General features: G+C 39.8%; 1 protein-coding gene across 2 annotated transcripts; it reads right to left on the bottom strand.

Annotated features, from left to right (window-relative positions):
- Positions 1 to 11,624: 11,624 nt before the first annotated feature.
- On the bottom strand, positions 11,625 to 67,619 carry SCIN (scinderin). 2 transcript variants are annotated; one of them, XM_070424357.1, is made up of 16 exons: positions 67,334 to 67,619; positions 60,364 to 60,518; positions 56,521 to 56,682; positions 44,416 to 44,565; positions 34,379 to 34,471; positions 31,781 to 31,913; positions 31,046 to 31,134; positions 29,531 to 29,746; positions 28,162 to 28,283; positions 27,350 to 27,440; positions 23,264 to 23,434; positions 18,851 to 19,028; positions 18,451 to 18,572; positions 14,890 to 14,967; positions 12,857 to 12,917; positions 11,625 to 12,442 (listed from the first exon to the last, which is right to left on the bottom strand). In XM_070424357.1, exons 1-16 carry the CDS (start codon positions 67,530 to 67,532, stop codon positions 12,315 to 12,317), a joined length of 2,148 nt encoding a protein of 715 aa, XP_070280458.1. In that variant the 5' UTR covers positions 67,533 to 67,619; the 3' UTR covers positions 11,625 to 12,314. The 2 variants fall into 2 exon arrangements, with proteins under 2 accessions (XP_070280458.1, XP_070280459.1); XM_070424358.1 differs by lacking the exon at positions 56,521 to 56,682.
- Between the last annotated feature and the right edge of the window lie 4,470 nt (positions 67,620 to 72,089).

Below are 72,089 nucleotides of genomic sequence, written 5' to 3'. Positions count from 1 at the left end.
ACCAATAGAGAAACTGAAGTTGAAAAGTAATTAAGTGATATAACTAATATACCTGGCCCAACTAGTAATGGTGGAGCCAGGATTCTTCAGAAGGTCTTTTAATTTAAGGACCGACCTGGACACCACACAGTGTTCGTTTGTATTGTACTGTTATTGTAATCAACCGCACTGCTTTCAGACAAAGCAAAGGAAGGCCAAAGGCATCAGAAATGTGTCCCTTAGATTTGGTCATTAGGTTTCATCAGGGAGATGCCCAGGAGGGGATCTGACTCTGCCAAGACTGAGCAGATTACTTTCTAGGGAGGGAAACACATGCCTAGAAAATTGGAGAAAATTACACCCTTTTCTTTTTGTTCTCACTTAATAATCATCTTAAAAGCCAGCCAGTACAAAGTACATTTTTAAAAACCCACAGAGCTGGAAATTTTAGAATCATAGAATATTTTCGTGCACTACAGGGTACCTGCAATCCTTATAAGAAAATAGAACATAATTTCCATACTTTTTGTTAGCTCTTTTTTAAAATTAAAAATTGGGTATTCATTATTCTGTGACTATTTTTGCCTACACGTTCTTCTGAGCTTTGTGGCAGTTTGGGTGCTGGGATATGAAATAATTTGCTCCTATGTGTCATCTATAAAATTTCTTGAGACATATACCATGCTTGGCAGTGACCTCCTCTCTTAAGGCATCATCATGGAATCATTACGAAGGGGTTGTGAGTTCCACGGAGACAGTTCGGCAGTATAAAAACTCTCTGCTTTCAGGCTCTGATGACCTCTTGGGGCCAGAAACATTATAAAAAAGAATAAAATGCAGACTCAAATGAGCAGAAGATTCAAGGATTCCAAAAAAGACATTATCTCTGGTGCCCTCAATGGAAGTTCATGTCAAATAATACTTGATCTTATAAAAATACGACCTTTTTAGAAGCACTGTTATATTCAGAAGTCAAATAATGCTTCTTTTAATTCAAACCTGGGTTGAATATTATGCACCATTAGAGGCCTATTGCTTGACCTCACGGAGGACCCCGCTGAGAATATTACCATTCTAACAATGTCCCTACTGGATCTTCAAATACATAAATTTACAGATATCCTGTGACTGAGAACAGAAAAATGCCACTCTCAAAAACCAAAGCTCCAAATTATCTTCTTAAATTAGAACTCTAGTTCAAAATATTTTGGTTTTGGTTAAACTCAAATGAGATAGCCTACCCACCTATACTTTTGTCTTCCAACTAGTGTTATTGTAATTGTGCAGATGGCAGCTGCCTTATGTGAGCTCAGTATGGGGACGTTCTTTCTGCCTCTGTATATAAGTGTCAGGTTGGAACAAGACCAGCAACTTTGAAAGATTAGGAAAGAGATGAAATGCTGACTGGACTTTCCCCCAGCTACAATTATATTTATTTTTTATTTTAGAAATGACGGTGTAGGCCAAAGGTGGAATTAATGAAAGAGAGTGGGAATATCTACTTGTTTCTCAGGTTATCAGCTTTTACCCAATATGCCCACCCACTAGAACACTGGGTTTATCGCATACCTTTTCACACAGAGTGGCAGACAGGGTAATAGCCTCCTTGACCATATCCTGTCTGGACCCTGGGAGTATATTACCTTACAGGGCAACGGGACTTTGCAGATGCGATTAAATTAAGGATATTGAGAAGTGGAGATAATCCAGCTGGGCCCAATATAATAACAAGAGTCCGTATAAGGGAAGGAAGGAAGGAAGGAAGGAAGGAAGGAAGGAAGGAAGGAAGGCAGGCAGGCAGGCAGAGTCAGAGAAGGAGATATTACTACTGATGGTCACACAGCAGTTTAGATAGAAAAAGAGATCTCTGAAGCTGCCTCACTGCTAGCTTTGAAGATGGAAGAAGTGGCCACAAGCCAAGGAATGCTAGAGGCCACTAGAAACTGGAAAATGCAAGGCAAGGATTCTGCCCGTAGAGCCTCCTGAAGAAATTCGAGCAACCCTGTTGGCCCACTTTAGAATTCTGAGCTTCAGCACTAGACGGCGATCTATTTGTCTTGTTTTAAGCTACTAAATTTAGGATAATTTGTTATAGTAGCAATAGGAAATGAATACACTAAGATTCAACAATATCAATTTTAAATATAGAATATCAAAATTATAGTGTTTAAAATTTTCAAAAAGTTATTACCTTACACACATACCTGTGTCTATATATTTTAGTACTGTTAAATAATTAGGTCTTATGTATAGAGTTTCTATTTCATGATAAGAATATGGCAAATTTAGTTTATTAATTCAGATATCTTATTTGGTTCTTTTTGTAAAACATTATATGAAAAATAAAGCAGCTGCCCTATCATGTGGTATTTTCTTATTTTTGTTTGTTTTTTAAAACAATTTCTCTGTAGTAATACAGTGCTTTATTTCCATGTTGAAAGGTAGTTATTCTAGGTTAGTGATGCTCAGCCTTGGCCCTATTGACATTTTGGATGAGATAATCCCTTGCTGTGAAGGGCTCTCCTGTGCACTGTAGGATACTTAGCATCTTCCCTGGGTTCTACCCATGAGATACCAGTAACACTAGATGTCCCCCAGTTCTGACAACCAAACATGTAACCAGACATTGCTGCCAAATGTCCCCTGGGGAGCAAAATCGGCCTCGGTTGAAAATCAGTACTTTAGGCAATGCACAATTTGGTGGTAAATATCCCATAAGCGCCCATTAGAACATTCACAAGAATATTTAGTTATATTATTAGGAAATTATCAGGAAGGCATTGGTAGTTGCTTCCTTATAATTCACCTCAGCAAAGCATTCCCTCATGGACCCCCTCCATTTTCTCCTTGCCTCACTGGGATCTTTGCCTCCTCATCTTTTCCAGCTCCTCCTCTCCTCTTGCACCACTAGGTGACAGAACATTCCAGGAGTCAGTTGTCCTCTCAGATGTCTTCTTTATCTATACTCACACTCTAGGTCACCACATCCATTCTATGTCTTTAAATGTATCTATACACTGATTCACAGCAAATACATGTTCCTGGCCATGAATTCTCTATTGAACTTGAACAGCCTACTCAATAACTTCAATTGACTGTCCAATAGGATAAACATGTCAAAAAATGGACATTATCAATTCCTTTTTCCCCAGTTACACCTTCTCCTCATACAATGTGTCCAAGATCAATAAATAGCAACTCCTGTGATACTCAATGTATCTCATTTTCTCACATCCTATATCAAATCCATCCTCCTCCCACTGGCTTCATATGCAGTCCCTCTTCACCACCATCACCACCAGCTCAGCCTGGGTTATAATCACAGCCTCTTACTTGGCCTCTCCTTCCAGGCTGGCCATCCTGCAGGCCCTCCTCCACTCTGCAGTGAGACAGAGCCTTTCAAAATGGGACACAATCATGTCACTCCATCTTATCTCACCCAGAGGGAAAATGGAAATCCCACTGATCTATGGACATCCCACTACCTTTCTGACCTCATCTCTCGCCCTTCTCCATCTCTCTCAATCTCTCTAGCCACACCCCTTCCTCACAATTCCTTGAACAAGCCAAGCAGCTTCTTACCCCTCTGCATGAAAGGCTCTGCAGGTCCCCACCCAGAGATATGCCTAGAGCTCTGTATTAGTCATTAGTCATTAGTCATGGTTCTCCAGAGAAAGACACTAATAGGCTATCTACACTAATAAAAGAGAAACATGGTAATTGGCGTACGACCGCTACCCTTCCCATTGGCTAATCAGCGTATCCTTATGCAAATTAACTGTCAGCCAAGATGGCGGCCGGCAGCCAGGCAGCTGGAAGCTAACAGGAGGCTTGCTTGCTGTGGACTCCAACGTTTCCCCGCCGGCCTCTGAGCTTCAGTTGGGAACATAGTAACATTTACAGAAGATAAACAAAACTCCAGAAACCTCCTGTCAGTCAGCCGGGATCTCAGAGCTGGAGTCGCAACATTGTTTCGAATACAGAAAACAAAGGCCAGAAACCTGCTTTCAGCCGAGCCTCAGAGAGAAAGCCGGCTCTCAGCTCCAGAGACAGCCATAGAAGGTAAATAAATGCCAGAATAAAAAGAAAAGAAAAAAAGGAGAGGTTTGGAGCTCCAGTCACCCGCCAGCCTGAAAACGGCCCTCAGCCCCTCACCCAGACTGGCCAGGCACCCCAGTGGGGACCCCCACCCTGAAGCAACAAGATGGCGGCTAATTTGCATACTGAAGGCAGGCGGCAGCAGGCAAGGCTGTCTGCGGTCTGGGACCCGGATCTGTGACCCTGCCGGGCGGGATCAGCGGAACCTCGAGGCCTCCCGGCACCGGGATCAGCGTGACAGGGGGCAGCGCCCAAACGCCCCGATTGCCCTGCAGCTCTGTGTGTGACAAGGGGTGGCGCCCCAACCCCCCCACGGGCCCTGCTCTATGTGAGACAGGGTAGAGCCATACCTCCCCATCGGCCCTGCCCTGAGTGTGACAGGGTGCGGTGCCTCAACCACCCTCCCCCCCCACGGGCCCTGCTCTGTATGTGACAGGGGGCGGTGCCCCAGCTCCCCTATTGGCCCTACTCTGTGAGTGACAGGGGGAGCTCCTCAACCCCCTGATGGGCCCTGCTCTGTGCGTGACAAGGGGGAGCTCCCCAAACCCCTGATGGGCCCTGCTCTGTGTGTGACAGGGTACGGAGCCCCAACTCCCCTGATCGGCCCTGCTCTGTGCGTGACAGGGGGTGGCGCCGCAACCTCCCCATTGACCCTGCCTTGAGTCTGACAGAGGGCGGTGCCCCAACCCCCCAATCGGCCCTACCCTGAGCGTGACTAGGGGTGGCATCACAACCTCCCAATCCGCCCTGCTCTGTGCATGACAGGGGGCGGCACCCCAACTCCCCAATCGGCCCTGCTCTGAGCCCGACCAGGGGCTGCACCTAGGGATTGGGCCTGCCCTCTGCCACCCAGGAGCAGGCCTAAGCCAGCAGGTCATTATCTCCTGAGGGGTCCCAGACTGCGAGAGGGCACAGGCCGGGCTGAGGGACCCCCCCTCCCTCCCCCCGAGTGCACAAATTTTTGTGCACCGGGCCTCTAGTGGTATATATAAAATGACATTTCTTACAAGAAGTTGGCTCACATGATTATGGAGAAATAACGTTTAACCAGATATCTGGGCATCCTTTGGCCTAGTCAAGGTTACACACAAAGTTAACCATCACAGACTCATTCCCTCATTTGTTTCAGGTCTCTGTCCAAATGTCACTGTGGAGGAGCCTTCTCTATCTAAAATATAATCCCTCACCTCACAATTCCTATCCCTCTCTGGCTTTATTTTTCTTCATATGGCAGAATTTGTATATAAATATTTGCTTGTTTTCTATCTCCACCCACTGGACTACAGCTTCATGAGGGCAGGGTACCCTTAACTATCTGCTCTCTGCTGGTTCACCAGCACTAGGATATACACCAGGATATAAATATACAAACATATGTGTCAGGCTACCAGGATGTCAGGATAGCCTGTCAGGTCGCAAATACATTATAAAATGAAGATGATTGCATGCTATTGAACCTCAGAACAGGAAAACAGTGTAAAATACTCATAGAATGGAACACAGTATAAAATGCTTGTAGGCTAGGATCACAGCCACATTAACCTTCCTAGAAACACAACACTTTTCCAATCTACTAGTAAAATAAAAGTGAAAATGGCCATTTCTCAGTGTTTTCAGGAACTAGCAAAGCCGTTCTTCATTAACATGGACACAGAGTGCCCTCTACTGTGCTGTTTGGATGTGCACATCTCTGAAGGTATTTTTTTTTCTCTTTTTTTAATGGCTAAATACATGGATATATCTCCCCAAATCCAAAACCATTTTGTGGTTTATTTGACCAGCATACAATATCATAAACTACTTTTTTTCCCTTTTTGTTGAATTTATTGGGGTGACACTGGTTAACAAAATCATACAGGTTTCAGGTGCACAATTCTGTACACTGTATTGTGTGTTCACACACACCCCCCCCAACTCAAGTGTCCATCCACTACCATACCCTCCTCCACCTCCCCCAGCCCCGCAATCACCACACTGTTGTCCCTGCCCATGAGTTATTTCTTTTTGCTCAATTCTTCCATCTCCCACTCTTCCCTGCCCCCCCAACAGCTGTTAGCTCTGAGTCTGTCTCTATTTTGCTTGTTTCAACTTTTATTTTAATCAGGCAGAACACTGTTTTCAAGAACTTGAAGAGGTAGACAACAGAACTTCCATCCGTAATGCTTTAAATACAAATCTATTTCTAGAATAAACAGTAAGTAAATCTTATGCTGTTGACGGGTAGATTTTAATTTTTTTTAACAGAGTATTCACTGCCTCAAATGTTGAGGCCAGGGTAAGACATATCAGGGCTTTTAAGTCAAAGGAATGTTTTGCCAGTTAACTACTGTGTCTGAGAGTTTTTGCTACTCCTGTGCATGAAAATACAGTTGACCCTTGAACAACACAGGCTCGAACAGCGTGGATTTACTACGCATGATTTTCCCGCCATAAATACATTCAGGCCTTAGTATCCATGGGTTTCGCATCTGCAGATTCAACCAACTGCAAACCGAAAACAGTATTTTCACATTCCCAACCTTGTATCAAAAATACGTGTGTGTGTGTGTGGGGGGGGGGGGGGGGCGGGGGAGGGGGAGTAAAGGATGTGCGTAGTGGTGGCTTCTGCACCCCTAATCCTCGCTTTCCTCAAAGGTCACCTCTAATGCAGACATACCTCGGAGACGTTGCAGGTTGGGTTCCAGCGCAGCGCAGCAAAGCGGGTAAGGCCAGCTGTAATCATTTTGCTGGTGAAGGGTCTTGCTTTTATTTGCAGAAAAGGAAACACCTGTGAAGTTCAATAAAGCGATGTGCAATAAGCAAGGGCCCTCTGGATAAGAAACACCCCCCACACACACCCTCTTCCCCCCAACCCCCCAGTTGTCAGAGCGCTGAGTCCCAGCTGAACAGGGGCGGCCGTCCAGTCCCCACCTGCGCGGAGCGTGTCCGGAGCAGAAGAATGGAAGCTCCAGGTGCCTCTCGAGGCCGCGATCCGCCAGCCCTCTGGCCGCCCCGCTCCTCCTCGCGCAGCCACGGCTCCCAAACTCCTGCGCGGCTCTCCTCGGAGCGCCCGGCTCGGGCCAGGGCGCCGTGGGCCAGGGGAGCGCCCAGGACTTGGGCCTCCAGCACCACTCCAGCGGCCTCTTCTTGCGGGAAGACATCAAAGCCAACACCAAAGCTGGTGATCCCGCCAAGCGGTACAGACCATGGCCGCGTGGCCCCAGGCCGCGTGACCACACGCCTGGTGCGGTGGGAGCTGGAGAACCGGCGGGATCGGCCCAGCGACTAGCGGTTTTCCCGGGATCTCAGTTTAGGCTGAAGCCCTGGGCGGGATCTGTGCCCTGGGCCCGTGATCACTCTGAGCACCGCATCCCGCATCAGAAACACCCAGATGGTCCCAGCCGAGGTTGGACGCGCCCCCTAGCGGAAGGGTGTATAACCCCGTCGTTAAACTATGCAAGACCCAAGGAGTGCGCCCCCGGTTTTCTGGAACGGAAACTGACCAAATCTGCCCCTACGTTTACACGGTTTTCTATGACAAGATCACACCTATTCAGTCCAGAGGAGGAAGGTGAGCGCGCCCAGTGGGAGAACCAAGACGATAGGGTCCTTCTTTGAGTTGTATGTGTAGTGTGGTCCCAATCAGAAGCCAGCTGAGAGAGCTTGGTCTTTTCTAGCTTAAAGGATGAACTGATATGAAAACTAATGAGCAAAAGGAGCTCATGAAGAGGCTGTTCTCCGCCCTTCCTAAGAAGGGGCACCTGCACCTGTTGAAGATGCTCTGCACAGGCCTCGAGCCCTTCACAGGAAAGCGAGGGCAGGCTGGATTTCAGGCGGTGCATAGCCCAAGCGCTAGCTGATGTTTGACCGTCATGTTGTTGCCATAGTGGTAGCCCCTGTACCCATGAGTGGTGGTCACTGGTTCTCCCCACCCGCTGAAGGCGGTTGAACATAGCACCAGTAGGCCTGCCAACGCCCAGGGCGGTGGCCCCGGCTTTGTCCCACATTCTCTGGTATGTTCTCGCCTGGAGACAACGAGGTTGAAGCCAATTTCCCGCGGTGGTCACTTCTCTGACTCTGAGTGACTGTATCCACAATTTATTGTTTGTTAAGAGAGACATCTCCTTTCCTGCATCCATGCTCCATAGAAGCTCTCCTCTTCAGACATCCTGCAATGAAAGGATTTGGCTTCTGCTGTTTTTACTAGACGGTGTTTTTTACCACATCTGTTTCCTCCTCTCTCCTGCTCCCTACAGCCTTTCTCCCTCTGAACTTCCTTCCTAAGAGCTGAGAGCGAGGGGATGATGTCAGATCACTTCATGCACCAAAAGCTGAGCTACTTAATCTGCTGGTCTGACTCTCCTGGGTGGATACTGTTTCTTTTTTTGTGGAAAAATAAAATCCTCATTGTCTTTTGTAAATCCTCAAAATAAGAAATATTCACCTACATAAATGTTAAAAGAGCCTATCTTATGTATTAGATGCAATAAGACCATAGGGAGTTACTGAACTAAAAGAATTGTTTACTTTCTATTCAAGATTTTTTTTAAAAATGTATTTTGAAAATGCTGCTAGAGGTTGATGCTGTTTTTCTCCTGGGAGTAAATAGTTGGTAAAGGGAATGAAGCCTGTGGGTTGCAGAATCATGTTGTACTAGCTGTGCCTAGACCAGGGGTGGGCAAACTTTTTGACTCGAGGGCCACAATGGGTTCTTAAACTGGACCGGAGGGCCGGAACAAAAGCATGGATGGAGTGTTTGTGTGAACTAATATAAATTCAAAGTAAACATCATTACATAAAAGGGTACGGTCTTTTTTTTTTTTTTTAGTTTTATTCATTTCAAACGGGCCAGATCCGGCCCGCAGGCCGTAGTTTGCCCACGACTGGCCTAGACTAAGGATGACAGCTTAATGATGATGAGAAAACAAAATCTTAATTTCTTTTCTAGTCCAAAGATTCTATAGGGTGGCCATAAAGTCTAAAAATACAGATAACACTATTTTGTCACTCACTGTAATGTAATATCAATAAATCATTTGGTACAAAACAACAACACAAAAAACATGGGAGTGGGGGAGGGGAGAGGATCTAGAGCCGGAGAGAGCTGTATTTGTTTTTCAACAGGCTGGATGGAGTAGGCCTCTCGCCTTGCTGCATATTATACTCACCCGGGAGCATTTAAAGACTATTAGTGACCAGATAAATCACTTTCACCAAAAGTACTTATTTCTTCCTTTCCAACTTTCAGTTCTTTCTCTTACTTTACTGAAGTGGTTCTCCATAGATGGCAATTTTGCTTCCCTCTGCGCCAGGGACATTTGGAAATGTCTAAATGTTTGCTATAACTGGATGTGGGGAGTAGGGAGAGAAGGATGCTACTGGTGGGGGTAGTGAGAGAAGGATGATACTGGTATCTTGTGAGCAGAGGCCAGAAATGCTACTAATCATCCTGTATTGCACAGGGCAAAGAACTGTCCAAAGGCCAATGGTGTCAAGGCTGAGAAACCCTGTCTCAATAGACTGGCTACAACCTCCAAGAGAATATGGAAGAGATGAAAACAAACATCTTGTTCCAGATTTTAGTGGAAAAAATTTGTCCTTCCACTCTTAAATATGATGTCAGCTATACATTTTTTGTAGGTACCCTTTTAAGATCAAGAAATTTCCATTCTATTCCCAGTTTTCTCTGAGTTTTTTTTATGAATGTTACTGAATTTTATCAAACACTTTTCTGCATCTATACAGAAGTCACCTGGTTTTCTCTTTTAGGCTGTTAATGAGAATTCTTGATCAATTTTTAAATGTTAAAATGATTTCCTGGGATGAAACTCCTCTTTAAATTTTTTTAATTTATTGATTTTAGGGGTGGGGGGAGAGAGAGAGAGAGAGAGAGAGAGAGAGAGATTTGTTGTTCCACTTATTTATGCATTAATTGGTTGCTTCTTGTATGTGTCCTGACCTCAGATCAAATCTAAAACTTCGGCATATTGGGATGATACTCTAACCAACTGAGTTACCTGGCCAGGGCCTGGGATAGAACCCCTTTAATTTTTGTATTGTTGGATTCAATTTGATAAAATTTTAAGATTTTTACATCAGTGTTTTGAGGAGTACTGGTATGTAATTTTCTGTTCTTACAATCTTTTGGTTTCATTTTGGTCAGGGTAATACTAGCCTCACACATGAGTAGGGAAATTTTCTCTTATCTTCTATCATTGTCTTGTATTATCAGGAAGAGTTTGTCTAGAATTAGTTTCATTGCTTAAATGTTTGCTAGAAGTCACCAGTAAAGCTCAATTAGGCCTAGACTTTTCTTTCAGAAGGTGTTTTACTGTGAATTCAATTTCTTTAATATGAGTGTACATTGCTATTTAAGTTTATCTGTTTCCTCCTGAATTATGTTTAGTAGTTTATCTCCCAAGAAATTTGCCCATTTCATCAATGCCAAATTTATATGCATAAGATTATGTTTCATATTTTCTTTTTAGGGTCCATAGGTTCTGTGGTGATACCCTTATTTTATTTCTGATATTAGCAATTTATGTTTTTTCCCCTCTTTCGTGAATTAGTCATTCCCTTGTCTCTATTTTCTTTGTGTTTAATTTGCTCTTACAGTTTCTTAAGGTGGAAATTTAGATCACTGACTTGAGGTCTTTCTATTCATCTGTGTTAGGATTTAATGCTATAAATTTCCTGTTAAGCACTGTGTTTGCTGTTTCCCACATATTTTGGTGGGCTGCTTTTCATTTTCATTGAGATGAAAATATTTTTTAATTTCCCTTGTGATATCTCTTTTCATCTAAATATTTGAGGATTAGCCAGATATCTCTGTTACTGATTTCTAGTTTAATACATTGTGGTTGGAGAACATAGTTTGTATAACTTCAATACTTTAAATGTGCTGAAATTTGGTTTTTGGCCCAAATATTTTCTCTTAGTGAATATTTTAAGTGCCTTTAAAAAACAAATATAAATGTTTATTTTATCCTTCTGAATACCCTTTCCAATATATGCTATTTTGAAGTCAATTTTTTAATGGTCTCACAAAATTTCACTTAAAAATGAGTGAACTATATTATTTGAAGCAAGGCAAGGTCTATAAAGCACTCATGCAATATATATGTTTTATTTTTTAACAATAGTAATAAAATGGCTCAATTAAAAAAAACCTAAACCTTTCATAATTATGTAACCATGGAAAGGCTGTCTAATTTTGACTACTACTGAATGAGGATGAATTAAGAAATGCTAAATTGCCCGGCTAGAGTGGCTCAGTGGTTGAGTGTCAACCTATGAACCAGGAGGTCATGGTTCAATCCCCGGTCAGGGCACATGCCCAGGTTGCGGGTTTTATCCCCACTACACTGGGGCGTGCAGGAGGCAGCCAATCAATGATTCTCTCTCATTATTGATGTTTCTATCTCTCTCTCCCTGTCCCTTCCTCTCTGAAATCAATAAAAATAAAAAAAAGAAATGCTAAATTCATGTATGCATAAAAGGATTTAACATTAAAATTAATTATATGATTAACTCACATATCACATTTGAATAAAATGTCACAACAAATATACTTTTTCAAAAAGATGTATTTTAATGATGGAAGACTGTATCAGTGAAGTGCTTTTGTACATATTTTGAGGGTATGATAAACATGTACTTTCAAATATATGGAACAGAATACAAATTGTTTTGTCATGAAAGAGCTGTGCTTTCAAAGGCTTTTAAAAAGGCAAAAGAGGTGAAGTTTCTCTCGGAAAATGACACTTAGGAGTTAATGGCATCAAAATCACATTGGCTAAAAAAGGAAAACAAACTTTTAAAGCCATAATAACATAAACTTTACTGCAAATATACTCCTTGTGTGAACACATAGAAAGGAGAAGAACCTAAGAAACATTATGGCTGTCTTCTCTGGCACGTTAAAGAACAAGTTTGGCTAATGGCTCCTGAATACTAAAATTTTCCGACAAACTCCCCTAGCTTGTGCTTAGCTTTTCATCTTTATAGATCATATAAAAAGACATAAATCAGTTTCAAGCAGAGCCAATAATGGTCCATAACAAAAGTTTAGTTTTGGTTATCTATTAACATCAGAAAATTCCAGTTTAAAAAGAATTTCAAACCAATCCTAGGCATTAAAAAATAGCCATATAGCTGAGGTTAATTTTCTAAAGTCAAATAAACAACCGCCCTCCCCCAACCCCAAACAGCAGTGGGACAGCCATAGTGTTTGTTTGCTTATTCCTCCAAAGGCCAGTTTACCACCTGCTGGAATCCCAGCCCAGAAACCAGCCTGTGAATGTGGGTGGCTCATAGCCCTGTTTTACTATGATAATTGGCGTCCTCCTGTCTCTTCCAGAAGGGTCTGTCTCAAGGTACATTTTGGCTAAAAAAGAAGGACAGACATATAAATTTAATTAGTCTTGATTAAAGTAGCTGTAGAGTGAAAAGTTTTTCAATAAATATAACAAATTAAATTTTCCTTGCCCCCAAGTAGTCAAATATTGTTCCATATGAACAATTACTTATAGATTTCTCTCATCTACTATAGAATGTACCATGGGAGTTCCATTATTTCCTGAAAAAAAATCCAAACTTTATGGAATTATACTTATGGCATAATCGTATGTTTTCAATAACAAAAATTGTGCCAGAAAATAACCCAGGGTTGTTCAAAAGGAATTTTTAGAAAAAACCTAGGTTATACTACATTATAACCGTTATGTAGATTTTACTATTTCTATAATAAAAAAAATGTAAGTGAATTAAAAAATTTCAGGATAATTGATATCTAGCTTACCAGACTTCAGAGATTCTGTCTTCTCAACTTCATTGGCATCTTTGCCAATCCAAATAAAAATCTGAAGAATGAAACAATATATACTGTTGGAGGAGTGTTGACTCAGTGCTGGACCCCATGCAAAGTTCTCCTCACACACTGCTCTTTTCATCTTCACAGCCTCACCAGTGAGAAATGTGGACACAATTGCGCGGAAGTTCAACCACTTTCCCAGTGTCTACACTTATTAGGAGACACCTACAACTTCTATCCAGACAAGTTTCAGTCCAGATTTCACATTCTGATATTTTGTGTTTATATAGTGTTTTCCCGTTAATAAAATGAACACTCCCAAAACAACTTACGGATTGTTTAATTTTCTTTTGCACTCTCCCTGGGGTGTGTAAGACAATCATTATCCCCGTATTATCCTGGGGGGCCCACACTCAGCTTGTCTATGGGCACTCCAGACTCCTTTGAGGAACTTCTGACTGAAGCTTCGTGTTCTCCTATAGCAGTGGTCGGCAAACTCATTAGTCAACAGAGCCAAATATCAACAGTACGATTGAAATTTCTTTTGAGAGCCAAATTTTTTAAACTTAAACTATATAGGTAGGTACATTGTTATTAACTTAATTAGGGTACTCCTAAGGCTTAGGAAGAGCCACACTCAAGGGGCCTAAGAGCCACATGTGGCTCACGAGCCACAGTTTGCCGACCACGGTCCTATAGTATTGTACTCTCTAACAATTTGGTAAAAGTGCTATACTCTTGAATAATTAAATTCTGATGTTTCACCCTGACCAGTTTGGCTCAGTGGATAGAGCGCCGGCCTACAGACTGAAGGGCTCCAGGTTCAATTCTGGTCAAACGCATGTACCTTGGTTGCGGGCACATACCCAATAGGGAGTGTGCAGGAGGCAGCTGATCGGTGTTTCTCTCTCATCGATGTTTCTAACTATCTCTCTCCCTTTCTCTCTGTAAAAAATCAATAAAATATATTTTTTAAAAATACTGATGTTTTATTTAAACTGATATAATAATATATTCTGTATGTATCCTTCTTCTTAAATATGTAGGTTGCATACTTCAATGCTGAAAAATTCTCCTGAATTATCTTACATGTAAATCATTTTAAAGTAACTTGTTGGCAGGAAAATTTTGGTCAAATTAGTTTTGATTGTGTTCTAGTTCATACTGAGAGGGCTGGGATATTTGCTTGCAGGGTGGAGAACAAGCCACGACAGCCTGGTACTGTATATGAAGTATAATTGACATATAACATTATATTAGTTTCAGGTGTATAACAGAATGATTCGGTATTTGTATCTATTGTGAAATGATCACAACAGTAAGTCTAGTTAACAAGAATCTAAGGGGTAACATAACTGAATGACTTAGGAATTAAGAGCAGACCTATAATATTGTTTGGTTGACTCTAAGAGTAGGCCAAATTCAGACAACTATTTCATGACTGTTCATATCATTTAGTTCCTAATATATTTATTTTATTATCATTGTTAACTTACAATAGTAAATGGAGGTTAAAAAATCAACTATCAGTGTGCCGTGTTAAATCACCATTAATTTTCTCCAAAATAAACGTAACAGTGGCATTCTTTACTCTGTAAATTCAAAGCTATTCCGTGTCTGTTTCTTTCCCAGGGGAAGGGTCTCCTGTGAGTTGTCAAATTTCAAGAGAAATTCTGAATATTTCAGTCTCCCCTACGGCATTGTACTCCTGTTCTACTCACTTATTATACAACTAATGCATTTATTAGTTGGCTAAGTAAATATATGAACAAGTTAGGAGTGAGTGAATTTTACAAATGAATGAAAAATAAAGTTTTTTGCCTAAAATTATACAGCCAAAGTTGGCAATCGTGGAATTACTTCCACATTAAGATATCAACTTGCCCAAATGTGTTGTCTCCTTTCAATACAACCTAAATCCATAGGCCGCTGTATTACTAGACTTGCCATTTCTCAAAGCAGGTTTTGGCGGCTCCCAGCTACACGTGCTCTCTCATGTTGTGAACAAAATATAGTTTTACCTGTTCCCAAGCATCTAACAGCATGACATCATCTTCTGCTAAATCATCCTGGGTGAACTCTCCTGGGACCTCTTCAATCTGAAATGTATAAAAACACTTTATGACCAAACCATCAAGGAGTAATTTTTCTAATATATAGACAAGTTGCTTCACAGATTTATGCTGCTTTCCTAAAGTCTCTAAAGACATTTTTGGCATTTGTGGACAAAAGAAAAAGATTCTGTGGGTAGTGACTACACAGGGTGATCTGATCATAAGTTTCTAACTAGGCAGATCATGGTGGACAGTGACACTCCAGACCTGTAACTTCTTTTTTTTTTTTAATATATTTTATTGATTTTTTACAGAGAGGAAGGGAGAGAGATAGATAGTTAGAAACATCGATGGGAGAGAAACATCGATCAGCTGCCTCCTGCACATCTCCCACTGGGGATGTGCCCGCAACCCAGGTACATGCCCTTGACCGGAATCGAACCCGGGACCTTTCAGTCCGCAGGCCAACGCTCTATCCACTGAGCCAAACCGGTTTCGGCGACCTGTAACTTCTTTAGTGAAAAGTTTAAGCGAGCGCTGTCCATTATTCTTGTGCATCTGGGTTAACACAGCTTGGAAATGCCAGAAGCAATACTCCTCAAAGGAGGTCTTGACTATAGGTAACATAATCTTTTTACCTATCCTGCAATGTAGTCGCCACCTTGCTTTTTCTCACCTCCATGTAACCTTCCGTGCGTTCCCTCCTTAACTTCAAATGCATAAAGAAGCTGCACGACTGCTATGCTCGGGAGCATCTGAAATCTGCTTCTGGCACATGTTGTCAGTTTCGGCTCAAAAAAACTCTTGTAAAAATTCTCTACAGGTTTGAACATTTTTTGTCGACACATTTGAGTTTATGGGGTCTGGGTATTAAACTGTCTTTCATTTTATAGGTCAAGGTTGTTTTAATAAAATCAATAGGTTTGGTCATTTTTATAAATCAACAGTTCTCAATAAGATGAAATTATAACGTATGGGTATCAAACTGTCTTTCATTTTATAGGTCAAGGTTGTTTTAATAAAATCAATAGGTTTGGTCATTTATATAAATAAACAATTCTCAATATGATGAAATTATAACATAATATTCCATATGCAAAGCTCATTATTTTTAAGTGGGTTAAATTGTATTCTCTATAGTTAACATTAAAGGGTTTGAGAAGGTTAGTTTAACACATCCAGTACCAGCAAATATGTTTTTACTGATTTTAGAGAGAGGAGGAAGGGAGAGATAGAGAGAGAGAGAAACATAGATATGAGAGAGAAACATTGATCAGTTGCCTCTGTATGCATGGGGACTGCACCCTGACTGGGCATGGAACCTGCAACCTGGGTATGTGCCCTGACTGGGAATCAAATCCATGACCTCTTGGTTTACGGGATGATGCCCCAACAAACTGAGCCACACTTGTTAGTGAAAAGTTCAATACGTTTAAAGAGTTCTGGATAAAACCCACCTGATCCTTAGAAAAGTGTGGTAGATTGGATTATGGTTTCCAGCTCTTCACTCCTTCCTTCTGCCATGTGACTTTGCAGTACAGTCGAGTAGGCAGAGTGGACTGTGGCCTTAGCTATGTCATATTAGCCAAGGTGACTAAGCAGGGGTCCTCTTGTGCCCCTGGGGACTGTCATGGAAAACACTGGCATGACCCTAAACTGCAGCCAATGGAGAACCTCCCAGCTGTGCCCAGCCAACCTGGTCCTAGGTGATCTGTAGCCCTCTGAGCAAGATAATACATCTACAGTATACTGTATGAGATACTGACGTTGTTATACAAAAAAAAAAAAAAAATCAAAACATAAGCAAACAAAAAGCTAACCATTTACAAAGGGCAAGGAATTTGTTTACATTATCTTTTAACAAAATATTTGCTAATCTGATAAAGGTTGAAAAAAGCAAAAACCTTAAATATTATTTACTTTGTGCCCTACACTGTTCTAATCCTTTATACACAACAACTAATTTTGTGCCGCGCTGGCTCAGCCAAGGGTGAACCTGAGTGGGGGCGGCTGAAAGGCTTAGAAAAGACAGACAAGAGAATGAAAGCTGGGTCTCAGTGGGTGGGACGCTGCTTCTCTGAGAGACAGCGCCAGCGCCCACAAGCCATGTCCTTATTTTATAGCAGATGCCACTAGGCAAAGTAAGGGCGTGATCAAGATGTTTACAACATTCTCGTGGGTTTCAATCCTCCTCAACTACATGCACCTGAACTCTATCACTCAGGCACGTGGGGCCACGTGTTCGGACCATAGGTTCAAGCTTACAACTATAGCTGTTGGCTATAATTGTGCTGGGAGGGCTTTGCTCTCCAAGCTGGGACTTGCACATGGCAATGAGAGGACTGTGCCCTCTCATCAGTCCAAGGCTTGAACCTGTCCAAAACACTGTAGCTGCTCCCCACATAATTTAATATTCACAACAACCCTATGAAGAAGATACTAGGATTAGCCCCATTTAACAGATTTGAAAACTACAGCACAGAGAGGGTAAGTAACCAGCCTAAAGTCACACAGCCAGTAAATAATATCACCAAGTAAGTAATATCACACAGGCAGATTGGCTCTAAAAGCTGTGCTTTTAACCAGTGGGCTCTGCTGCCTTTAGACATGAATCTACATGTCCAAAGCCTGCTTTCTGATGGTGACAAGATGAAACACTTTTTAGTAACACTCCTTTTCTTTAAATTGTGAAGGAAGTAGGAGCTCCAAATATCAAACAAGAAAATGAGTAGGTATAAAGGAAAAGTGTTTTTTTTTCTTTTAAATATGTGCATGATAGAAAAATAAAATAAACACAAAGACTAATAGATTTTTTATACCTAAGAACAAAGCCTAGATATTATTTTTGTAAAATATATCTTCATTTAAAACAAACATGTTATTAGCAAATAATACTAATAAGAAATTATAGAAGCATGTTGTTTGGATGCAACTTTTTTAACTATAGAATTTCTATAGTTACACTGAGATAATGGGCTACCAGCCCAGGATATTCCAGAGCTCAGTACAAAACCACTCTTGTATATATAGATGCTTTACTTCCAAATTCCTGGAATTCAAAGCCTGTGAATGACAGAAATAAAACATTCCTCCTGATTTCAGTTACTTTGCAAGTGGGTATATAGTGTTCTGTGATTTTGCCCAATGATTGTATTTCCATAATATATATTATTTGGCCAACCCGGTGAAACTTTTTATTTCCCTAGGATATTAAAAAGAAACATTTACATAGTTGGATCAGAAACGACTCTTTTTGCCTACAAGAAGTGTCAAATTATCCAATTAGCAAGTCCATCCACATGCATGCTGACACTGGTGCATGGCAGCTGGTATTTTTCAGAGCAGCTTGATTTATAGAGTACATTACACTATTCCTGTGCTTTCACATCCATTACGTCATTGACTCTGAAAGCTACCTTGTGTGGAGTGAAGAGTAGCACCTGTGGCTTGCAGGTAAGTGAAAACGGAGAATCAGAGCGTCGGAGAGCGTCCGAGCCAACACCGGAAAGTCTCTCCCAAAACACTTACAATGAACCTTCCGGTTTTGTTGGAGCAGGCGTACAGCCGAGGCGGGTGGTCTTCAGCCTGGCTCTCAAGCAGGGGAGAGGTCTGGTAGTGCTTTCTCCCTCCGAGGGAATTCCAGAACTCCTCTGTGGAAGACACACGGAGTTACCCGACGCACTTCCAGGAGCACCTGGCTGCTACTGCGTTACATCAACAAACACTATCTTACCTCGACTTCAATGTTAAGAAATTATTTAAATACAGCAGGTATCATCACCCACTTTGGCAACTAATGGATTCTTATGCCCCCTCCTCCACCAATAACCTTTACCAAGTAACTATTTATGGAAAAAATAAATGACAGTCATTAGCAATCCTACCAGATGTAAGTTCTGGTTAGTGGCCCCGGCCCCACAGCACACACCTGGCTCCTCTCCCTCCTGAATCCGTGTGGTTTTGCATCTGAGCACACTGGCCACATGTTCCGCTCCCCTCTTCTCCGCCTGGCTGGCACCTTTTCCTACCCAGATGTAGCCATTATTGTGTCGCAGTTTCAGGACAAAAACATCGTTGGAATTCAACGAATTTGCATCCACATCTACCTACAGTGTGAAGAAAAACAATACAATGGGTCAGACTCATTGCTGCCCCAATAAAGATGTCAGAGAGGTTGTGACAGGGACAAACCATCCAAGCCTTCTGTCCTGACTCCCGAAAGCTTGTTCAGGGCAGCACATGGCACCGCTGCGGCTTAAACACATTAGAGCAGGAGCACTGCGGTCTGTGTCAGCTTAACTCAACTGCCCACAGACAGTGGCACAAGGCTCTAAGAACAACATTAGCCAAACTTCAGTGATAAATAACAAAGATAATATTCAAAGGGACCAAAAGAACAAGGATAGGCTCTAATGGGGGGGGGTGGGGCGCGGATAGGAGGGCATAAGTTTTACAAATGACATAGATAAGGCAAAGCTATTCAGTTTTCTCTCCCCTGCTAAACAGGAGGTTTATCAGATAACCAAAGGGACACCTTAAAATCACAAAACAGGGACTGGAGTCCAAATTAGGCAGAGATAATACTATAGATTCACTAAAAAGGGCTCCAGGCTCAGGTAAGTTATTGCTCAAATTATAAAAGACTATTTATAGGGGATTGAAAACACAGCACTGACATGCCCCTTCCTTTCAACCAAGACACGGTGGCCACTGTGTTGGATCGGCCTGGTGAACAGTCTGCTCCATGTGGCCACGGGGAGTGAGAGGGACCCGGGTGGGCCCAGACTCTGGCTGGAGACTGAGGCTACCCGGGAGCCTCTGGGCAGGAACAGGCCTGTGCAGAGTCTTGGGCTTGGTAGTGAGCCTGAGTGTCTTTCTAGGTGGGCTTGTGTCTCTGGTCCAGGACTTTGTGATGTTGGGACTCTGTGTGAGTGCCCGTGAGGCCCTCTGGCTCTGGGACGCGGTGACGGCGACAGTGTATCATTTTCTGTGTGACTGTGGGACTCTATCTGACGTGTGAAAACAGGGAGATGAAAAATGAGTCAGCAAGACTGAGATGGAGCGACGAGGAAGGAAGAACATAGGAGTGTGTTGTTCTTGAGGCCGAGTGAAGGAAGCATTTCAAGAAGGAGCTGGTTATCAGCTGTGCCAAATGGTGCTGTTTGCTCAACCACGTTGAGGTACCAGGCCAAGGCATGGACTCTGTGTAGAGTAGGATTTCACTGGGTTTGTTAGGACCCTGTCCCCAGAGAGCAGTTGAGGAGGAAGGCATGGCTGTTGGAAATATTAAAGACGTGTCCCAGGGTGGGGAACATTTGGGGATGCGGTTACCGTCCTCTTTCAGTAGGAATGAGACCTCATAGACGAAGCTCAAAGGAATCTATCCGAAATGATGACAGAATTATAGAAATCATGACTTCTGATTTCTCCTCCAAACGTCTCCTCATTGGTACACAGGGAAGAACTTGGCTGATGGAGAGACAGGGGCAAGAGATCCATGCCCAGATCGGTGAGGGGTCAGGGAAGCATTCCAAAATAGAATGTTACAGTGCTAGTCGCCCAGGAGATGAAACGATGGTTTTAATTAGTGCATTTCAGAGAGGCTAGAATGTGGTGGCTAGTTTGGGAGGCCCAGAGAAAGAAAGCGCTGTATCCCAAGCAGTCCAACATGTCTCAGAAAGAAGTGTCCACTGGGAAGAAACCAGGAAGGCAACGATTCTCGCCGACTCTTCCATCAGAAATTAACTGAGGGTGCTCATAGATGACAGCCTACCCATCTTTTACTTTGATAGATTTTTTTATAAATTAGTCATCATTGAGTAGGAGAAGCCATGCACAGAATATTTTGGAAGAGATCAATACATATGATGGCCTTTAAACTGCATAACTGAATGAGACCACTCTGAAGAGAGCCAGAGCTGGGCCTCGGAGCACGCGAGTGCTCATGGGACAAGCGGAGGAGGAGAATCCAGCAGGACTGCCCTGCCAAGAGCGGCCCTGAGGTTTGGAAGAAATCCTGGTGAGTGTGGTGTTTCAGAAGCCTCTTGGGGGGAACCAAAACGAAACAGTGTTTCAGGAACACAGGAAAGAGAGACTGTGGAAACGCTCATGGGAGGTTAAGGCAAGTGAGATCAGAGAGGGCAGAAGGCAGGTGGGACTGTGGGAATGGGTGTCTGAGGGGAGTGGCTTAGAGAGACCAATAGGCTTAAAAGAGTAGAGAAGGTGAATTAGTGAAGGCGTCGGTTTTGAGGATTTGTGGTTTTAAGGAGGGCAGAGAAAGGGTGTCACTGAGATGGTCCAGATGAAGAGATAGTCTTTAAAGGGAGGATGTGAGCCTCTCAGAGGCATGTTTGTATTCTGAAATAACTGATCCAGGACAGAAGAATAAATTGATAATACAGGAGATAGAGAAGTTTGTTGCCTGCAATAATGATGAACTGGAGGAGGGACAATAACATTGGACAGAGAAAAATCCATCGAAGTCCTAGGTAGCCCAGATGTCACATTTTAATAGGAGTCATGTTTTATTTCTTTAAAAAAAACATATTTTTATTGATTTCAAAGAGGAAGGGAGAGGAAAAGATAGAAACATCAATGATAAGAGAGAATCATTGATTTGCTGCCTCCTGCCCACCCCTACCGGGGATCTAGCCCGCAACAGAGGCATGTGCCCTTGACCGGAATCAAACTTGGGACGCTTCAGTCCGCAGGCCAATGCTCTATCCACTGAGCCAAACCGGCTAGGACATGTTTTATTTCTTTATGTAATAAATATGCATTAAATTATTTGCCAATATCTTTTTTACACAAACATTACTATTTATTTTTAATTTATGGGTAAGAATAGATTGGTATTAATTTATAAAATTATTTTGTATTTTTATTAAATGTAAACAAATTAACTATTCAAATTTATTTCATAAAACAGCTGGGAAGAATATACAGATGCGTCCTGACCGGTTTGGCTCAGTGGATAGAGCGTCGGCCTGCGGACTGAAGGGTCCAGGGTTCGATTCTGGTCAAGGGCATATACCTTGGTTGGGGGCACATCCCCAGAAGAAGGTGTGCAGGAGGCAGCTGATCGATGTTTCTCTCTCATCGATATTTCTAACTCTCTATCCTTCTCCCTTCCTCTCTGTAAAAAATCAATAAAATATATATATTTTTAAAAAGAATATACAGATGCAGACAAGTTGGTGAAATTGGAGGGTGTAGAGGTGATTTTTGTGTGATCACATTTACATTCTCGTGAACTCTGATTCTGTTATCCGTAGAGAGCAGGATGTTGGAGATTTGGGGAGAGAGGAGGGCCTGAAGGGTGTGATGGACAGAAAAGGTTTGAGGACAAGAGTGGATGAGAGAAGCCAGAGTGATGGGGACAGTGAGGCCAGGCTGCAGCCATCAAAGACTAAGAACGGAAGGACTGGCTGCTCAGTTGATGGCAGCATAAGGGGCTGGGGGAGGGAGAGTCTGATAAAGAGAAGTCATAGGATAAGCAGGGAGCGTGCCTCATCCACACCGTCACTGCACCTGGCATGGGAGAAAAACACAATTTCTACTTGAGTGGGCTGCATGGGAATCTATATTCTCAGAGGACATTAGACCATGAAGGAAGAGGGTGGCTTAGAGAAGAGGTTGCAGGTGGAGAGATGCTATGACCTACCTGGTTTTAAGGGCTCAGCTGAATGGCTTGTGCAGAGAGGAAGGGCTGGCAGAGGGTCCATGTTTGAGGAGGAGGGTGTAAAGGGCAGTTTAGATTGATATGGGAGACTTGGATTTCTAGAGTGACTGAGAGCGGGAGATGAGTGATGGATCATCCTAGAGGTCAAAGCACTCAGCCATCTAAAAGCCTGCACTCCTGGCCCTGCCCATCTCTGGAGGCCTTCTTGTCTTATGACATTGTGACATGGGGTTTGATTTCTTTCACAGCTGCTGTCAGATTGAGTAATGGTCTGGCCCAATATGGCGAAGCGTGTTTCCCACATTCGTTACAGGCATACGGACAAGGGGCTTCCCTCTCCAATTCCCCAGTGTGGTCATCTGATCACCACCCACCATCCATCTTCCCCCAGGCCCTCCAAGGTAGAGCGTAAGCTGCCTCTTGCCTTTGACAGCTTGATTTGTTACGTTATTCTTAAAATCCATTTGCTTTGGTATAATGCAGTTGGCAAATGTGAGAAGCCTAGTGTCTGAAGTTAACTATTTACTCAATTTCCCTGCCTTTATTATTTTTACTGTGAACACCAGCTTCGTTATAAAAGTGAAGGGAGTGCACTTGCCAACTTTTAAAGGCTAATACTCGCTGGGGGCTCAGGTGGTTTTACTGACTGCGTGACATCACCTCCACAATCCTGGTGATGGACGCCAGGTTTCTCCGGACTTGAAAGAGACGCGTGGGGGCAGCAGGTGCCTGCCCTCCGCTCTTTGATGTTCCATCCTTGTAAATAATGAGCGGCTTGTCTTTGAACAAACTCAGCAGGTGAGCAGGTTCTTTGCCCTGGGAGACTCGAATCTGGTAAAAAAATAAAATAAAATAAAGGGTGCCATGAGAGAAGGTTGTATTTCCAACTGTGCACCCACTATTCTTTTTAAAAATAAAACAAACAAACAAACGAAAATAAACCAGAAGTCAAGAGCAGGAGGAAAAATGATTGACAGAAGATGTGGATTGATGATCTTTAAGCCCAGTTTCCTCACTGACTTAAGAATCATTTACTACTCCAGACCCCACACTCCTGGCCAGCACTTCTCAGGGGAAACATCGCCATAGGGCACCCACTTCCTGCTTCCAGAGAGCACAAAGATGTAAGATGTCCCTCTATACCTCCAGAAGAGAAAAAAACAAGTGCTGACGCATTATGCCATCTTTCATGAAAACTACTCTTTTTTCAAGAGTACCAACACTTTGCAGAAGTTTAGGAATATGCTTGTTTCTCACATGTTTTGGATCTTGTTCAGGTTAAGAGATGTGCATTCAAATGCCTCCACAAGTAAGACAACACAAAAACACACTAATAGTTTCCACGTCCCTACAATGCAGATGAAAAAATAATTGTAAAGCCATCTGGGTATAGATAAATTATTCCTATCCAAACATCAAAAACAGATAAAGAGACAGAATATGCTTTCTATTTTTAAACTTAACTTCAGAAATGGTCATAATTTGTTTAACATAAGCACTTTAAAAATACATTATAAAGACTTTTTAGGATAAGAAAATTTAAGAAAATAAATGTAAAATTATTTAATTTCACCTATTAACTTAATACTAGGTATTGCATTAGAAATGCACTTTCTATTTCTTGCATAAACTATGGATGCATTTTTTATATAAACTGTTCGGATTTTGTGCTGGTCCCCTATTTTTGTCAATTCTTCTGCCCTGTGCTAAAATTAAATGCTCTCTCACCTCCTCTGTTGTATCCTTTTCTAGAAGCCAAGGTAGTAGGAATGCTGATGCATATACCATTGTAGGGAGGCCTAGGGAGCATTGACAATAATTAATTTCACAGATATCCTTCAGTGAGTAGGTATTCAAATAAGTGAGTAGCAAATTATGAAAAGCTTGAGGTGAGCTTAGCTAGGAGTATCTAACACCGCTGCTTAGCACTTCCCACAACACTGAGAAAACCTTAATTGCCAACCTAAAAGAAGAAGACCACTGATTAAGACTCATTCTACCTGTGAAATGAGAGAGAGAAAGTAAGTTGAAGAATTTTCAATATTGTTAATATACTCTACAGAATGTTTAAAACAGCAATTAAGAACTTGAGCTTATGCATTTTTGTAAACTACTGCCATCTAGTGACTAAACTACACATTACCACTTTGTCAATTTAGGATTCAACTGGCTAACAAGGGAAATAAATGTATTGGGTATGTCAAATATTTTACCATGAAATGTAGAATTTATAATGCATAATAAATATCTTCGAAGTTTTTACATAATTTGGTAAGGAATATGTTAAAGATAAATTAAATGGCATAGATGATGCCAGTTCTTAGCTAGAAATATTTAATCCAAGGAATGAATATAATACTTCATGGTGAAATACAATCCAGTATATTTAAAAATTCAATCACCTTATTAATTTAATTAAAAACTACCAAATTTAAGTGTTTCAAAAGTTAATATGCACCTTTAAATATAGCTCTAAATTGTTTATAGTATATCTATCAACAACTACCAAGGCAAAAAGGACACTTAGCTGGAAGACCAAATTGTGCCTCCACATCTTAGATTGTATGTACTGAAGTATCTGACTTACCTATCTAATTATTAAGAAGCAGTTACACATTTATAAAGTTTTTCAAACAAAATGAAAAATTTGTATACCATATAGAATCTTGCTCACTTGACATTAGGCATGAGGAAGTTAGTAAGGCACATTCCTGGGAAGGGAATGCCTAGTGCTACCGTATCAGAAATGTTACTATGCTGGCCAAACCAGCGCCTGCTCTCAGTCTAACCCCCAATCTGGAAGAAGCTTTTCCCCACTGATGGGAGCAAACTCCTTTCCCAAAGCCAGCCAGAGAAAATACTCAGGCAGTGTGAGCTACTCCAGCTAGAAAGTGAGGGAGGGAGGGAGAGGGGGGAAGAAAAGAGAGAGAGGGAAGGAGAGAGAAACACACACACTGAAGAGAGCTGGATAGGCAAGGAACAAGCCAGTGCCACTCCCGGGGTTAAGAAGAGTAGACAGACAGACTGGAGCACACTGAAGAGTAACAAAGTCTGTATTTGAGTTACACATTGAAGAATTAAATAAGCAAAGACCGTGATTACTACTAAAGGTCCTGAAACAAGTAGCAAATATCCCACCATAAACATGAGAAGAGGAACTTGAGAGAAGAGGAAAGAAGGTCAAACCAGGATGGAAATGGTCCCTTGGACACAATGAGAACAGGTAGAACTAGACACCGATACCAGAGTCCCATTACATGACGTTCAAACTTTATAATTAGTCAGCACAATATTTCTCTCCCTCCCTCTTTCTCTATCTCAATCTACTGCTCTCTAGATAAGTAGGTAGATAGATATATCTGGATATCTAGATATAGGTACATACATGCACTATATATAGATACATACATAGGTACATAGAAATACAGATACATCGTGGGCTCATTCATAGAGACATCATTTAGAATCTGGGTTCAGTCATTCTTAACAAATTATTTATTTTTAGAAATATCCAAATAAAGAATCCATCTCTCTTCCCACACTATTCTCTCCTTTCTCCTTTTTCTTCTCTCCTCTCTTTCCTCCTCCGTGATTTCCTTCCTTTTCTCCCCTCCTTTCCCTTCTCTTTTCCCATTCCCTCCCGTTCTCTTTCCCCTCCCCTCCTTTCTTTCCTATTTCTCTTTCTCCCTCCACTCCACCCCGCCCCCCCCCCCCCACCCCCCACCCCCCCCACCCACCCTCAGTTTGCTAGACTTTGTGTCAGTCAAAATTCTGGAACCCAGAGGGAAAAGTAAGGGTCTATGCTCTCATCATACATTCCTTACATACTTTTGTGATTTGGGAGTGTAAACATTGTTCTATTAATTAAACTCTTCGTCTGTGCTTGTTTTATACAGCTGTATTTAATTCCTATTGCTTTCATAACCAATTATTATCATTTTAGTGACTTAAATCAGCACAAATTTATCTTATAGTTCTGGAGATCAGAAGTCCTAAAAGAGTCTCACTGGCCTGACATCCAGGTGTCCCTGGCTACGTGCCTTTAGAGGCTCTAAGAGTGAATCCTTATCTTTGTCTTTTTCAGCTTTTAGAGGCGGCCTGTATTCCCCGGGTTGGGGCCACTTGCATCTTTAAAGTTAGCAATTGCTGGCAGAGTCTCTCTTGTGTTGCCTCCTTGTTTCACTTGTCAGGGTCCCTGTGATTACACTGGATCTGCCCCCTCATCCTGGATAAGCTTCCTACTTTAAGAAAAGCTACTTTGCAACCTTAATTCTATCTCTATTCTTAATTCCCCTTTGCCTCATAACATAGCATGTTCACTGGTCCAGGAGATTAAGATGTTGACATCTTTGCATGGATGGGGGTGGGGGAATAATCTACCTTATCACATCTGTTTAACAACAGCTGGGCATGGTAACTCAGCACAGTTTTAATGTCAAGTGACTGACATTGACATATGATGAGATTCTAAAGGAAGGATCCTTTCAGGCTCTTAAGTCTATTAATAGTATGTTTGGGTTTTTGTTGTTTTTTTAATTTTGTTTCCTTTCTCTCTTCCTGAGTCTGAGAGAATTACTATGGCACAAGAGTAGAGGTATTTGAATTCCAAAATTAAAAAAAAAAAAAAGGTAATATATAGAAAAGGTCAAGTTCCCATCCCAAGTGGGGTTGGGGGCTTAAACTAGACATTGGGGGCTAGTTTAAGTGGGGGCTAGTAGAACTTGAACTTCGTAAAAATATTCCAACCTGCACAGCACGTCCTCCCAGGGATCTGTCCAACTGAACAGTCAGGAATGCAGATGTCGTCAGCTCATCTCTTGTGGCATTGGCTCCTTGCCTGGAGGGGACCCAAGCAAAATAAATTAGCTTGTATTTAAGTTTTAAAACCTTCTAACACAGGCATTTCGAGTAGAGACTTGAGTTATTGTGGTTTCACATGACAGGGCTGTAGAAGCCACCGTTTTTCTGCAAGTGCTACCGTGGAGCCATGACTCGTCCCGTGTACTGTCTAGAACTGCGTGTGGCAGGGATCCTTATCTCCATCATGTAGGTAAAGAAATGGGGGCTTAGCTCCTTATAACTTAGGTCAGTAATCGGGTCTGTCTGACTTTAAGTTGCAGCTGCCTATTTTGGGAAACCATATCCCATAATGAAAATTCTCCATCTGAGTAGGAGAACATGAGCCAATCCTATGAGGCTGGATATCAGAGGCACTTCATTGTTCCATGAATATTCTGTGAGCATAGCACCAAATGTATGAGCCCAGGAGATGAGATACTCAGCTACATATCCACTAGGAGAACACTCCCCTTTGCATATCAAAACCTTTTTCCTAGACTAGAGAGAATGATTGTTATCTAATCCCCCCTGCTTGTGGGCAGAAGCAACAAAATATAGTCAAAATCATATTGAAAGAATATACTACAAGCAATAGAAATCTCACTAGGATAACTATAGGACAATTCTATCCTATATTGCATAGAATTTCATGAAATTTAACTTAGGAGCAATATCTGGCCTCTATGATACTTGAGATTTTATAACAGAGGGAAAGTTACCATGTGTAGATAATCTGTCCTCTGGGATATGTGTAGAGTATAATGTAGCAGTCACCACCGTAGAATTCACCATATGAATTTTGGTTAATTTCGACCCTACCGCTGCTTTCCACACGCCAAATCTGAAAGGGATGGAATACGTATACCCAAATTAGCATTTTCTTGATCTAATAATACTTCTCAGAAGTTTTCTTTTAAAAGTTGGTCTAGATCTATTCCTAAATAACTATTAATAATAAAAGTTGGTAATTTTTATTTTAAAAGTTATTGTATTATAAAGGGGCAGGATAGGAATTTGGAGACGAGCGGGTGAAGAGATGTGCTTTCAGATAGAAGCCTTCCCACACCATCCGGTGAGCAGAGAAATGGCAGCAAGGCCTGGCTAACCCAAGGGCCTGGAGGGAGCCGGGTTTCAGGAGCCCTGGGTAGCTCGGCAGGACATCTCAGAGATGCTGTGTTCTGACATGGGGCAGTAGCCAGGACACATCTGCCACAGGGTTACATGGCTGTGCTCAGCTCCAGAAAAGAGCGTCTGAGCAGGAGATAGAGCCAGACCCAGAAGCTGTGAGCCCTCTGACAACGGTCACGAGGGGTACTGCTCCCTCTGTAGTTCCCACAACGCTTTACGGCGGCGTAGATTCCGATTTCACATCTTTGAAAGGAAGAAAAACAACTTCCTAAATCTCTTTACTATCTACTTTGGTTTGAGCACTGTGGTAAGCCCTAAAGATATAGAGAGAAAATATTCAATCCATGCCCTCAAGGAGGTAAGACATCACCCAGTTGTCATGAAGTTAGATGATTCAATAGTGGACTGAGTGTGAAGAGATTTCAGTTAGGAAAATTAATAGGATTTTTTTTTTAGCATTTTTGTAAAAAGAATCAAGGAATAATTAATGAATTGATTCGAATGCTCTAAAAATATCTGATTTCATCACATAACACATGTCCAATTTGTTTTTGTGAATGCCTCTAATGTGCGAGGGAAGGACAAACTGATAGTTGTTGGTACATTCGGGGCAACGCCCCCTCTGCAGACAACCCCAGTTCTGAGAGCCAGAGCAGTTCTGATTCAAGAAACAAGACAGGGTTCCATATCGGATCTAAGATGACATTTATGTGATCTTGCACAAATCACCTGACTTCTTGGAATCCCAACATCTGCTTTATAAAATGGAACTGGAGGTCAGATAACATCTCTTCTAGCTTCCAGTCCCCAGTTTAATTTCCAGTCTTGGACCATCTTTATTCATAAATAAAATTCACATTTTACCAAGTGTTTATTTCCCTGAAGTTCTATTTCCACATATCCTGGCATAAATGGGCTTGATGGCATAAACAAGCAAACCCACAAACAGAAGGTAAGTACCTGCACGTTGCCAGAGCCATCATCCACCATATTGTGCTGGGCGGCCATTTTCGGAGAACTGTGCAACTTTGAGGCATCAAATGGAATCTGTTTTACTTGGGCCACTTTCTCTGTGACATACACTTTCCCGAAGCCGTCACTCTGATCTTTATCTCTCCAGTCCTTAAAGAACTGTTTGAAGATTGGTGTTTCACCTCCTTCTGGAAGAACTTGAATCTGAAATTTAAAATAATAATAAAAAAATAAGAGACTGAAGGAAAACATTAATTTAGTAGTGAAGAAGAAAGTAAGGAAATGAAAAGATTGTCCTGGTTTTGGTGATGACAGAAGCAAATGTAGGAGCTGGGATCCTTGAATGACTGCAAAAGGGGAGGTTATTCTATATAATAAAAGCCTATTATGCTAAGTGTCTGACCGTTCATTCAACTGTTCGACCAGTCGCTATGATGCGCACTGACCACCAGGGGACAGGCACTCCAACTGGTAGGTTAGCTTGCTGCTGGGGTCCAGCTGATTGGGACTGAGAGAGACGGGCCGGACACACCCTGGAGCCCTCCTATGGTCTCTCACTGGCCCAAATAGTGCACGGGTGGGGTCCCTCGGCCTGGCCTGCACCCTCTCACAATCCAGGACCCCTCGGGGTATGTCTGCAGGCCAGGCCAAGGGATCCCACCTGTGCACAAATCCATGCACCAGACCTCTAGTAAATATAAAACTAAAACAATCCAACCTTTTTTCCTCATAATTGAAGTTATTGCCACTGAGTCTGTATATCTACAGTAAGAATAAAGTTCTTCCTTATGTTATCATGGCAGTCAAATAAGTTTTTTTTCTACATTAAGGTCACAGCAGTCTGTGACCCAGAAGAAATGATCTCATGAATATACTAGTGCCAGGACTCAGAGCATTGTCCCATACACCAATAGGTTGTGGGTTTGATTCCTGGTCAGAAAAAAAAACCTATGCCTAGGTTGTGGGTTCAATCAGGGTGTGCATAGGAGGCAACCAATCGATGTTTCTCTCTCACATAGAGGTTCCTTTCTCTCTCTCTAAAAAAAAAAATCAATAAACATGTCCTCAGGCGAGGATTTAAAAATAAAAGAAGAGAAAAGACGAGTCAGAGAGATTCAGAAAGGAAGAATAAGAAGTGTCTAAGCTGATGTTGATGAAACCACCTATTAGTCCACGTTTGCACAGCTTGTTCTAGGGAATAACTGATAAGCGCTCTCAGTTAATTCAACTGTGGTTGACTGTTTTGACTTGAAGACTGTGGAGGAAATAGACAAACTATTATTTTCACTACACAGCTTCATGGGAGTGTTTTCTCCAGTTTCTGCAAAATTCCATCCTCCACACAAATAGAGTCTAGGGACATATGACACACCATGGCACACAAGGGAAGAATGACTTCACACCTATATATTACTGTAAATCAAATTCTTTCATGAGTTTTGTGGAGTTGTCATGAGCTCCCATGTTTAAATTTTTTTCTAGCCAGTTCATTTCTATACATACTTGGGTTTTGGTGGAATAGTTCATTTGATCTAGGAATAGTTCAGCTGTCTTCATTGCAGCCTTTCTTTCCCGGGGATTAGCATCTTTACCTAAATTACAAGATAAATTAAAGAAAGACAGAATTTTAGTGAGGGAAGATATTATATGATCAAGTAATACTTGTGCACAAAAGTAAACATAATTAGTTAATTTAAATATGACACTGATACTGCCAAAACCGGTTTGGCTCAGTGGATAGAGCGTCGGCCTGTGGACTGAAGGGTCCCAGGTTCGATTCCGGTCAAGGGCATGTACCTGGGTTGCAGGCACATCCCCAGTGGGAGATGTGCAGGAGGCAGCTGATCGATGTTTCTCTCTCATCGATGTTTCTAACTCTCTGTCTCTCTTCCTTCCTCTCTGTAAAAAATCAATAAAATATATTTAAAAAAAAATATGACACTGATAAAATGGCAAGAATTTTAATACATTAAATATATTTAACAATGTAGTGATGAACACTACACATAAAAAGAGATTCTGTTTATATTGTCCGAGTGCCTTTTTACCACCACCATCCCTGACAAATGATGATAATAGAAGAAAATGTGGCTTCGATGTCTGCAATTTATATGAGCTATTTATAGATCAGAAAGGTAGGGTGTTGTTTTTTTAAATCAGAAAAGATGCTTTCTTTACACTAATGAAGAAATATCTATAAATCTGAAGTGCAGCAACGAAGTCAATGGCCTCTCTCACCTTTCCATACGAAAATCTTTTTTGCAGCGCCGTGGTCCAAAATAAAGCACTCCTCAGAAAGCAGCATGGCCATGGAGAAGGGGTTTTCCTCTGCCACCAGGGTCACCCTCATGGACCCACTGGCATCTGAAACCTGACAGAAAAACTATGATCTCATTTGGGGATGACAAAAATGTTCTAACAGTAGATTATGGCGATAATTGCATGACTCTGCAAATGTAACAAAATCACTGAATGGTACACTTTAAATGGGTGAGCTTTACAGTATGTAAAGTATACCTCAACCAAGCCAGGGGTTTTTGTTTGTTTTTTATCTAAAGAAAATCATTTTATTCACTATAGTATTAAAAACAATAAAATAGCTAGGAATAGATTTAACCAAGGAAATGAGAAAATTATGCAATGAAAATGACAATACTTTGATGAAAGAAATTGTTTTAAAGAAAACAAACAAATAAGATCTGTGAGCCCAATTATACCCACAAAGACTTTTTAAAAAGTTCTTTGGGATAAAAGAGCTATTCATAAAAAGTTAAGTTTTGACACTGTATCTGAAACATCAAAAACTAATGGTGATAATAATAATGGCTATGGCTTGTTGAGATTTTCATATACTAGGCACCATGCTATGAATTTAACATGATTATTTCTGAATTTTTACAGCAATCTTTTCAGATAGGTAATAATCTTACAGTCATTGTGCACACACAAAAAGCTGAAGCTTAAATATTTAATCAGCTAACATTTTCTGAGTGCCTACCAAATGCCAGGCATTGTTTTAAGGAAGGCATTGCTACATTAGTTTATCCTTATAGATTTTTTCCCTCATTATTGGCACTGTAATTTAAGTATACTTTGTATAAGTTATCAAAGTAAATTTCCTCTGACACAAATTAATTATTAATCTAGATTCCTGAAGTTTGAAAATGACTACACAACATTTTTTAAGTTGAAGGTGGACTTACAAAATTGAAAGTGATATTCATGCTCAGGTTAGAAGTCACTGGTTTTCAAAGGTCAGCTTGTAGGCTACAATCAACTGGGTACTTGGTAAAAATGCAGATTCCAGGTCCCTCCCTAGCTCAGTGGCAGAGTTTTGCAGTACCATGATGGGGCTTAAATTCTGCATGTTTAAAAACCGCCCTTGGCTGACTCTACTGCCCCACTTTACTCAGCAATCTCAAATTAAAGTACTGCATTTTCAAGTGGACTTTATATTTTAGATGTATGCAATACATGATAAGTCCACTAGAGGGAGGCATGATGCAGGATTAACATGTTCACATTGTAAAATATTTCTTTAGTCCACAATGCTGTCCAAGAGGGAGAATCATTTTATCTGATGAAGCGACATAAAAGATATTTGTTCAGCTGTTGAAAATAAGCAGCCACGAAGTCTTTAGATATTTCTGTGTGACTTATATTAAAATTATCAGTGTGCTTAGAAAAGGTAACCACATTTTCCTTTGCCATCAAGAGAGAAAGCAATCCACTTCCCCTTTACAAAAAGGAAGTTGTGATGCACAAGTTAGTAATTTGATCTTCACTTAAAAATCAGTGGTTCTGGGCTAGAAAGTCACTTAAAGAGCAACAAATGTAACTCCTTCCTCTAACAGATGAGAAAACTATTCAATTCTGTAAGGAGATGACAATCTGCTCCCAATCATGTGCTTAGGGAGTTATAAGGGGAGGGAACACGTGAGTGATCTCATTTGAACAGTCTCCTCAACTGGTATGTCATGTGGCTTTTGTTACCTTCATCAGCAATAAAATCATAAGATTATAGAGTTCGAAGGAACTGAGTAATCTTCTAATCTAATCTCTATCTCTCTCTCCTTTTTTCCACATAAGAAAACAAAGACCCAGAATGGTCATGTCTTGCCCAAGGTCACCCAGCCCATCATGCACCACAGGCGTGACTTGGAACTGGGTCTGCTAATCCCCAGGACAGGTCTGGTTTTCGCCCTGCTTCCTTCCAGCTGCTTGATTTGAGAGCTTTGCTCTCCTGTAACAAGGAAAGCCTTCACTATGGCTAAACAGGATATTTAAAATAAAGTGAAGATTTTATAGCTTATCCAGAGTTTATATGAGAAATATTTTTACTCCATGGAGGATACATTTTGTTAACTGTAATATATCCAAACACATTGCTGCAAACTAGTACAGTAACTGCAAATTTTTATTTTTAGAGCAATGAGTTCCCTTATTTGTTTTTAATAAAATAAGTAATAAAAAGAGAAATTTTAATGAATATACTAACTAGCACAAACAATGGATTTTATCTACACATTTCTCTTTGAATATCAGTTTAGCAAAGTGTGTCTCCCTCCCCCACCCCCCGCATCCAGTCCAGTAAAAACAACAGAACTCGCCCTGGCCGATGCTCAGTGGTTAGAGCGTTGCCCTGAGAACTGAAGGATCTTGGGTTCAATTCCAGTCAACGGCATGTCCCTTAATTGTAGGCTTAATCCCTGCCCTTCTCATGTTGATGATTCTCTCTTTGTCTTTCCCTTCCCTCCCACTCTCTCTAGAAAATCAATATCCTTGGGTGAAGATGAACAAAAAACAAAAAACCCAGAACTCTAAAAGTGAACCCACCATATAGAGTTTAGCCATTTTCCTGTTAGTTATGTCTGCTATGGTGTCATCGTCATCATCTCCATGGCTAAGCACTGGCTTTTTCCCTAAAACCTGGAAAAAAGTAAACAGATAAAAGATAAAAACCTCTCATTAAAGAATGCAGAATTTAAAAAAAAGAAAAGAAAAACATGTAGCATTTCTAAAGACATAGATTATAAAATATGTGCAATTAAAATGACCAGGCTCAAACATTTCTCAGCAATCATACTACACTGGCCTTTTCCCATGGGTCAAATCAATCAATTGCATTAAGTAAACAAACACTAAGTTTGCTAGTGATGGGAACTTCCAAAAAAATAAAATCCCAAATTTATAAGCTGAGGTGTCCATAGTATTAAAAATTAGCAGGAATAGAAGCATGGAACAGGCTGCTGAATCTCAGAGGGAAGGCAGGGGTGGTGGACAGGTGGGAAGAGATTAACCAAAGAACATGTATGCATATATGCATAACCCATGGACACAGACAATAGTATGGTGAAGGCCTGGGGTGGGAGGGGTCAATGGGGAAAAAAACATCTGTAATACTTACAACAATAAAGATTTTTTTTTAAAATATATATTTTATTGATTTTTTTACAGAGAGGAAGGGAGAGAGATAGAGAGTTAGAAACATCGATGAGAGAGAAACATCGACCAGCTGCCTCCTGCACACCTCCTATTGGGGATGTGCCCGCAACCAAGGTACATTCCCTTGACCGGAATCGAACCTGGGACCTTTCAGTCCGCAGGCCGACGCTCTATCCACTGAGCCAAACCGGTTTGGCAACAATAAAGATTTTTTAAAAATTAATTAAAATATGAGTTCTAAGTTCAGTTCTGCAACAGAATTACTTCTGTGACTTCTGCTTCTTGAAAAAGCAAACTATAGGTTTAATTAATTTATTAATAAAAAAACTTGGTTCAATATTACTATTTGAGGTAAGGTACTATTATAATTATTGACATATTATTAGCTACATAAACTGCAAGTTCTTGATGACTATATCATGCTTTGTTTTCTAATCTATCCTTGGCACTTACAAAAGTGCCTGGGGCATAGTAGATGCTTAATAATTTAGTTGTCAAATTAATATATTTATTTATTGTTGCATATATGATTCAATCCAAAAGTTCAAGCAACCCATTTCATAAAAAGTATACTTGAATCTGCTTTGAATTTCTGTACACTCAAATCACACACAAAAAATATCTCTATAAGAAATCCTGATTAATTTATTTATACAAATATCATAGAATATTAAGGACAAGAATAAAATGTAAACTTATTCTAAACAATGTGATTTTTATAACAATATTGATATAAATTTAAGTTTAGAACATGCACAAAAGGTATGAAATTCATTGTATTTCATATTCAATATTTCTTACAATATATTGTGTGAAATACAAACTGCTGAATGGCAATCGACAATAAAAATGTATACAAATCCTAATCCTTGCAGGAGTACAGGCACAGACTCAAGTTTAGAAATGCATTAAAGAACTTATTTCCTCTGGGAACAAGCCCATATTTTTGCTTATACAATGACCAATAAAATAATTTAGCCTAACTGGTGTGGCTCAGTGGTTGAGTATCAACCCAGGAACCAGGAGGTTACAGTTAGATTCCTGGTTAAGGTTCATGCCTGGGTTGCAGGCTTGATCCCCAGTATGGGGTGTGCAGGAGACAGCCAATTGATGAGACTCTCTCTCCCCCTCTCCCTTCCTCTCTGAAATCAATAAAAATATACATATTTAAAAATAAATAAAATACTTTAATTATTATACATACTAAATTATTATAATATAGTTTTTCTTTTTTGCTAAAAGTAAAATTAAGACAAAAATTAAAGCGCTTGCAATTAAGTTTTACTTTGGTAGAAGTATGTATATCTTTGAAGAGCAGTGACAGGTCTCCTCATGTACCTTTTTGTAACTCTGCTCTAACCAAGACAGGAGAATTTGGAATCAACAGTCTGTGTTAAGGACATAGCTAATACCAGTAAGTCTCTCAGGGGGCCAAGTGACTCTGAGACGTGAGTCATTCTCTAGCTTTTCATTTTCAGGCAGCAATTTCCATATCAGCCGGGGATCTTAATTAGCCTCTCAAAGGACTCTGTCTTAGTTGGGAATTGAACCCAATGGATTTACCAGAAACAGGTTTATTAGTAACTCCATGGGTAGGGGGATATTGTTAGGTAACCCTAAGGAAGAGTCTGTTCAACCAAACACCTCAGTGGGGAGCACAAATGAGTCTCCACCACATTGCCCAGCCCTTAAGGGTCCTGCCTAGAAAGAGGAAAATTAAATGTGCCCATTTCATCAACTACCCCATACACTGTGATCTTTGAAATAAGTTGCAAATACAGCTTTCCTTTTTTTCTCTGCAGATTGGGTAAAGCCGAAATTTAAAACACTCATTTAAGGTTTCTCAAGTGACCAGTATTTGACTCATGCAATCCTTTGTGAGGGAAAGAACATATTTTGACAATTTGAAGAGGAAAGGAAACAGAAGCCTTATCTGAGGATGTTCCATAAAAATTTCACCTATTGTTCTAGCCAAGACCTGTCACTCAAATGTGGAGCCCTCCTTTCCGTTAATGATATTCTGTAAGTTTCCACTTAAAAGTATCACCACCTTCTAACATGAACTGAACTGATCCTTCCACAAGACACCATTCTCAGCTCACCATTGGTGCCAGTGACTCTCCAGTCTCCCATCCACCAGGACTGAAAATCACGTGGTCAGTTATGACTACTTGCTGCCTCCACTTTGAATCTCCTATCCACTTGTCGTTAAATTCCGCTTTTTTATGATAATGTTTAGAGTCACTGATTCCTTAATTCCCACCCTAGTGAAGTCCCTCATCGCCCGTGTCATGGGTTATACCTACTGCTGTCAACTCCCGCCTGCCTCGGTCTCCCCTCGTCTTTCCATCTATTCTGGACACTTGCCTTTTATTTCACTTTACTCCTCTATTTCAAGATTAGGACTTCTAAATAAAGATTTATATCTGGAACAGTGGCCTTCAAGTTCAGTGTTCAAGCAACATCTGGGTAACCTGATAATATACAGATTCCCAACAACCAGCAACTAAGTAACAGGCAGGTGTGCTAGGGTGAGGGACTGCGCCATGGAAGGGTTACAGAATGTTACAGAATGTGCTGGGAGGGGGGACTGACGTATGGAGAAGGACTGTGTTGCCAGGATATGAGGATTGTGTATGTGCTGGGAGGAGGGACTGACGTATAGAGGGGGGTTGCAGGGTTAGGAACCATGAAAGAAAAATTGCTAGATTGTCTTAGACCAGTCAGGTGTGACTCTGTTTACCCCCCCTTTGTGCTTATGAACTTTCTGTGAGCTTCTAAGGTAACACTGTTTTGCTATAAAAATCATAATGCACACTTGCTCTTTGCCACATGCCGCGAGGCTTCCCAGAGGGGGAAGGTACGGGCTGTGGTCAGCTGGCCAGCTTAATAAAAAGGCTTTCAAATTTAAATTCGGAGTCGGTGGTCTATCTCGTTGAGCCAACCCATAACAGCAGGGGTAAAGTCGAGGAATCTGTACTCTGGATCATTCTGAATCGAGTGCTTCCTGACAGAGCCTAACTCCTAAGTCTGGCTTCCGAAGCCCGCCCAGAGCTGGATGTTACCACCCTGCATTGCTCCTCAGCGTCTCTACCAAACACCGTCTCCAACCAGGCTGATGTTCTCGGTGCTCCTTAAGGGAGCCTTGAACTTTCCTTCCCCAGGGCCTCACCTAACACCGAGTGTAACTTCTGCCTGAGCTGACTGGGTGTGGCCGAAGCATGACTGAGCAATAAATTCTTTGGTTGGTTCAGCTAATTACAAGCTGCACAGTCATAGTTACCACTTACTAAATGTCTACTGAGTCCCACATTGTAGCAAGAGCTTCAGTCACATGTCACTTCATCCCTGTACGAGCCCCCAGCCTCCACTGCTCTCTATGGAAAATGAGACATCACCTTCTTATCTTCATCGTTTTAGTGTGCCTTCTGCTTCTATTTTTCACTGAAAACAAAGTAAGTTCTCAGGTTCTGTGAACTAACATTTTAATTGCTCAGTAATTCTTATGTCTTATTTCCTTTCCCTAAAAGAAAAAAAAAATCAGTAGTTTGCAAGCATATGGTAAATAGAAATAAATTGTAAACGGGAAGAATAGTCTTGTTGTTAAGGTGTTTTTACTTGCGTTAAGACAAGTAAATATTTGCTAATAGGGAAGATTAAATATTTGCTAAATTAACAGGGAAATAAAAGCACAGGTGATTCTCAGGAGAGCTGCAACCTCACTTAGCCAGCTTAGTGTTAGAGTAACATCAACATATTTGAGATTGGATTTAGAGGGTACAACTCACACTAAAGTTAACTCATAAATTATTATTATATGGAAAGCTAATTCAAAAGTTACTGTCATATGGAAAGATAACTTACAAGTTATTATAACATCGATAGCTAGCTTACAAGTTATTAAAATACATAAGCCAGAATGCCAATGAATTTAGCCAGAACAGTTGTTCTCACTGGCTGCCCATTGGAGCCATCTGGGGAGTAAACACTACAAAAGTCTGGACCTGAGCCGGAGACTCGGATAGAAACTCAGCATTGTGCTTTTTATTTTTATTTTTTAAATATATTTTTTATTGATTTCAGAGAGGAAGGGAGAGGGAGAGAGACAGAAAGAACAATGATGAGAGAGAATCATTGATAGGCTGCCTCCTGCATGCCCCTACTGGGAATCAAGCCCACAACCCTGGCATGTGCCCTTGACCAGAATCAAACCCTGGACCCTTCAGTCCACAGGCCAATGATCTATCCACTGAGCCAAACCAGCTAGGGCAGCACTGTGTTTTTTAAAAGCCCCCTGGCCCTGGTTCAGTGATAAATTCAAGTGTTCGGTGGTATCAGCTTTGTTTTAACCTGGTTCATCTTAACCAACAGGACAGGTCTGCCAAGCATTTCTGATGTCCACGTAGCTTCTCAGGGACCTTCTCGCCTGGACAATTTCCATGGTCTGGGAACTGCCCCGAAGCAAATCTCAGGTAAAGATTTTAGGCCATTTGCCTTTTCTGGGGCTCATTAGACCTTTTTCTGTAAGACCTCATGCCCATTTGAACATTTCTACCTGGTCAGTGTTGGAATGGACACTTCTGCCATTTGCCTTTGGGATTCCTAATTTCTATGCTTTACAATGAGCATCTCCCCTCCTCTTTCTGACAATCCCTTCATTTGGTAGGCTCAAGCAATCTGCGCTGGGTGGACCCACCACTAAGAGACTCTCTGACCTTGTTCCCACATTTAAAATGGTATAACAATAAATTTCACTCACAATTATCTGTATCTGTATCTGTATCTATATCTGTATCTATATCTATATCTATATCTCCAAAACAATGTAACTGAAAATTGTGATGCACTGGATATGCTTACAAACATAATACCACTTTTTCATTTGCCCAAGTACTATCAATATAACCCAGTTCCATAACAGTGTGATTCTTTGCTCTGAAAAAAACAAAACAGGACTTAGAAGCACCATCCAGATGGCCTTGATTTAGAGAGTTCTTTCCAACATGTGAACACATTTCCTCCTGATAGTAAACAAATATTAATTACAAAACCAATACTAAGGAATTGTGAGTTGTTGACTCTTGAAGAGTCAACTTTTAATATCAGGGCTGGGCTCCTCCTTAGCACAAGATATACATGTAAAGTGATATGAGATTAATATTACTGTTAACTATTATTACGTGCTGTAAAAACTAACCTACATAGTGAATGTCAAAGAACTGTGAATCGTTGAATTGTAGAGATCTGGCCCTTTGATATCTGAGTTTTGGCTAATTCTTAGCACAAGGGATAAGAAGAAAGTGATCTCAATTGCAGAAAGAAAATACAGTCTTAATGTTAGATTTTTTTAAATTATATATTATCACTAATACTATAACAAGCATGAGGGGCAATATAAATGGAAAGATTAGAAACCTGCATTCTGGTTTAATATTTATGTTAGTTATCAAGTCAGATATAGACTGTGTGGGGGCAAAGATCCACCCTTCCATACAGTCCATCTGTCTTATTCATGGATTATTCTATTTATAGGTCCTATCACTATTACCTCACTCCATCTGCAAACCAAAAGAAAATGTACCTCATTCAGAAATGATTGCCAAGTGGTGTTAATTTGGACTGATCATATAAAAGTGACGTCTTATCAGTAAGGTCACAGTCTTCATGTTGAACTTTGGTGTGACAAAGTGAAAGACTATTTGAAATATTATTTTATTACAGCATATGGTTAACTACACAGTTAGCATACTTCTCAGGGTTCTTCATAATATTTCAACTTCCCCCACACTGGATGAACTGATGAGGAACAAAATGGGTATCTGGAGGAGAGACCAAGACGGCGGCGTAGGTAAACACCGGAGACCGCTGCCGCAAACAACCATTTCAAAAATACAACTAAAAGACTGAACGGACATCACCCAGAACCACAGGAAGGCTGGCTGAAGAGAGACTCTACAACTAGAAGGAAAGAGAACAGCAAATCGAGGCTCAGAGGCGGCGCAGTGTGGAAAATACAAAGGTACCGAGGTGCGCGCGCAAAGCGGGCTGGTGGCTGAGGGCGCGGTTGTCGTTTTCGGTCGGGAGTGAGTCTCAGACTCTGGGCTCCAGATCCGGGCGAGTCTCTAGGGACCCAGACTCAAACGGGAGAAGCGGGATTATCCGGCATCAGTTGGAACCTGAGGGCAGCTTTCTCTCCGAGGTTTGCAGCGGCTGCCGGGGTTCTGAGAAGCAGAGCCTCTGGGAACGGGACTGAGAGCGGCCATAACTGCTCCCTCCGCCCGCCCTGTTGATCCCGCCCCGCCCAAAGCCTGCGCACAGCCATTTGCCGATCGCCTCAGGCAAAGGCTGGATTAGCGCCTCCCCAGAAGGCAGACGTTTTCTTTACAGCTGATTCCTATAGCCAGTCGGCCTGGGGGTCAAATCCCTCTAGTGTTAACTACAACAATTAAGGCTTGGCTAGAACAAGACTGTGCACAGAGACCACAAGGGGGTGCACCAAGAAAGCATAAAAGATGCGGAGACAAAAAAACATGACAGAAATGGAGGATATGGAGCTAAGAATCGCAATTTTGAGGGCTTGCCATAAATTTGTGCAGAGCCTCACGAAAACTAATGAGACCCTCGATGCTACGATAAAGAAATTAGAAAGTAAGCATACACGGACTGAAATAAAGAATATTATACCCAATAGCAGACCAGAGGAGTACAATAATCAAACAAAAGATTCGACAAAAAACACCCAATTGGAAAAGCATAATGAAAAAAGAATCCGAAAGTGTGAAGATAGTGTAAGGAGCCTCTGGGACAGCTTTAAGCGGTCTAATATCAGAGTCATTGGAGTCCCAGAAGATGAGAGACAGCAAGATATTGAAAACCTATTTCAAGAAATAATGGCAGAAAACTTCCCCCACCTGGTGAAAGAAATGGACTTACAGGTCCAAGAAGCGCAGAGAACCCCAAACAAAAGGAATCCAAAGAGGACCACACCAAGACACATCATCATTAAAATGCCAAGAGCAAAAGACAAAGAGAAAATCTTAAAAGCAGCAAGAGAAAGAGGCTCAATTACCTACAAGGGAATACCCATACGACTGTCAGCTGATTTCTCAACAGAAACTTTGCAGGCCAGAAGGGAATGGCAAGAAATATTCAAAGTGCTGAATACCAAGAACCTACAACCAAGATTACTTTATCCAGCAAAGCTATCATTCAGAATTGAAGGTCAGATAAAGAGCTTCACAGATAAGGAAAAGCTAAAGGAGTTCATCACCGCCAAACCAGTATTATATGAAATGCTGAAAGGTATCCTTTAAGAAGAGGAAGAAGAAGAAAAAGGTAAAGATACAAATTATGAACAACAAACATGCATCTATCAACAAATGAATCTAAGAATCAAGTGAATAAATAACCTGATGTACAGAATGAACTGGTGATTATAATAGAATCAGGGACATAGAAAGGGAATAGACTGACTATTCTTGGGGGAAAAAGGGGTGTGGGAGATGCGGGAAGTGACTGGACAAAAATCATGCACCTATGGATGAACACAGTGGGTGGGGAGTGAGGGTGGAGGGTGGGGTGGGAGCTGGAAGGAGGGGAGTTATGGGGGGAAAAAAGAGGAACAAATGTAATAATCTGAACAATAAAGATTTAATTTAAAAAAAAAAAAAAAGGAAAAAAAAAATGGGTATCTGAATTAAATACTAGAAATCCAAACAAAAGATTCATTAAAATAAACAACAAATGAATTCTGCCTTTAACCGTGCCTGGCACATAATAAGCTATCAATAAATGGTAGACAGAAACAGCTTGAGCAGCTATATAGTGCTCTTGAAAGGATATAACCTTGCAGCATGCGCTTCTTGTCACTATGATTCTTTGGATTGGGGTGCATGCTGAGTATCATTGCCTTAAAGTAAAATGAAGAAACTAATTTAAATATGACACAACAGAGAGAAGGAAAGGAACATTTTTGGAGCCCTTTAACTAATTAAAAATATTTGACTGGGAAACCTATAAAGGGACCTCTTTTCGTATGGCTCTCATAATGTCATTTCAATTAGATAACAACTACTGATGAAAATCTCCAATGTGCCCGGTATCATGCTATATGAATAGGAAATTTAAAAATATTTAACACATTGTTAAATTCCCCAAGAATTTACAAAAAGACACTGGAAAATAAAGGAGAGGTAAATAAGAAAGCTAAACCACTTGGACAGCACACAAAAAGCAGCGTGCTTTTCTGACAAAACGGTTTCTGTTGTCTCTGAGTATTAAGCTGAAAGGGGCCATAGAAGCCACTCTGTCCAATCCCTCATTTTACAAAAGAGGAACCAAAGACAACGAGAGGTTGAAGGACTTGCTCGGGACCTAGGATGACCATGGAAAAGCTTAGTCTGAGAGTTAATGCAACACTGCTTCCACCACCCACTCTGTAAGGACAAATCCTCTTCCTGGGTCCATTTCTATCAAAGAATAGCTTTGAAACTACTGAAACAAGAGGTTATAATCAATTTAAAATACATTTTATATATAGATTTTTGCTTCCAAATATGAGAATTAGAAGACTTAAGTGGTCATTAGATGTCTAGAACAAAGGCTTAAAAGAATATTAAAGATCAATTTGTTTTGAATAGCTTTCAAGGTCTAATTTATAGCAATGTCATTCTGACTATTGGAAATCCAAGTAAGCCTTCTCAAATTTTATTTTTTTAGATGGCCTTTTTTTCTGATCATAAATGGAATATACAATTATTATAAAAAGGAATATACAATTATTATAATAAGTTTGAAAATACAAGGGCAAATGAAGAAAATATCAAGCAGCCACATCCAAAAAAGTCAAAGATAATATTGGTATTATTAGTAATATTTCAGCAGATTTCTTTTAAATATATGTATATGTGATTACATAGCTATAATAGAAGCTTACATATTAAGATAACATATGTAAAATTTTATACCCTGCCATTTCTCTTAGTATTAGATCATGAGCATCTTCTCACTAAATCAAAATTATTTCCAAAACATCATTAATGTGAAAATCTGTGTTTAGTGGTTATTAAAATAATTAATTATAATTGATCATTATAATCAATACAATTATCTCATATCATTTTTTCTTCAAAAATATATTTTCATAGTCAAACTCAAAAGTATTACCTATCTATTTATCTTTAACTATCATAGGAGATAGGGTCAAGGCTTCCTTTGATAGTCATATCAACAGTGAGAGGAAAGTCTTGATGTTCTGCTTTCCAGGTGCCATAACTTCGATAACTCTATCTCCTCTTATCTAATCTGATCCTAAGTAGTAGAGAATTTGTTAAAACTAGTACACATACACATACACATACACACACACCTTGTCCCACATGCTTGCCTTAAAAGTAGTAACCTTGCAAACACAATCTAAGTCACAATACCTTTATAAGCTCTGATGGCTCATTTCCTTCTTCCACCACAATTAGTTGAGATCTTCCGTTTCTTTCATTGTCCCGAATGCCAATGGCCACCTGGCTGGCCTTCAGGCGCTCATATTTGTTGCATGAGGAACCACACCACTGGTAAATTTCCTAAAAGAAAGAGACAGATTTTTTCACCTCAGTGATATGTGGAGAACATTCAGACCTATTGTAATACACATTGTGATTAACTACAAAAAAGTATCCTATATAATAAAAGGCTAATATGCAAATAGACCAAACGGCGGAACAACCAGAACCCTAACCCTAACCCTGATCGCTCGGCGCTGTCAGCGGGTGCAAGGGGCAGTTGCCGGCCCCGATTACCTTTGAGGGCTTCTACACCTCCCCATGCTCCTAAGAGGCAATGGGGCAGCAGCCGCCACTTGCACCCATTGACGGTGCCCGCCCACTCGCACCCACTGCTGGCACCAGTCCCAATTGTTCCGCACCATCAGCAGATGTGAGCAGGGCCAGAGACATCAGCATGTGGAAGCAGTGGTGGCAGGGTGGGCCTGCAGGTAGACAGGGGACCAGGGGCTGTGGTGGGAGGGGCTGGGCGGGGGTGCGCAGGAAGGGCCGAGACCCGCCTCTGTGCCCACAGCAGCCTCGTAGCCCACAGTTCCTTTCAAGGTGCACAAATTCATGCACTGGGCCCTTAGTAAAAAATAAAATTAAAAAATATAAGGTCATAGGTGTTTTATTATAAAGTTGCGCACCTGAAATTTATATAATGTTATTAACCAATGTTATTCCAGTAATTTAATAAAAATTTTTAAATGATCTGTTGTTGAGGTATACATGATTTCATATATTTAATTTATATTTTATTCTGTATTCTGTTGCTCTCAGAATTATAAATTATGCATTTTTTATTTTATTTTTAAAAATATGTTTTTTATTGATTTCAGAGAGGAAGGGAAAACAAGAGAGAGATAGAAACATCAATGATGAGAGGGAATCATTTATTGGCTGGCTTTTGCATGCCCCCTACTGGGGATTGAGCCCACAACCCAGGCATGCGCTCTGATTGGAATTGAACCTGGGACCCTTCAGTCTGCAGGCTGACACTCTATCCACTGAGCCAAATCGGCCAGGGCAAATTAAGCATTTTTTTAAACATGGAAAATATAAACATATCTCACCATTCTTTGCATAAGTACAATTTATGAAAGTAAACTTACATAGATTTCATCAATTTAAAATAATAAATGTACTATATTTCAGAATGATTGTCAAGAATCTGTTATAGTAATATGCTCTTGATGGTTATAAAAACTGATATAACACTTTTGTAAAGCAATTGAACAATTCTTATCAAGAGCCATGAAAGTGTTAAAACTTTTAGCCCAGTAATATCACTATCTAAAATTTATGTTAATAAATTATTCATAAAGAGAAAAAAAAACCACATATACAAAGGTTTTCATTGCTATGTGATTGTATTAGTGAGGCATTAAAAAGACATTGCATGTTCAATAATAGGATAAAATTTATGTAAATTATGACACAGAAAAAAATACTTGGTATCTATTTAGAAACAGCTTGATATACTATAAATTAAGTATATTATATTAGCTGACATTTATATTAAAATATATATTTTAGTCTTGGATACAGTGTTCAAAAGCTATACAGACACAAGTGTGAAATAAAAATAAAGTATCATTTTCTCCATTGAATGTGGTTTAACTAAAATATGGAAGAGAAGTTTAATAGTACCTTTCAGCCTGGTGGGGTGTGGGAATGGGCATTATCACATACTGTGCGGGTGATATTAACTGACAGGCTTTTTTTGAGAGCAGTTTGGCATCATATCAAAAAATATGTGCTTTTGGATCAGAAAACTTCACTCCTAAGAATCTATTCTATAGCAGTCAAACATGGGATACAAAAACAAAGAAACACACAACTTCCCATCCATGGAAAGATGGCTATATAAATGTATTACATGGATACTGGAGACTAGACTTCAGTGGTTAAACATTGAGGAAAATGTTTAAATACTGACATAGGAAATTATCCAAGGTATATCATCAAGGATAAAATAAAGCCCTAGAATAATATAGATCCAATCAAGTAGAAACAGAAACATAATCTCTGTTTCTGTGTTTGCAGAAAAAGATTTTAAAATTAAAGACACAGTTTTAATACAAAGGGAAAATCATATAAGTGCAGAAAGAAAGCCTTCAATTTTTATAGTAGCTAAGTCCGTGTATTTTTCCTTTTTTAAAAAATGTCACATTTATTAGGTGCCTAATATGAGCTAGACGTTGGGGATAGAGAGATGAAAATGGGAAAATGAGGAAAAATTGACATGCAGACAATTAGTGCTAATAATATATTTGCACTACATTTGGTTTTCAAAAGTTTCCACACATATTTCATCTAGTCAGTCTTGGAGAGGGGGTTAGCATAGTGCTAAGTGTGAAGGAGACAGACATTGGTGGCCACTTATTGGCTATGTGACTTTATGTTTGCAATTTTTAATAAATTAATAACAGCAAAACAACATAGTGCCCAAGATTCAAAGGCATTGGCTCTTTTCTCTGGCTATAAGACATTTCTAGTCCAGAGTCATTTCTTTATTCAAAAATGGTTTACTGCTTGCCTGAAATGAGAGAGAGAGAGAGAGAGAGAGAGAGAGAGAGAGAGAGAGAGAGAAACTATACGCCCCCAACGAGGATTGAACCCTCAACCCAGGTATGTGCCCTGACTAGGAACTGAACCCGCAACCTTTTGGTGTATAGGATGATGCTCCAACCAAGCCACGCGGCTGTGACAGCCTCTGTTAGTTTTTTATTAGTGTATAAAAGTGGGTCCAATTTCTGAATATTTATTTTGTATCTGCTACTTTACTCAATTTATCAGTTCTAATAGTTTTTTGGATGGAATCTTTGGAATTCTCTCTAAATAGTATCATTTCATTTGCAAATAATGCCAGTTTTACTTCTTCCTTTTCTATTTGTGCCATTTATTTTATTTTATTTTTTTAGTTGTCTGATTGCTGTGGGTAGGAAGGAAGATGATTTTTGAAAATACAGATACCTGAGCCTTACCCTTAGGTAATCTCAGGTGTGTTTCTTGAACCCTCCCCAAGTGATGTTAGCATTCACCCAGGGCTGAGAACCCCTGCTGGTACCCTGAGCACCTTGCACCGAGCACAAATTACAGGGAGCCTGTAACATCTAATTATCTAATGCAGCCATGCCAGCTACTCTCCCGAGTTAGTACAGGCTCTTAGCTCTGATTTCTTTGCTACCTCATTCCATGTGATTTTGCAAATGATTCTCTTCTCAGCAGGTCTGAGAAAGCAAATTTCTAATATTTACACTACAGTGAAATTCAGCAGGTAGATCCGAAGTTAGCTTTCTGAATTTTTCAGGCTTACTAGCAACTTTCATTACTGAGTTGCTTTGTGTTTATACAACCATCTAACACAGGTTTGTTCTCCCTACCTTAGTCGTAGAATGACCTCTCCCCTACTTCAAAGAGATTATATAAAATCATACAAAATTTTATTAGCAACTGCAAAGCATTATTGAAGCTTGGGAAATGTGTTTAAAAGTGAATTGTAGATAATGATAATTTTACAAACATAATTATCATTTAATGTTGAATTTTACAATATCCTATGGATCCCAAAATATTTTGTATTTATTACTTTTGGTTGGGAGTTTTTATGTGCAGTATTGATTCACAGAGAAATTTAGTTGTACTAAATATTCCTCATCATTTCTTAGAGACTACAATTTTGACCTTTAAAATAGCAAAAACAGGCCTATGAAATACCCATAAAAATAATAAAACTTTAAGAGTGAAGTTTTCTCTTTAACTCAAAGATGACTGAATCACTAAAAAAAGTGTTATAGAACATTTCCTATTGAGCACAAAAATGAATGTTCTCTGTTATGCTTACACCTTACTCTGCTCCTATTTTTATAAATGTGACATCTTATTTACTAGACTTAATTTTCAATGGTTAATTCTGACAAGAAATGCAATAAAATATGGATTCTAATTATATACTGCTAAAAGCCGGAACTGGTTAAATAGTCATATTAATTAAAACACCCTTTTCATTTAATGCTAATTAATTTTTATGCAAATACAGTTCATTCGATTATGGCAGCAGCACCTATAAATGTGCTTTAAAATCTAAAACAATTTTAGCAACTCAGTAATTTATATTCCACTATGTGTGGATAATGTGTTTAGTACATTTCATTTTAACAGAGCTCTACTGTGCTGAAATACATGTGTAGTACTATTAATAAACCGTACCGCTCAACACTACTCTATTTAGAGGTAGTTGGTTAAGACTACTTCACCACTGTGCACAAGGAAGCTTTGTACTCAACTGGCACCATACTTGAAGAATTTTCTTTTTATAATTCCAGGAGTGGGCTGCAAAAAATAAATTCTGCATAGAGGTAAGAACTATCTAAACTGATGAGATAGGTGGATCTGTATTATTACAAAAATGTTTTCATTATAACTTAAATTGTTTTATTTATAATATTTGGCTGGGACAGTGGTTCCCAAACTTATTTGGCCTACCGCCCCCTTTCCAGAAAAAATATTACTCAGCGCCCCCTGGAAATTAATTTTTTTAAAATTTTAATAGCAATTAAACAGAAAGATATATGTATTAATGTTTCTACCTTTTTCGTAAAATATAGTAAAGAAAGGTGTAAATTAGAAACATTGAAGTTTGAAATTATGAAACTATTTATTGAACTCAGAATAGAAAGGTAATACAAAAAAAGTTAAAACAAATGCACCTGAGGCCATCACCGCCCTCCTGGATCGCTGCAGCGCCCACTTTGGGAATCACTGGGCTGGGATTTAGAAGAAATGCCTTTTTCATAAACCTGATTTAAGCATACTAGACCTGAAAAACTGTAATGCAAACATGGTTTCAGAGGCAAGTATTTACCTTCTAAGATCCTAAAGACTTTAACAACTCAACATTAAATGTTATATTTCTTTGGATAAGTGACATATAAACTTCCTGTAAACATGAAATATCCAGTCAATTCAGAATGAAGTCCACTTAAATTCTGGCCAAAATGTGTTGATGTACATCTAGCCCATGAACACTATCTAGTAGAAGTTTATGGAACTATGTAGTTAACTCTTAATATACAAACTCTAAACGGAAACTAAATTGCTCTGGGTTATTAGAAAAGGAAGAAATCGAGAGTAAAGACAATATCTGTTACTGGCAATTAATTTGGCCCACTAGTAACAAGAAAAAAAAAGCAAGTGAGTGATATTTATAGAAACAACCATATTGGGGGTAAATTAGAAGTTTCTAAAATTTCCTGTAAACTATGTAGTCGGGGTTAACCAGTAAAACACCAAAGTGCAGCCAAACCGCATTTGGGGGACAGGAAATAAGAGCAGAAATAAAACAATGCTCAGCAATGCCCTTGAAAAGAAGCAAGATTTCAGAAGCTAACTTTAAAGAACACCCCAGACAGCCAATGTGATGGTGACTCATAACATGTGCAAAGAATTCAGCACAGACTAGCTACCCTTTCATCCTTTCTAAGTTACTTAATCTAAGTCCATCTAAAATTTTATAAAAGGGGACCATACCTTGTCCTCTTCCTTGTTTCTATTGGCTTTATTTTTTTACTGTGTTTAGTTTTCCCTTAGACCTAGTTAAACAAATATAGAAATTCATTTGATATCCTGCTAGGCTGGAAGCTCTCTAAACATAGCTTAAAATATAATGATGGTTTATGCTATGTCTTAAATCTACCTTTTTTTTTTTAATTTAAAAACTTTAAAACATGGTTTTTGTTTTTGGATAAGCAATATATATCCTATTCTATTGTTCAAAGCCAAGCCAACTCAATCCCCATCAATGGCATATATGTGTGTTTTTTAAATGCCTCTGACTGAAGGACGGAAGATGAATGGAGTGAGTATGCAGGGCCACAGATGGCTTGATGACCAGAAGGGAATCAACTGTATGTGAACTAGGGCAGAGCCGTGGTGACGGAGAGAAGAGAAGAATCCCGGGGTATTTAGTAGGCTAAACCTTGCAGAACTGGTCAGCCATGCCCTTTGGACATGTACTGGAGGACAGGAAAAGGGGTAAGTGATTTGGACAATTCTAGTTTAGTTGCTGGTGGTGATGGCACCTACTGGGACCGGGGACAACGTTGGAGGGTTCTTTTCATAGTGACAGTGAGAGTAGATGAAATCTTGTTCTCTCTACAAGTCTAAGTATTTGGCACACCAAAGAAATTTTATCATCAGCTTATCAAAAACCAATTCTGCCAGCCACATAAGTTGACATAACTATGTTTAAATGACTCTTTGGTTCATCAAACATATAATCCTTTAATGTTCCAGCAACTTCAGACATTTCCCATATTGAAGTGGGGCTTAATAAGTACTTACACCAAAGTCCCACCCCAAAACTTTAAAATCAGAATTCTAAAGATCAAATCACAGGTATAGATTTTTTTAAAACCTCTTCCAAATGATTCTAATGAGAAATACTCTGACTTGTGTATGTGTCTGTGGCCTCTCACCATTTGACAGCACCTACGGCTGTCAAAGGCTCCCTGGGGTTCAACTTTATACTCATATCCAGCATATACTAAGCACACAATAAATGCCATTGGTCCCTACTCTCATTGACCATAAATTTTACAGATTTAATATTAGGTTTATCTTTCCCATTATCTTTTCTTGTTGCCTCAAGTTTCTCCCCTCACAAATCTAGTGGAATGCATTACTTTGAGGTAAGGATGAATTTATCCAGAACAAAGAAGATTTTGCTCAGTTTTTTAGTTTTAAAATTAGCATTTTTAAGTCATAGCAGAGATTAAAGCCTGAAAGCCAACATTGTTTTAATTGAAAAGAACCTTGCTTTTGTTAAAGATTTTTGGGGAAGAGTGAGTTTTCAGTCTAGAAAGCTAGTTTTGCATATCAAGAACTAGTCTTAGCCTTAGGGCCTAGAGTGTATTGTAGAAACCATGGAGTAGGTGACTGTGAAATGGTGTAAGACTAGTTTGTCAGGCCCAAGAATAGAACAATAGATTACAAGATAACTAGAGAATTTGATCAGGTGCAGTGAATCTTTGAAAAGAGCTTGGTACACTTTCCCTTCAGCATATTTGTCATGTATTCATCCATGATCCTGAACATAAGAACAGAAATGACTGTAGGCAGTGGACGGTTGGAGCAATATGGCTATAGTGTCCCCACAAGCCCAGTGTGCCATGGGAGAAGCAAGGTAGAGCTTCTGAGCTGGGAGTGGGAGGCAGGTTGCTGACAGAATTAGAAGGGGTCTTGTGGTAGATATGGGGGAAGATCAGAAGACCAAAGTGAGGCCATGGATATTTTCCAGCAGATGTCTTGGGACAGAGGCCAAAACCCAAAGCTCAGAAATGAATGAAATGGCTAGGCCATAATGAAAGTTAGAGAGAAGTGAGGTCTGAAGACTGCAAACCAGACTCACACTTCCATTCTCAACCCGACCCCCCAGGCCCAAATCATAATATTGCACATGCCTTCCACCCTTAGAGATAGAAAGGAGATGGGTGGGATAAGTTTGAATTGCTTTAATAGTAAACAAACTTCACCTTAATAAGGCAAGATTGTTTTATTGTAATCCTTGGAATTTGAATCCTGACAATATAGTTAGATTGAGTTATAGATGAAAAAAATTACACCCTTGTACACAGAACTACATGAGACTGTATACTTTGTGTTGGACAGCTATCTATCTGTTGAAACACTTGTTGAGTAGTTTTAAATTCTGGGCCATATACTAGAAACAAAGTGAGTAAGTGAGGTTAATAAGTGAATGGATAGGCAATGTGGAAAATACTACAAGCAAGTCCCCGAGTGATAGGAAAGTTAAGATAAGGTGTGCCCAAATCTACATGGGTGTGACATGGGACAGCGGAAGGAGAAGAGGTAGAGGTTAGGGAACACATTATAAAGAAGGCACTATCTGAATTGAAAAGTTAAGGATGAGATGACATTTGATGCTTGCTGGAGAAAGGTGATGCTGATGAGGGGAGTATTCTAGGCAAAGGAACAATATGCACAAAAGCAAAAGCATGACCATGTGAGGGAAAGTGCCATGCACAGGGTATCATGGTGAGGAAGTGGACAGGAAGGACTGAGGAAACGGTTAGGAGGTGGCACAGACTAGGCATAGTGATTACACGCGCAGCATTTGGGAGAAGTTGTCAAGATAACTCCTGGATTTGGGGGTTGAGGATGTGAATGAGTGGTGGGAAGGGCAATAAGGAGAAGTGGTTTTGGAATGAGAGAGTGAAGTTGATGAGTTCCATGTTTAGATGAGTCATGTTTGAGGTTCTCATGATGCACACAAGCTAACACATCCGGGAGGCAGTTAGAAATACTGACAGAGGGCTCAGGCCAGAGGTCTTCACAGACTATACATTTGAGATTTACCTGTGGGTGAGTAGCTGAAGCTTTGGGTGAAGATTAGTTTGCTCAGGAAGCATGTATAAACAGGCAATGACTTAAAGTGAAGGCCTTAAAAAACAAACGTAAACAAGCAAAACAACTTGAGGGGGTAGGCAGACCACGTTCAGGAGAATGAGGAAAAGTGGCTTGCAAGGGAGAGGAAGGTGGGTAGAGTGAGGCTGATGCAGAAGGGAGTCATCAAGTGTGTTAGTAGCTGCAAGTGGATAATGATCAAAATGTCCACGGGATTGATCAGAAGGCATCATCTCTGCAGGAAGAACATTTCAAAGAAGAGTGGGAGGGGAAGTCAGGAGCGTGGGTGGAAGACCGGCTGGCGAATGAGGAAGTGTAGACTGCTTTTCCAAAGCAGCATGACTGACAATGCGGGGGGTGATAGATTACAAATAGCATGGGGAGTAGGGCAAAGCTGCACACCTGACCAAACAAGTTAACAAGGAAACAGAACTCACCACTCTGTGAAATCTAATTCTCCATTAATGGCTAGGAGTTAACTCCAGATGCCAAACTTTGAGAATATGGGCTTTTTCGTTACTATTCATTCACATTCTATAGTTATGGATGTTTTGTTGCAATATACTTATATGTGATTTTATTATTTAATGTCTACAAATAACCAATAACTTTAAAAATAGTGGGAAAATAATGATATATACATTCACCAACATAAAAATATATGGTTCAAAAGCATTTTCCAAAGATTCAGTAAATTCCAAATTGCTGAGATCTAACCATGTCCCATATTATTTTCTGAAAACACACTAAATATAAGACAACTTATCAAAATCATCCTCTAAAATGTTGACAATTTCCTTTTTAAAAAAATAATGCTTTATTTTAATAAAATGTTTTATTTTAATATATTTTTATTGATTTCAGAGAGGAAGGGAGAAAAAGAGAGAAATAGAAACATCAATGATGGAGAGAATTAATTGGCTGCCTCCTGCACACCCCCTACTGGGGATCAAGCCCGCAACCCGGATATGTGCCCTTGACTAGAATCTAACCCAGCACTCTTCAGTCTGCAGGCGGATGTTCTATCCACTGAATCAAACCAGCCATGGCATTAATTTTCAAAGTGATTAAATTGATAATTTAAAAAATAAAATCTCATGCTTTAGGTTGAGGAGATTACATTGTCCTGTCTAGAGGGTATTTACTATAGTCTAAAATCATAACATAGTAAATGTCTTTAAGGTATATGGCATATTATATTAATAATAATGATTATTGATTAAAAAAATGAATTCCCTCAAATTCAGTCAAGATACAGGATTTAGGTTATATCGTAACTTTAGTGTTGGCCCGCTGGCTTTCGTTGGGAGACAGTTTTAGATGTCTAGCCTACCTTTTCACACCTGGCTAATCGAACAAATACACTGGCTTCCTTTTGTGTTGTCAATGCAGAAAGTGGTCACAAAATAGTTAACTCAAATTATAATGTATGGTAGAGAAAAATGTGACTCCATACCTTCTTTGTTTACTCTAACACACCCCAAAATAAAGTTATGAAGGCAACTACAAGATCTTATTACCATTTAGTAATTTTTGGCAACATACCAACTGATTAACATAAAAATAGATCATGTGGGTATTTGTTCCAATGTATTTATGGATCCACGGCTTGATTTCTACTGGGTATCCCTTTAGGGTGTAGGAAACTTCCACACAGAAGGGATAATCAAACTCAGGTATCTCTGCAACAAATTAATTTCAAATGCCTCTAACCAAGAATGAGGGTAGGTGACAACCTGAAAGTTATTAAGAATAATTAAATATCTATAATAATAAAAGTGTAATATGCTAATTAGCATATTACAGACATCCTTCCAGACGAAGCCAGGGCTGCGAAGGAAGCCCAGGTCCCGGGTACCTGCCGGCAGCCAGAGGGAAATCGGTGCAGGCAGCCGGGGGAAGGAAGGCCTACTCTTACATGAATTTCGTGCATCGGGCCTCTAGTATAAAATAAAGATGGTTTATTATTAAACAGATGAAGTGCCTTGAACTTTATACTAGAGACTTTGTCCCTTTTTTATGAGCCTGGATTTGTGGGTCAGACTCCCACAGGCAGGCCTGACCTATGGGAAGAGAGCATATGTTACTAGAATGCCAATCTACCACCACACCCAACTATTAGCCCATTGTGGAAACTCAATTCATACTTGTTCAACAAAATAAATGATTTCACCAATAGTACTACTTTCAGTGAATTCTAAGTCAGATTAGACATATTCAATTCTGAATTCAGCAGATTCTGAAACTGTTACAAGATATTCTTTTCTTTTTTTTTTTAAGAGAGAGTAGAAGGGAGGGGGAGACTGAGGGAGAGAGAAACATTGATGTGGGAGAGACCCATCAATTGGTTGCCTCCCACATACACCCTGGGGATCATGCCTGCAACTGAGATTATGTCCTTGTCCAGAATCAAACTTGGGACCCTTCGGTCTATGGACCAATGCTCTGTCCACTGATTCAAACCGGCCAAGGCACAAGATACTACTTTATAGAGCCATACCATTTTATATACCATCAAGTTCACTTAGCCTAGTGGAAAGGATGTGCACTAGGAGTAAAAAAAAAAAAACCCAGATACTATTCCAGGTCACCGCTCAATCCTGTATCAACCCAAGTGACTTTCTCACACCCTCCAAGGCTGATTTTCTCCTTGTGAAACTGCAATAATAACTGCCATTTCCAGATGTGACTGTGTGTCAGATGAGACTGAATCATAGCCAACTAAGGTTAAAAATGACATTGGAAACCAGAGTCATTTCAAATATAAATAAGGAAGTTAAGGCTCAGAGAGGTTAATGACTTGCTCAAGGTCAAAGAGTAAATAAGATGACACTTGGTATTTGTACTTGTGTCTGTACTTCTAATAATCCTAAGATAATTAAAAAGTGTGAAGTAGCCCAGACAGTGTGTTTCAGTGGTTGAGGGTCCACCTATGAACCAGGAGGTCACGGTTGGATTCCCAGTCAGAGCACAAGCCTGGGTTGTGGTCTAACTTCCCCAGTGTGGAGGATGCAGGAGGCAACCAATCAATGATTCTCTTTCACCCCTCTCCCTTCCTCTCTAAAATCAATAAAAAAAATATATTTTTTAAAGTGTGAAGTAGTATGGTGCATGTGTGTGTTTAAGGGACATTGCCCGAAACTCTTCAGGCACACTGCTTAGACTCATACTATGTCTATTTAAAACTCTAGAACCTTTGCTCTCTGGGGGAATCACTTTTCCCCTCAAGCAATGTTTTCCTATAAACAATTAAGAACAAAAATAATTAGAGGAAGTTCTGTTCAGAGAGAAGGGCAAATGTAAAAAAATCATTCAATTTCTGTTCTATGGTAGGAAGAACTAAATCACTATGCCATTCTAAACCTATCAAAGAAAATAAAAACTTTGAAATCCACGTTGTGTCATTTAAATACTAGCCAGTTACTCATATGATACCATTGCATCTCACATAAACATGACCTCTTTTCAGGGTGTAGAAAAAGTGACTGTTTCGTGACATGTACATCGGCTTTGATCTGAAGGCAATTTACTTTACTTTTGATGTCAACAGGTGCAAATGAAACTTACAGTGCCAAGGTCAATGATGAAGCAGTCTCCCTGGTTGAAACTGTGCCAGCTCAGGGGAACTTCCGTGGCCCTGACCACTCTCCGACCCTTCACGTGCAAGAGCCTCTGGGCTGTCAGGTCGTTGGTGAGAACGTGATTTAGTCCAGATGCCACACCTCCAGCCTGATCAGTGGGAGGGGGCAGAAAACAAAACACAACAGATGAGGCTTTGAACTAGACACAGTCACGTATGGAACCACAGGTGCTTGTGCCAAAACAGCCTACCATGTCAAGAGAAAATAGCCACCTCGGAGCATGTGAAAAATTAAGTAAGAAGAAGAGAATTCCTTAGCAAATCAACAATTTCTTTTTAAGTTAGGCTCTGTTCTTCCTATATCAACATTGCAAATATTTTCTGAGAAACTTCAGAGTTTAAACCTGCTATAGAAAAAAAAGAAGAAGAAGCTGTAACTGTTGTCCTTTGGAAACTAATTATTCCCGAGTCATGGAGTGAGAAGGTAGACAAGGATTTCAAGGAAAAAAGCAACAGGAGGTTGGAGGAGAGTCAGAGGTCACAAGTACAGATGAAGAGCACCCAGAGAATGTGGCACCCCCAAAGTGCCGACTGTCACAGCGTGAGGAGAGAGAAGGGGAGTTAAGTGCTGGCCAGGTATGGGCTGCTCCTATTTTTTTCAATAAGTACATTATAATCCAATAAAAAATAGTATAAAAACACAGTGATCTGAAGAAAAGTTATAAAATGGAAAACAGTATGGAGTTTTCTCAAAAAATTAAAAATGAAACTGCCATTTGACCCAGTGATCCCATTTCTAGGAATGTATCCTAAGAAGCCAGTAACACCAATCAGAAAGGATATATGCACCCTGATGTTCATAGCAGCACAATTTATAATAGCTAAGATCTGGAAACAGCCCAAGTGTCCTTTAGTAGATGAGTGGATAAAAAAGCTGTGGTACATTTACACAATGGAATACCATGCAGCTATAAAGAAGAATCTCTTGTCCTTTGAGATAGCATGGAGGGACCTGGAGAGTATTATGCTAAGCAAAATAAGCTAGTCGGCGAAAGACAAGTATCACATGATCTCACTTATATGTGGAATCGAATGAACAAAATAAACTGATGAACAAAATAGGTCCAGAGACATAGAAGCATGGAACAGACTGATGGATCTCAGTCTGGGGGGAGAAATTAACCAAAGAACTTATATGCATAACCCATGGACACAGACAATAGCGTGATAAAGGCCTGGGGGCGGGGGAGGAGTCACTGGGGGGGGGGGGGGGGAGACATCTATAATACTTTCAACAATAAAGATAAACTTAAAAAATATATAGACTAGACCTAGGATACATATACAACATTTAGGCTAATTTCATATGATGAATCATCAGAATGATATATAGTCCATGAACATTTAACAGTATTTTAAAACTAATTTTGTCTCTACTATTTAATGTCAAAAATGCACAAAAGAAAAACTAAGTTTTACATATGTCTATATCAGACAGCAAATAGTTCTGTGAATATTGTTTGAATCAACACTATAAACTCCCTGCCTCTTTCTACCTATTCCACAGAAGGTAAACAAAGTGGATGTTTTCATTCAACAAAGTCCTCTAAATCTGTGGTGCCATAGATACACTTTTTCTGGCTGACAGATGTTAGATGGTTGCTAATCACAATTATGGCTAAGGGCTGGGTCTTCTTGGGAAAGGCGTGATTAACAGAAGATTTAATATGAGGGAGTGGTGGTAATTGTCTTCTATAACCCCTTCCAACCCCATAAAACGCCTCACAGAGGAAAAACCTCAAGTCAATGAAATGACATGAGAAGATGGTCTTCATATTTTCTAGCTGAATGTTGAGAGTATCCCAGTATGATTACCAGCTTGGGCACTGGAGTCAAATGGTCACCCACTCACATACTAGCTATTAGGCCTTGGCAAGTTACACGGTCTCTCTAAACTTCCATTTACTTATCGTAATAGTGTGATAATGATAGAACTGCACCACAGGGCTGTTATTTGAATTAAATGAGATAATATTCATGAAAATTAAGTATAGCATAATAATCTTTGCTATTCTGGGTAGTAAATTATCTCTGCTTCTACATTTCCTATCAAGTATTGTTGCAACAGCAACACATCATCTGCTCAATGTCACTACTGATAAGACAGTGAACTAATTTTTTTTTCTTTTTGCTGATAAATTTGACCTCCATTTGCAAATACCCTCTTTCTAAGAAAATGCTGATTCGTAGTGGTTTTAATGCTGACAATTAGAATATAATTATCCAATAACTGTTACTTCTATCATGTCCACTTTTAAATATATGTATCCAGAAGGTTGATTTCAGAAGTCCTGCAAATAGCCAGAAAAATTATGAATAAGGTAAGTTCCTACTGATTGTGTATGTCCTATAGGTATTGTATTATGAATTAAATCCTTAATCCTCACAACACTTATAGTGAAAGCTGTTGTTATACCCATTGCACATTTGAGAAAACTGAGCCCAGAAAGCTTACATACTTGCCCTGAGGCAAACCAGTACTATGTGGCAGAAATGCATTCATGACCAGTTTAATGGCACAGCATGCTTTTAGTAACTATAAGAAACAGCTTTTTCAAAATGTTGGGTTCACTCACATAAGGAAAGGTTTTTGGGATCATTTGACATAAGCTAGGAATTCATGTGAATTAAATAAAATGAGAGGTAATAAGTTCTATATTTAGAGTGGCTGACATCCTAGAGTGGAAAAATGATTTCAAGAGAGATATAGAAACTTGTGTTTTGTCCTGATCTAAATGACATCACAAAATATTCAACTAAGTCTCTGATCAGGTAAGAGCAAAAAGAAACCCTGGCATCATAGTAGGCAAATTTAGTATATATTCGGGATTCTAGTTTATCTCTGAGGTCTGAGGTCTTCACGAGGCTAATATGCTTGAGAGGAGTTGAGGGGTCTGCAGAACACCTATTGGAGCATGTTTGATTTTGAAAAGGACTGTTTCTAAAATGTTTGTCTAGGGAGGGTATACCTCACACTTTGTCTGAACACTCCTAGGCCTGGGGGGGGATGGTGAAGGATGGCCAGCCTGCAAAGAAAGGTCACTGGGAGATTCCCCCCAAAAGCCATCTTTTACTGCAAATGGCCTTATAGAGACAGACATACTTAACAGGTTTTATGGTTTGTTCATTTTAAAAAATAAAACCATCTGATGATTTTCAGGCCAACACACATAAACTGTGTGTACACGTGTGTATGTGTCAGTGTATGCATTTGAATTTGTGGACTGGAACCACACATGTTCAACTCAATGATTTCATTTCCAAGGTCACCACACTATGTAGGAAATGTGTGTATACTTTTTTGTATTAAGTAAAGTTACAATTGTTATACTATATTAAGATATTCTAGAACAACTGAAATTCCCAGATAATAGGTTATTTGCAGCAAATTCAGAGATTTTTCAGAATATCAAAAACAAACTGTTAGTACTCAATTTACTAATATTTATTTATTGAAGTAATTTTCATTTCAATAATTCATTGTGACAACATAACTGAAAGCTCTTAACTTTATGAAAAATCAATCTATTGAATAAAATCAAATCAGAGTAGTTAACATACTGGCCTATACATTCCACAAACATTTATTGGGCACTTCCTATGTGTCCAGGAGGTACTGGTGATCTATCAGTGAACAAAACAGATTAAAACAAAAACAAAACATAAAAATGTCTGCCCTCAGTGTACTTTCATTCTATGAAGACAAGAGGTGTGCATGAATAGGAAGGGAAAGGAGGTCATTACAGAAACTGTTTGAGAGAGCAGCTTACCTTATATTTCAGACCTCCTTTGAAATAGCCAACAAAATCAGTAGATTCATAGCCTTGAAGTTCTCTATTCTGCACTGGTTTGCCACCCAAATAGTCATCCATCTGTACAGTAAAGATGGCAGCTGCTGTGCTTTCATCCTGAGAACACTCCCTTCCTGAAATGGCAAATGATAGTGCCTCACTTATCAAGCAAGGGAAAGAATTATGGCAGAGATTTTGAATATATATATATATATATATATATATATATATATATATATAAAATCTCAGAAATTTTCTTTGAATTATATATCAATAAAACAAATCATCTTCAACAGAACAATCTTCTAAAAATATTGTGTTGTTAATAACTAAAATAATGTTTTGTTTCTGCTTTCCAATTATTTTTAAAATTAAAAAACAAAAACCACTGTCTGAATATGCTCAGGAAGACATATCCATATATTCTATTAGGATTCAGATTCATTTGATCAATAAAATCAGGCTCTGAAAATATTTTTACAATTGTTTTAGCCTTTATTAGCATCAATCTTTAGGCATCTAACATGTCAATATGTTAGTATTTGTAAGGAATATGCACATCAGAGGCCAGAGCTAAACAGCATCAGAAAAGAAAGTGGTTAGAAAGGGAAATGAATGTAGCTTGGCCTTACCCTTATTTTTTAGTCCCATTATCCCCACTTCACTATCTTAATGGCATAATATTCTCAGAAGAAGGGACAGTAAACACTAGCATGCGAACACTCATTGAATGTCAGTGTCTCTATTACTATCAACAGGAATTTAACGCACAACACATTTAATTTTTACAACCGTAATACAGATCCCATCCAGGCAACTTCATTGAGGTAGAAACACCAATTCTTAAGAACCAGCGTTTTTATGTACATGAAAATCAGAGCCAGGAACTCAAGTTTTCTAAAAGACTTACTACATCTGAGCTGTGTGAAAGTTTAAATGATTGTAGAAATAGTAATAACTTTTATACATTTATAATACCTTGGCTATGGGCCAGACACCATGTGAGTGTTTTACATGGATGATCTCATTTAATCTCTAAGAACCCCACGCAGCAGAAACTATGTCCTACCAAGTTATAACAGTGGAATGGGAGGCCTGGAAATGCCAAGCACCTCCCCTGAGGTCATAAAGTTGACCTTTGGTAGAACAGCACCCAGAGCCCATTTTCTGTGATTCTGAAGCACAGGCTCTTAGAAACTACACTACAAGATTTTTTTAATACTTAGACTCTCATTAGCAGTACAATTTTATGGTAATAGGGACATATCATTTTCCTTCATGAATAATTGATACATAAAAGTTTAGAAGCTGTAACAATAGTTCACCTGAAACCCCAGTTGAGAATATTCACCAAAGTTGAAGAAAGAAAATCAATCAGCTATATTGAAGAAAAAACTGGATTGTATTTCTTTACAATTCCTCTTACTCTCAAAGGGGACCTGTGTAGTATGGATCTTCTCAGTAAAAAATCAGTAGCTAGAGGTGTATTTGACATTATATAAATTTTGTGAATGTGTTGTGGTCAAAGGAAATGAGGTAACACATGAAAAAACATCCCTGCAATTTTGCAGTTCAAAAGGACTGCAGTGTCATTCTTAAGCCCACTTTCCCATCCATTAATGAGAATACTAATAGAGGCATAGATATAGATTTGTACAGTGATGCTGTAAGAGGAAAACTTAAATCAAGATTAATACCAAGTCATTAAAGATGATGTGTTTGACTTAAACATCCTTACTTGTAGAAGTTGAAACCCAAGTCTCTTTAGGTAGATGTAAATGGACAGGCATGCAACTAATTAAATAGACTAGAAGTAAGTTAATTAAATTATACTACCACTTGTTGATGTTATGTATTGTGAAAGGCCAGGGAAAAGCAGTATAAATGAGCCAGAGGTTGGAAGATCTTTAATAAAGCCAATAGCAGTCTTTGAATGTGAAAACCAAAATCAAATTCAGTTGTATCATGATGAAATCCTATCAAGTATTCAGAAACTTATGAACTTCATTTATTTTCCCTTTGCTAATTTTACTGATTTATGTTGTTTTGTGTTGTTATTTTATATCATGTTACATTATTGTATATGTGCTGTAAGCTTCTTTAAATTGTTTGGGGGATGTGACTTTATATGTAAAACATAGATTTAAAAAGGAGGCTTAATAAGTAGGTTAATCAAAAAACCATTCATGAGTAACAAAAAAACTCTTGCCAAGTTAGGAATACTGGGGAACATCCTCAATTTGATAAATAGCATCAATTAAAAGTGTACAGCTAACATAATTCTTAATGGTGAAAAACTGAATATTTTCCCGTGAGATTGGGAGCAAGGCAAGGTTGTCTACTTTCATTACTCTTACTCAACATTATACAAGAAGTTCTAACCACTGCAATAAGGTAGAAAGAGAAAAGCAAACAGACTGAAAAAGAAGAAATAAATGTTTCTATTTATAAATAAGAGGATTATCTACACAGAAAATTTTAAGATATCTACAAAACAATTTAGAAAACCTCCCAGAATAAGTGCATTCAGCAAGATAAAAATTAATTGATAACAAAAGGCAGTCTCATTTTTATATAGAAACCACAAACATGAAAAATTGAAATTAAAAGCACCATGCCATTTACGATCAATCCAAAGAAACTAAGGTGTATATTAAATAGGTAAATAATCTATATGCTAAAATTACAAAATGATAATGAAAAGAATGAAAGACCTTAATAAACATAAAGACATAGTGTCATGCATTGTAAGAATCAATATAATAAAGATGTCAATTTTCTCCAAATTGATCTGTAGGCTTAATGCTATTCCTAGCAAAATCCCAGCAAGGTTTATGATAGATTATATGAGTTGATTATAAAATTTATATGAAAGGACATAGGCCCTAGAATAGCTAAAAGAATCTTGACAAAGAAAACTAAGCTAGGAAAAATAACTCTATCTGATAATAGTGTCCACTATGCAGCTACAGTAATCAAGACAGTGTGATATTGGTGGAAAAACAGACATACAGATCAGCAGGCCACATTTCCCCCAATGCTAACATTTTGTAAAACTATAGTATAGCCATAACCAGTTTGGCTCAGTGGATAGAGCGTCGGCCTGCGGACCGAAGGGTCCCAGGTTCGATTCTGGTCAAGGGCATGTACCTTGGTTGCGGGCACATCCCCAGTAGGGCGTGTGCAGGAGGCAGCTAATCGATGTTTCTCTCTCATCGATGTTTCTAACTCTCTATCCCTCTCCCTTCCTCTCTGTAAAAAAATCAATAAAATATATTTTTTAAAAATGCTAACCTTTCAAAACAAAACAAAACAGAAAAAACCTATAGTTTAGTATATACTAAAGTATAAGTATATAAGTATAGTGCAGCACAGAATACCACAACCAGGATTTGACAGTGATACAAGGCATTTACCTTTTTTCATATCTTCCCAATTTTACTTGTACTCTTGTGTTTGTACCTTTAATTCTATAAAAGTTTATCAGATATATATATCCACCATCATAGTCAAAGTATCGAATAATTACATCATTAAAAAATCTCTTATGTTGTCTTTTTATAACTACACCCACCTCCCTCCTGCATCACCCTGACCTCACCCCAACCCTAACCTCTTGTAACAACAAATTCAAAATTTTTTCATTTCAAAAATGGTATATAAATAAAATTATACAGTATGTAACATTTTGGCTTTATTTCTCTTACTCAGCATAATTGCCTGAGCTTTATCGGAGTTGCTGTGTGTATCAAAAGTTTGTTCCTTTTTATTGCTGAGGAGTGTTTCTTATTACTGATGTGCCACAATTTTTTTTTTAACCAGGCACCTGCTGAAGTATATTGGAGCTGATTCAAGTTTTTTGTCTATTTAAATGAAGCTGCTATGGACATTCATGTATAGGTTTCTACATGAATATAAATTTAATTTCTCTGGAATAAATGTCCATGAATGCAATTGCTGAGTCATATGGTAGTTGCATGTTTAGTTTTGTAAGAAACTGCAAAACTACTTTCCATGATCATATCCCTCATTTAACATCTCCCCCAAGCAATAGAGAAAAACCCAGTTTCTCACATCCTTGCTGGCTCTTGTATCAGTAAGTTACTTGTATTGTAGTTGTATATTGTAATCCACTTCTTTAGATCCCCAGTCTTTTGCATAGAGCATAGCACAGACTAAGTATACCATAAATGTTTATTGCTCCCAACTATATTTATGTGAAGTTTAAAACTGGTAAGGAGAAATGGTGAGGGTGAGTGTTAGTAGCATAGATCTGGATGTGACAGACAGTAGCTTTATCATGTAGCCCTGTTCATGGACATGCTGCTGTAAGTAACCAGAAGCAGAAGGTGGGTGCATTTAAACCACTAGGTACAAAGCTGAGATGCGTAAGAAGGACCAATGCAACACTTTCAGTCATTCGCAACAGATTCTTACACTTTGTAAACAAACATATAAAAATGAAATAATCTGAGACGTGCAAGGGTGTTATAGAAAGACACTGAGGTTGAGACCAGGCAAGATGACTCCATTCTCCTATTTGATGTCCCACTGCTCCCTTTCCTCCTTTTTTCCCTCTTACTTGACCTGCTTCTTCATTTCTACCCTGTGCACCTTTTCCCACCCCAGTGTGATTTTAACCTCACTCTCTTTCACCTTCCTTCCAACTGATTTCCTTTGGTCAAACTTTCTTTTTCCTTGAACTTTCAGCTCTTCCTTTCAGAATTTACTCTCAATCTGTTTTATTAATCCGCATGAATTCATCCAAATTTAGGTCTTAGAGGGAAATATTACCAGATGAAATCCAACTTGCTTTAGAGAACAGAAGTAGGAAGAGCTGATGAACAATCCTATCTAAAGGCCTGTCGGCTCTTTTACTCTAAACTTTTCCATGTTCCCCATGATCTTCTCTGGATACAAGATCCCTCCCAGTTACCCTCATTTTCCTTTTTTCTGCAAAGGCTTTTCTGCTTCCCCCTCACCACAGACACTGAGTGTCCTTTCACAGTGCTTATCACACGTTACTGTCCTATATCATGTTTTGTTTTATTGCACCTCTGAGATTATAAATTTTCAGGGAAGTTTCAAAAATAATTAATATGCAAAAATGTATTATGTAATGCTGGGCACAAATAATTACTGAAGAAATTAACTTATTAATTAACACATTATTAACTTCAGTTTCAGCAGATCTTTAAGATCATAAAATGTTTCTGCCCAAAGCATTTTCTATTAAATTTTTTAAACTTGGTGAGCACTAAGTGAATAATTAAGAGTTAATAATTAATAGTGATTCTGTGTAAACCTTAGAAGATATAGTACTTGAAGATCTTATATGGGTAAGAAGGAACCTATAGAATTAAAAAAAAAAACTGTATTCAAAGAACTCTTGCAACCCTCTAACAAAGTTAACTGTTATTTATAGCAAGAAATGAAGTTCTTTCACATTTCAATTCACCAATGTGGCAAATGTAGCATTTCAGACACTTTTATTCATTTCAAATACAAGTTCTGGATAGAAAGACCAAGGTGAGGACATTATTAATTCTTTTGGCATTATTCACTCATGAACATGGTTATATGTTAGGGTTTCAGTGTTTTGTTTTTGTTTTTGTACAAAACATAGAATAGACCACTGTCTATGAGGAATAGTAACATTACAATGGGAAATCAAAATGCGTTTGGGACTCAGCTTCAGCATCCTCAAGCCAGCACCGCATTTTAATATCAAATGCTATAATGAAAACAGTGCTTTCTCCCATAGACATTTGTGTATCCGCTCCACGTGTTGACTAACATTGAGAACATCACTTCTCAATGTTTTAAACCATTTTCTTTCTTAAAATTTTCAAATGTTAGAAGTAAAAATAATGGCTTCCAGAGTTTCAGAACGTGTATGTGTGTGTGGTTTTCCCATAAGCTCAGGAATAAAACTAAAAATAAGAAACACAAGTCCCCGGGAGGCAAGCTAGTTTTAAAAGGAGTCAGTGAGGCTCAGATAATCGGCACGTTGTTACTAGTAGATGGGGTGTGCCCACTGGCACAGGAGCTCACGGGGAGAGGCAGGACATTCAGGATGTTTACGAGTAAAAGTAGAAGGTGGAGAAAGTAGAACACACAAGGCCCAGTGTCCTGAGAGTCTGGCGTGAGTGCAGCCCAAAATAATTACCGCTGAAGGAGCCGATTTGTTCCAGAGTGTCCTTGTTCAAGTAGATAAATAATAAATTTTAAAATAATTATAATAAAGAAGCCCCTGTAAATATATAAATAGGCCATATGACGCTATTTATTTATAGGACAATATCTGCATTACTTGTTTCATTATTTGTTTCCTGCTTCTATCCAACTTGGCCAGCATCATAAACAGGAATGTTAGCCACACTTGCCAGCCGCGTGGTGGAGGTGAGGATCCTGACTTAAAGCAGCCAAACAGGAATCACCGCAATTAGTAGAGAAATACGCGGGGGGGGGGGGGGGGGGGGAATTAATTAACAAACAAAATAAAACCTCTCGCCAGCTGCGGGGGATGCCACAGAGTTGTTTGACTTCATCTCCTCCCCGAGAGGGAAACCAGGACTGAACTTGTCCGCAGGTGAGCGCGACTTGGCTAGCGCCCAGGTGGGTGTGCCCAGCAGCGGCTCTGCCAGGCAGTGGGGTTTGGAGCTGGAAGGTGAAAGAGGGCGGAACCAGCCTCAAACCCGGGAGATGGACCCGGCAAAGGTCAAAGTCAGTGGGATAAGAGTGCTCCCGACTTGGCTGAGCCCAGGGTTTGCAGCTGGGAGAAGGTGGCCAGCCCCAAAGGCGCGGCCCCGCGGGGGCGCAACTGAAGCCAGGTCCCCAGGTCGCGCCCGTTTGCACCCTCCTTCCTCGCAGCAGGGGAGTCTCAGCTCCCCACGGTCTCGCCCCTCCCGAACCTGGGGCGTCCAGGTCGGGCGCCCGCGACCCTTACCCAGCCAGAAGTGCAGGCGGTAGGTGAAGCCGCGGCACGCCTTGCTCGTGTGCAGCACCAGGTACGCATCCCCAACGTAGAAGTCGCCGTAAGCGCTCCGGGGCACCGGCACCAGCTCCAGCTTCTCGATCCTCCAGACCTGCAGCCCCGCCTTCTTGCCCGCCCGGGAGAACTCCGGGTGGTACAGCTCCTGGGTCATGACTGGCGAGCTACTCTCCGGAGAGGCCCCCCTGGAGCAGGACCTGTTGACCTTGAAGTTGGACTGAACCGAGAGCGGCTGGAGGGACCCAGTTCTCCAGGATTTTATAGGGTTCGCCCTGCGGGAGGCGGGGCCCCAAATGGGAGGGGCTAAGTGTCCAGGCGGCAGTTGCTCCAAAGGAGAGGATCTCTTCCCAGAAGGAGCGCAGTGCCTTCTCCACAACTCCAAAGCCTTTCCCGGGGGAGGAGGGAAATGGGATGAAATCCAGAGGCAGGTTATAGAAACGCCTCCTCCAAGCCAGGCAACAGATGCAGGAGATTAACTAGATGGCGCATCGTTTTGAAAAAATTGGCTGTCCAGGTAACAATCATCTTAATAACCGACGCCCTCATTTCCTTGGTCATTCGCTCCATATTTGATGACTGAAGTTGCTCTCTGTCTTGACCTGTCCAGTTCGAATATGCCTTGAAAACCAGCACCCCAGGTTTGAGAAGGATAAAAACCTGGAAGGCTGGGGTCTTACCCAGGGACAGATCTCTGTAATCCCCGGGGGTTCAAGAGCTGCGGTTAAGCTCTCGGCCACCTTGGGTCAAGACAGTTGCTGAAAATAAGAGGTATCGTGCTCTTGGGGTGCTCTCAAGCGACCTGTGTGTGGCTGTGACATTGTGCTGGGCCTGACTTGCCAGTTACCTGTTATCTGGCTTCAAAAATGCTCTCCTTTTCCCCCTACAGTTTTTGCGTCTCCAGCACAGGCGAAGCACTGTAAAATATAGATGGAAGTTTACTATGTATTTTGCAATCATTTAACTGAAGCTGAAATGACAAAGAAGTTTACTGTTATTTCAAAAGCAAATCGCTCACCATGTAAAGAGTAAGAAAGATGATTTTTATGCATGTACATTTCCTGTTGTTATTTCCCAAATTGCAGGTCTCTGAAAGTCACTAACAATGTATGATTCACTTATTTCCTTAGTAGTTTAATAGATATTATGTGACCACAGTAAAAAAAAAAAATCAAAAGTACAAGATGTACAATGTTTATCTCTATTTCACCTGCCAGTTTATCTCTATTTCACCTGCCACTTTTAAAAAAATCTGGAATTTTCCTGTTTTGTGTGTGTTATCTGTTATAGGTTGCGATCCCGGTTGATAAATATCACTAGCTACATTCTCTTTTTCCCTCCTCATCCAGACAATGAAGGGCAGGTGTGTCTGGCTCCTTTTACAGATGAGGAAACTGAGGCTTTGGAATGTGTCAGAGGTCACTCGGCTGGTGCTGGACAAAAAGGAATTCAAGCTCTCTGTGTCTAATGCAAAAGCGCATGCTGTTTGCAAAAACTTACTCTTTCAGTCCACATTATTTGGACAAGGTTTGTTCACATAAGTACAGGTGATATTTTTATTTTCTTCCAGCTTGTTCCTAGAGAAGCTTCTGATCTAGTGTGTCTAATGCAACAAACACCAAGAAGTTTAAACTTTGTTCTGAGTCATTCATTGTATGACTTGACTTCCTTATCTGTAAAGTGGAAATCATTTTTTTTGTTGTTGTTGTTTTCTCTAGGAAAAAAAAATTATGAGAACTGGAGCTCTGGATTTAAGATAGAGTTATTAACTTAGTTCAATTTCAGTTTTAGTGATAATTCCGTTCCTTTTAGTAAAGAAATAAAAAGAAAACTTCGGTATAGGTAAGTGAAATTCCCTCTCACTTAAACAAGGTCTGAGGCAAATGCCTAGAATGCACCAAAAAAGTTCAGTAATCAAGATCAATACTATTTTGAGGTAGTATTTTAAAAATTTTAAATTCATGTGAAAAATCATGATAAAAATGTTGGGGTCCAGCCCCAACAGTTCCAGGGGTTCCCCATAGGTGTGGACGGAGTCAGCAAAGAAGGAATGACATGGAGGCAGCGTTCAGTTGATCAGCAGCCTAGCCAAGTTCTGGTCAGGATCTCCAGTGAAGTTCTGGTCAGGATCTCCAACCAAGTTCTGTAGCCAGGTTCTGGTCAGGATCTCCAGCCAAGTTCTGTCTAGGATCTCCAGCCAGGTTCGGTTGCCAGGTTCTTTAGCCAGGTTCTCCAGACAGGTTCTGTCTAGGTTCTCTAGCCAAGTTCTGTAGACAGGTTCTGTCCAGGATCTTTTGCCATGTTCTCTCACTAGGTTCTGTCTCTAGGTTCTGTATTTAGGTTCTGTTTTCTGTTGTCTTGTTACATCTGTATTTATACCAGTTGATTTTAATCCTATCAATTTCTATTCCAAAGGTTAGGGCGTTTCTTATCTCCATTCCAGGAGTAAAGATTATGTAGCTTAAGCGTGATTGTTCGTAGTTAAAGTGATTAACTACCCGCCTGGCACTTAGTTAAGGGTTTTATTCCCTCCCTAACTCCAGGGAAAAATCCCTACCTGGGGAAACAACCTTTCTAGGAGAGGTGACCTTGGTTAAAACACATAGGGCCAAGAAGGGGAGCAAACATATTAAGAACAGTATGCCATATACGCCAGGTCCCTTGAAACATATGCTGTGCAGATGTTTCTTCCCTGCAGCGACTGTGTCAAGCAGCAAGGATAGACCGGCTCCCGGCATAAAAATACCAAATTTTCAAATAAAGGCAGTATTGTTAATAGTGCTTCACGGGACCATGTTGAAAGCTGAGGCCTTAAAGGAAATACTGATCTCCCTTTACTTAAACTTTTGATATTTGGTTTATCATTTTGGCATTAATTTTGATATTTTAAAACATATTGCATTAAAATATTATTGATTTTAATTACTGATTGATTGATTGATTGATTTTGCCATCTCCCTTAAATATTGTGCCTGAGGCAAGTGCTCACTTCCATCACGCTAGCTCTTACCTGGCTGGGCAATCTCTGGATTCAAACTTGCAACAGCTACCTAATTGGTCCTGTCAAGGTCAAGTTCAGCATGCTCAAACAGTCTCATCATTCCATCCAAACATGCTTCTCCTATTCTTCCTAATTTCATTAACAACATGATTTCATTTTGACTCAGCAGCCTCATTTTATCTCCATGTTCATTCAACTAGACCAATGGTCGGCAAACTGCAGCCCCTCGAGTGTGGCTCTTCCACAAAATACCACGTACGGGCGCGCACGTACAGTGCGATTGAAATTCTGTGGCCACACAAGGGACCAAAGAGCCGCATGTGGCTCCCGAGCGACAGTTTGCCGACCACTGAACTAGGGTGTCCAGAATTTTTCCCAGCTGCCCACGCTCTTGTTATTTCTCTGATTTCCATCTTCTGATTCCCATCTCCACTGCCAGAGTGCCCACCTCCCCCTTCTTTCAATCCCTTCCCCCAGTGATCTGCAGAGGATGGACCAGTGTGGTTCCCTGGGGACTGTGAAGTTGTAGCCTCCAGGTGAAGCTACCCAGGTGACTATGCTTATAATGTCTATCCTCCCCTTTGCTCTCTTCCTACTACTAATATTAATAACCTAGCTAGTTACGACAATAACAGTAAAACCTGCTGAAAAGATGTCATTGAATAGTTGATTTTGGATTAAATTACATTAAAAAAATCAAGTTATCAATCTTCTCTAGTCTAGTTAGAAACAGCCAAGATGGATAAGTCTTTTACTAAGAGTCAGGAGGTTTGAGGTGTCAGCTTGTGGTTGAATTCATGGTAGGTGATCTTCTAGAATGTTAATGACTAAGGAGAAATGTTGTGTAGTTTAATCCTGGAAATAAATAACTAAGTTAAATAGTATAATGGATTCATTGTGCATGCAATTCATTGGGATGAGCTGTTAAACATACACACAAACACACACACACACACACACACACACACATACACACAAAACTAGTTGGCTTCAAATAATCTTCGTTCCCCAAGTCGTAGACTCTTAGAGTTGAAAAACTCTTATTTTATTTCCATTACTGCATTGTGACCACAGAGTTGTTGAAATTAAATATATGCCAAAGACAGGAAGTGGACTTTTGTCCAAGGAGAAAAAAATGCTTCCAGAGTGCTATTTATTTGTTTTCCTTTGATTACAAATAACAAAATAATACAATTGATAATAGATTTCTTTTACTGGTAGTCCTTAAAGGGAACCAAAGTTTTGCCACCCCCAAATCTGTGCCTTTTGGGATATTGATTTTAAGCTGGTTATTAAGAAACGTAAGTCTCAGAAAGAATGTTTGACCCTCCCACCTTTTCTGCCCAAGAGACTTGTTAGAAAAACCGTGAAAGAAATCTTAGCATATTCACCTTGGTCTAATTTGAATTCAATATGGTGGGTGGAAGGACATCTAGCAGGGGCATGTTTACTAAGTTACTCCCCCCCCCCCCCCCCATTAACCCCCACACACATATCTCATTGTTTTGGGGTTGCCTAGCAAAAATTTATTTGCAGGCTCTCCCTCAGTTACCTGCAAATTGCCCATTTTCACTTCTACAATCTAAAACTACATCCCTCCCTTCTCTCCTTTGTCCAAAATGTCATATATACCCAATTTTGCCTCACTGTCTTTGGAATTTTCATGCTTATATGAATATTCTGTGCATACACATTACAAATTTGATTTTCTCC

This window comes from Myotis yumanensis, unplaced genomic scaffold, assembly GCF_028538775.1.
Source record: "Myotis yumanensis isolate MYYU_CA2020_CCGP unplaced genomic scaffold, mMyoYum1.0.hap1 SCAF_9, whole genome shotgun sequence".
Classification (NCBI taxonomy): Eukaryota; Metazoa; Chordata; class Mammalia; order Chiroptera; family Vespertilionidae; genus Myotis; species Myotis yumanensis.
This window is presented reverse-complemented; position numbering and strand designations above follow the sequence as displayed.

Bases quoted from the DNA above. Each gene is read 5' to 3' on its own strand.
- SCIN (XM_070424357.1), bottom strand. From the start codon at position 67,532: ATGACCCAGGAGCTGTACCACCCGGAGTTCTCCCGGGCGGGCAAGAAG. The intron at 28,284-29,530 runs GTACTTACCTTC...CATCCCTTTCAG, and splicing joins ATGGCTCTGGCAACGTGCAG to ATTTGGCGTGTGGAAAGCAG. The intron at 19,029-23,263 runs GTGATGTCACGC...TTCACACTGTAG, and splicing joins CCATCACCAGGATTGTGGAG to GTAGATGTGGATGCAAATTC.